This window comes from Bos javanicus, chromosome 14 (assembly GCF_032452875.1).
Source record: "Bos javanicus breed banteng chromosome 14, ARS-OSU_banteng_1.0, whole genome shotgun sequence".
NCBI classification, from domain to species: domain Eukaryota; kingdom Metazoa; phylum Chordata; class Mammalia; order Artiodactyla; family Bovidae; genus Bos; species Bos javanicus.
Genome location: NC_083881.1, coordinates 25,796,660 through 25,868,748, shown reverse-complemented (window position 1 = coordinate 25,868,748; position 72,089 = coordinate 25,796,660).

Below are 72,089 nucleotides of genomic sequence, written 5' to 3'. Positions count from 1 at the left end.
AGTACACAATACATGACCATGGGCTTAATCTTACATCAAGAGGAAAAACAATATTGTTAAAAAGAGCATCACTGGACAATTGGCGAAATTCAAATATGGACTTTATATTATTTCCTGAATTTGATTAGATTTCTGGGTGATGTAAAGTTTATTTTTGTTTCCAAGAAATACATGCTGAAATATTTAGGAGTGAAGAGGCATTATGTCCATAAATAATTTTTAAATGGGTTACCCATATACTTGGCAGGAAAGAGAGAAGACAGAGCGAGGAAGAGATAAGATTATGTAAATATGATAAAAGCTTCTTTAAAAAAATCATGTATCTAGATAGCAGGTTCTCCAAAATGATATGTATGTCCAAGTTCTCATTTCCAGTTCCTGTGATTGTGACCTTATTTGGAAATAAAATCTTTGTAGATGGAGATGTAGTTAAGGACCTTGATATGAGACAATTCTGGCTTTAGGGTGGACCCATGAGAAGAAAAACCTAGGGCTATGGATTATTAAGGGAGATTATTTCTCATCCACATTTCTGGTCCAGGAAGACACTTCTTCTGTATTGACCATGCTCTATGGATTCTTCAGCCCATCACTGCCTTAATTTAAAAGTTAATGTGAAAGACACACAATCACACACAGAGTTCCACACATAAATACAGCACAGGGTTATGTTTTAAGGAATTTATAACCAATTTGGAAGACAAGACTAATAATCATAAAAAATTAAGTGTTTATAGCTAGATAATATAATCATTTATAGCATAAGTAATTTGTGTGGTGTTCATAGTGATATGACAGAGTGGGAAAACATTTAGTCAATGCAAGGGCTTTTAAATAACACTTTTTAATTTGAATAGCTATCTGTCTTAATCTGCTCAGACTGCTATGACAAAATACCACAAATTGCTTGACTTAAACAACAGATATTTATTTCTCATAGTTCTAGAGCCTGAGAAGCCCAAGATCAAAGTACCAGCATATTTGGTATCTGATGAGATCTGATTCCTGGCTTGTAGACACCTGCCTTCTTGCTGTGCACTTACTTGTGTCTGGTGGGAGAGAGAGGGAGGCCCTTGTCTCTCAACTCCTTACACAGGCACTAATCTCATCATGATGGCATCACCTCACCTAACTTAATTACCTCCCAACCTACCTCCAAACACTATTACCATGGGAATTCAAGCTTCAGCTTGCAAATCTGGTGGGGATGGGGGATACACAAACATTCAGTGAATAACATTATCATCAATCGGAAGAGGAATGTCGTTAGAATAAACTGGCACAAGAAAAGAGAATTCCAGAAGAATGTATGTAGAGAGAATAAATGAGACTTCTTTTTCTCAGGGAAAGATAATGAACATGCCTTTTGACCAACTTTGGGAGACACATGACATAACTTCACCTCGAGTTTCTTTTTTTAACTGCACTCTGTGACATGTGGAATCTTAGTTCCCCTACCCAAGGACTGAATCTGCACCCTCTGCACTGGAAGCATGAAGTCTTAACCACTGGACCACCAGGAAGTCCCCTTAACCAGAATTTTTAAAAGTCAAGCATAGGAATTTAGAGTTAATGTGACAGTTGATGAAAATGATAATATCAGATATTATTGAGCATTCCTTTATCATGTTCTTAGCACTGTTTCAACAATTTTTATTCTAACAGTAATTCTATGAGTAGAAACTGCCGGGGTCCAGCCCGGGCTGGTCCAGGGTATTCGAAGGGGGGATGGTGTTGACGACTATTTATTTATTTATTCATCAAAGATATAAAGAATAATAGAATGAGGATAGCTCAGTAGGAAAATTCAGTGGAGAAAAGAAGCTGAGTAGCTTGGTTTATGTGGAAAATCAATATAACCCGTGACACCAGGTTAGCTCTGACCACGGAGGCCGCAGGCACCCTCTCGAATAGCGGAAGGTGCCCCACCTTAGACACCTTCTCGAGTGGGTCTTAGAAGCCCAGGCAGATAAATGGTCGCAGAGGATATCCGTGCTACAGATGGAGACTCAGCTGGAAATTGAGGAGAAAAATGACATGGGGAGACCAAGCGTTGGTGAGCAAGGCCCGTAGCTTTATTTTCAACAGGGGTTTTTATACCCTAAGTTACGCATAGAGGATAATAGGGGATGCAAAGTCAGCAGTCTTTGATCCTTATCAAAAACCAGGGTTTCTTTCCTGCAAATTTATCGTATACAAATGGTTTAGGTGATTTACATCATCTTCTGGCCAGAAGGCTTATTAACATTTTATGACTCTTGACAAAGACTTATCAACAAAGACTTATTTTCTCTAAGAGTAATTATTTTAAGGTTTGGCGCCATCTTCCGAAGATAAAATTGCGTTCCTATAGGCCGGATGTGTAATGGGTTTACAACAAAGGAAAGAATTTATTACCTTAAGGGTCTAAAGTTACTAACACCAAGGCCACTACTTATTTTTTCTACATACCAACTATATTAATTAATACACATTCAAGGATACAATTCAGGGGATGTGAAAACTTGGCAACAAGCATTGGTTCATCAATGAAATCTTTTACTAGTTTTATTCTGACAGTTTCTAACTCTCTGAGAGGCTCTAAGTTATTTGAATATCTTAAGCTTCCCGTGCCTCTCGAGCCTGGGAGACTGTAAACAATCGTATGCATAGCTGTAGGAGTCCGGGTAAACTTGTCAGGTGAGTTAGAGAGCTATCTGAGGGGTTTGGATTTAAACACTCCTAATTGCCCAGGAACTTTTATTAATTGGAGGTATAAGTTAACTCTTTGTCAGAGAGAGCGAGATAGTGGTGGGGGACAGCCCCCAGTAAAGTCAGAGGTGAGAGCACAAAGCAATAAAGTAGGCAGACTCTGGTTTTTTGGCGGTAGATGCTCGAGAATATCCGGGAGGACTCCTGAGGCTCGATCCCGCCTTTGCGTATGCCGAGCCTCCTTCCTCATGACCTTTGTCACGAGTGGAATGCCTCACCGGCTCCCGGCAAGAAACTATTACTGTTTTTCAAAAGAGGGAACTGAGACATGGGGAAGTTATTTAACTTTTCCAGGTTGACAGATACAGATAGCAGAAACAAGATTCTTTGCCCACTGAAATGGGAATTAATTAGAATAAAGTGTCAATTAGCTTCTATTTTAACATTCAAGATATACTGTAAAGTCACTTGTCCTACGTGGAACTAGGAAAAACAAAGCTTAAATGAAATAAAAGAAAAACAATCAATGGAAGATAACATTGAGATAAATCAGATATTGAAAGTATGTAAAAACTTAGAGAAACTTGACAGTACAGTGCTTGACAGTAGAGTGGAGATGAGAGAAGATAGAATCGGTAAACGTGAGGACAGATCAATAGAATTCACAATCTGAACAACAGAGGGAAACTAGACCAAAAAAGTGTGAATAGAGACTCAAGGATATGAGAACAAAAGATCTACTTTTCATAGCATCATAATTCAACTTCTGAAACCAAACACAAAGGAAAAATGTTAAAAGCGACCAGAGAGAAGTGACACCTTGATTTCAGGGAGACTTCAATTTGAGTGGCAGTGCATTTCTCATCTAAAAGCATGGAGTAGAGAAGGAAGAGGCACATTTTTCAGGTGTTGAAAGTCAAAGACCATCAAAGCAAATTCTTTATTCAATAAAACTATCTTCCAGAAAAGAGAAACTAAAGATGTTCTCAGAGGTGGAAATTATGAGAATTACTCAAAATGGATAGAAAAGACAAGGAAAGCATAGCAAGTATTTGAGCCTATCAAACCATTTAGAAATATTTCAGCCAATGGTTTTGGCTTTGTTAATGTTAAGATGTCCTATTTAGACACTCTGCAATGGCAACCCACTCCAGTACTCCTGCCTGGAAAATCCCATGGTCAGAGGAGACTGGTAGGCTGCAGTCCATGGGGTCACTAAGAGTCGGGCACAACTGAGCGACTTCACTTTCACTTTTCACCTTCATGCATTGGAGAAGGAAATGGCAATCCACTCCAGTGTTCTTGCCTGGAGAATCCCAGGGACAGAGGAGCCTAGTGGGCTACCGTCTATGGGGTTGCACAGAGTTGGACACGACTGAAGTGACTTAGCAGCAGCAGCAGCAGAAAGTGTTAAATTAAATACCTTTTTGTTTCAGCACATTTGAAAAGTAACAGCTGTATCTTTTATCTCATTGACAATCAATCCATTTGAGAAGATTGGAATCTAGCATATTTACCTCCATTTTAAAGGCAAGGAAATGCAGGTGCCATGTGGTTAAGGGACTTTCCCACAGGCACAAAGCTGGGTGATGAGATGACAGGACAGAGAATATCTAGATTGTGTCCCCTTCCCCTAGGCCACACTGACTTCCCCAAGTATCAACCACTCATTATGCCAAAACTTACATCAAATCTTCCCTAAAGCACATTTCCTTGGTTAGCCACAAAACCCACTCCTTGCTTTCTAGAGGTCAACTTCACAAAAGTAACTAAGGAAGTATGTTCCAACATGATTATGGAGAGTGTTGTGCTCCAGATAAGGAGGTTAGACATAATGTGATTGACAATATCACTGAAGGTAGTTGAATAAAGAATTATTTTAGCAAGATGTATCTGTTCTAAAACATAAAGAAATAAGATTGGCAGAATTTAGTTATGGAACTTCTGCAATAATACAATTGAGAATTGAAAAAATCTAACTAGCTTATGATTTTTCAATGATGGGAAGAAAGGAACACAGGAACAAATATTTATTGGGTAACTAACATAGATATTGGGCAATATAAAGAGATCTAAAACAGTGTTTGGCCATATGGGACAAATTTAATAGTGACTTTTGTTAACTGTAAAAATAAAAACTGGGTTTACCAATAAAACACAGCAGCAAATGTTTTATTGGTACCATAGTGGTTAAGGAATAGAATAACAAGGCTCTGCTTTGACAGAACATCTCCCCATGGAAAGAAGGTACAAAAAGAGTCTGAAAATTTTGTCTTTGAAATCTTCCAGAATTCAAACTAACTGAAGAGTTAATAGACTTATAAATATCCTAGCAGTGGGGCATGGGTGCTGTCATGTCTGACCCTGTAGCCCACCAGGTTCCTCCGTCCATGGGATTCTCCAGGCAAGAATACTAGAGTCGGTTGCCATTTCCTACTCCAGGGGGTCTTCCTGACTCAGGGATCAAACTTACATCTCTTGCATCTCTTGTATTGGCAGGCAGATTCTTTACCACTGTGCCACTTGGGAAGCCTTGATAAACATCCTATCGAGATTAAATGTTCCCTGCATGAATAAGATTTCTTTGCAAAACAATTTTTCACCTCTTCAAGCCCAAACTGGTTTCTGTTGGACACTTACCCATTGCTAAAATGATCAACAGCTCCAAAGAAATCCTGTCTCTGATGAACATTGTATAATAATGTTTATTACAAAGAGAGCAATACAATAAGAAGAACTGAGCCTGTGGAACTATGAAAAATAGAACTTAGCAGATGGGGGAAACTCATTCAAACCAGCTCTGCTATTTAAATGGACTCTGCTTTCCCTTAGCTGAGAATTGTCCACTCCTCAAGAACTGAAAATGAGAACTGTAATTCCCTGAAAGGTGCATACATTTATACTTATAGCTGATTCATGTTGTTGTATAGCAGAAATTAACATAACATTGTGAAGCAATTATTCTCCAAAAAGCCCTTCAAAATAACAAAATAAAATACTGGGATTTATGCTTAAAAATATAAGTACAGGCTGGAATCATAAGCACAAGTTGGATGAAGCTCAAGCTGGAATGAAGCTTACTGGGAGAAATATCAATGTCCTCAGAGAAGCAGATGACACTACGCTTATGGTAGAAAGAGAAAAGGAACTAAAGAGCCTCTTGATGAAAGTGAAACAGGAGAGTGAAAAAGTTGGCTTAAAACTCAACATTCAAAACACTAAGATCATGGTATACAGTCCCATGAGTTCAGCTCAGTCAGTCGTGTCCGACTCTTTGCGACCCCGTGAACCACAGCACGCCAGGCCTCCCTGTCCATCACCAACTCCCGGAGTCCCCCCAAAACCATGTCCATTGAGTCTGTGATACCATCCAACCGTCTCATCCTCTGTCGTCCCCTTCTCCTCCTGCCCTCAATCTGTCCCAGCATCAGGGTCTTTTCAAATGAGTCAGCTCTTTGCATCAGGTGACCAAAGTATTGGAGTTTCAGTTTCAACATCAGTCCTTCCAATGAACAGCCAGGACTGATCTCCTTTAGGATGGACTGGTTGGATCTCCTGGCAGTCTAAGGGACTTTCAAGAGTCTTCTCCAGCACCACAGCTCGATTCTTTGGTGCTCAGCTTTCTTCACGGTCCAACTCTCACATCCATACATGACCACTGGAAAAAGCATAGCCTTGACTAGACAGACCTCTGTTGACGAAATGATGTCTCTGCTTTTTAATAATGCTGTCTAGGTTGGTCATAACTTTCCTTCCAAGGAGTAAGCATCTTTTAATTTCATGGCTGCAATCACCATCTGCAGTGATTTTGGAGCCCCCAAAATAAAGTCTGACACTGTTTACACTGTTTTCCCTTCTATTTGCCATGAAGTGATGGGACTGGATGTCATGATCTTAGTTTTCTGAATGTTGAGCTTTAAGCCAACTTTTTCACTCTCCTCTTTCACTTTCATCAAGAGGCTCTTTAGTTTGTCTTCACTTTCTGCCATAATGGTGGTGTCATCTGCACATTTGAGGTTATTGATATTTCTCCCAGCATTCTTGATTCTGGGTTGTGCTTCATCCAGCCCAGCGTTTCTCATGATGTACTCTGCAAAGAAGTTAAATAAGCAGGGTGACAATATTCAGCCTTGACGTACTCCTTTTCCTATTTGGAACCAGTCTGTTGTTCCATGTCCAGTTCTAACTGTCACTTCCTGACCTGCATACAGGTTTCTCAAGAGGCAGGTCAGGTACAAATAGATAGGGAAACAGTTGAAACAGTGACAGACTTTATTTTCTAGGGCTCCAAAATTACTGCAGATGGTGACTGCAGCCATGAAATTAAAGGACACTTGATCCTTGGAAGAAAAGCTATGACCAACTTAGGCAGCATATTAAAAAGCAGATTCATTACTTGGCCAACAAAAGTCCATCTAGTCAAAGCTATGGTTTTTCCAGCAGTCATGTACGAATGTGAGAGTTAGACCATAAAGAAAGCTGAACGCTAAAGAATTGATGCTTTTGAGCTGTGGTGTTGGAGAAGACTCTTGAGAGTCCCTTGGACTGCAAGGAGATTAAACCAGGCAATCCTAAAGGAAATCAGTCCTGAATATTCATTGGAGTTACTGATGCTGAAGCTGAAACTTTAATACTTTGGCTACCTGATGTGAAGAACTGACTGATTGGAAAAGACCCAGATGCTGGGAAGGATTGAAGGTGGGAGGAGGGGCTGACAGGATGAGATGGTTGGATGGCATCACTGACTCAATGGACATGAGTTTGAGCAAGCTCCAGGAGTTGGTGAAGGACAGGGAAGCCTGGTGTGCTGCAGTCCATCGGGTCACAAAGAGTCAGACGTGACTGAGCAACTGAACTGAACTGATGCTTAAAAATAAAAAAGTGCATATGAAAGAGATGGGAGGTATTATATTAGTCATTCTCATACTTTGTGTGTTTAAGAATCACGAGAGGAATTTGTTAAAATGCAGTTTCTTAACCTGAAAAAACAATCCTAACCTGAAAGATTCTGACTTAAGTCTGGAATGAGATGCAGAATTTTGCATTTTTATATGTATTGTACTCTAATCACTGTCCCCCTCCCCAAACCTGGGTAATTATAACGATTGCAAGGATCATCTGGAAGAACACATTATGAAACACAGGACTGAAATCTTCACATCACAGTCTTGCAGAAGAAGGAACAGAGACGCAGAAGCATTAGGTACCTCGTCCAGCATCATACAGTGAATTTGTCTGGTAGTATGTATACTGATTTGACACACACCTGCACGCTGTTCTGTTTCTGTTAGTTCATAAAACATGACCGTGGCATCCAGTGTGCTAGTATCTCCCTCTCTGTGATTTCTTTGTTGAGTTGTAGGCTCCTTGACATGGGTATGGTGGAAGCTGGGCTCTGATCTCACAAATGCCATGGTTTGGTATGGGGTCAATGTGAGCCCAAAGGAACATTAGGAGACAACTTTAAACCCTTTGCTTTCTTGTAAATACGCTTTGCAAGTCCATGAAATTGCTATCTTTGGGGTTATGTCTCCTGCTCTCTCTAGTTGTTTAAATCTTAGCAAATTGGGTGATGATAGTCTGATAAGAACATATATATCAGGGTCAGGCCCTTTCCTTTCTAGACACCCTTACTTTCCTACCTCTTCTCTTATTAGATTAAAATAACAAAAGCATTTGTTCGTGGCAAAAACACAGATGTCTCATGGCCAAAAAAAGAGAGAGAGAGAGAATATTACATTTTTCAAAAGCCTGTTTCTTATTAAGCCAGACTTGATTGGTTTTAGACCCAAGAGACATAGGCCAGTGCTTATTTCCATGGCCTCCTTAAAGTTATATTCCCCCAGAATCTTTCCTTTTTCTATTTTCTCTAGGAAAAGTCACCAAAGGAACACATTTTCAACCTTGATGCTATCTCCTAAGAGGTTAGAAGAATCAGTTAACTTTTTCCTGTATTTGGACTGTCAGGTCCAATATTCTCCTCGATATTACTTTATTTTTTTAATCACAGTCTCCAAGCAATAGCAAATTTTTATTCATGCACATGATGACTGTGATTTTCTAGATAGAGTTTTGTGCTTTGGAACTTGAATTGCAATGCAATTATCTTTCCTTTTTTACCCTTGCTTTCCAGGGAGATAACCCTACAAATTTTGATTTTCTAGACATAGTGTGGTCTTCTTTGAATTGCAAATTTTTCTTTCCTTTATATTTTTAGGATGAAATTTTATATTGCAAAATGCATTCTTATGTATTTGTATGTGTGCACGTATATGACCTTATGCATTTGAACATATATGTTTAAAAATGTAAATACAGAGATGGGTAATACCTTTCTGCTCAGCATTATCTTGAAGGCTTGTCTAATTTTAACATTTTACGTACACGGAAACACAAGAAAATATCTCTCTTGGTTCTTTTCAATCTGTGACTTGTTAATTTACCATGTAAATGAGTGGCATTTTCACAATTTAAATGAATGCATTCTATCCTTTAAGATTAACGTAAAATTGGAATATTAGCCAGTATTTAAGAGTAGTTTTAGAAAGTGGTAAGGTAGAGAATAGAGGAATATTAGCTGTGATATTTCATAATATTAAACTAAGAATGTTAAAATAAGAAGGAGGCTTGGGAAACCCAGCTAAACTATTGACACTTTGTAAGAACCTGATGAGAGGTATGGCTTTTCTTTCCCCTCTCCAAAATATATGCATGGTTACACATTCACACACACACACACACACACACAATTTCAATAAAAAGCTCAGTGGGTTTCCTGTGTACCTATCATTCTGGTTTAGAACACTTGAGTAATTATAAGATATATTAAAAATGAAGATAACATTGATTTCATTGTTACTGAATCTATCTCATCAAGTATAATGCTTGGTATATAATAAGCACTGAGTGCATAGATGTTTGATGAATGAATGAATAAATAAATGAGTAATTCCTATTTCCTCATAAAGACAGATAATTCTTTTCTTTCTTCTCTGAACCCCACAGTTATAATTGTTAGAACTAAATTGAAATTTACCTCCCTGTAAATCTGAACTCTCTATAAATTTCTACTTATTGTAAAACAAATAAAGCAAAGCATAAGTATGTTCCTGATTTAATTTAACTATGGAAATTGTTGAATACATTTACCAAGAATGCCTTCAATTTCCCAAACTAAAGATATTCTTGAAATATTCCACATACTAGATGGTTTCCAGAATCCCTCATCACCTTAATTACACACTTTTACTCCCTTGCACACTATCTCCTCCTTACAGAGTGAATCAGAAGGGGAACAGCTCCCCGGGTGGTGCTATAGTCAGTGGAGTAGGACAGTGACCACTTTTAATCTAAAGACTTAAATTAAATTTACTTTTCATACACTGCTGTTCATAGAGATCTACAGCACAGTAATTTGAGAAAATCTATTGTGTATGGGACTTTCTTTCCTTTTCTGAAGGTACATGGATACTCAATATAAATCTATACAGAAGCTCTTTAAACTTGAGGAAATCAATGTCTTTTCAGTTCAGTGTTAAACAGATTTTGAGCATCTAATATTGTCTCAAAAATAGAAGTGATTTCTATGGATGAAATATGAGAATTTGGCTCAAAACCCTCAAGTCTTTTAATTCTTAGATAGATGATCCCCATCCTTATAATTATGGGTTAGAAGCATACTTGAGACTATATAAATAGCAAAGAAAGTTCTGGACACATCAAATTACAGCATCCCATTTGATCAACTCATTCCATCATTGTCGTCATTTAATTGCTAAATCATGCCTGACTCTTTGCAACTCCATGGACTGTAGCCCACGACGCTCCTGCATCCATGGAATTCTCTAGGCAAGATACTGGAGTGGGTTGCCATTTCCTTCTCCAAACTCAGTCCGTAACAAATTCTTTCCGTGTTTATCTTTTGAGTTAATTAAGTCTCTAGCATGTGTAGATTCCTATCTTTTTATCAAATTTGAGAAGTTTTTGGCTACTAGATTTTGGAATAGATGGCCAATGGTATCTCCTTGTTTTAATTTGTTTTTCTCTGTTGGAGAAGACTCTTGAGAGTCCCTTGGACTGCAAGGAGATCCAACCAGTCCATTCTGAAGGAGATCAGCCCTGGGATTTCTTTGGAAGGAATGATGCTAAAGCTGAAACTCCAGTACTTTGGCCACCTCATGTGAACAGTTGACTCATTGGAAAAGACTCTGATGCTGGGAGGGATTGTGGGCAGGAGGAGAAGGGGACGACAGAGGATGAGATGGCTGGATGGCATCACCAACTCGATGGACATGAGTTTGAGTGAAATCCAGGAGCTCATGATGGACAGGGAGGCCTGGTGTGCTGAGATTCATGGGGTCTCAAAGAGTTGGACACGACTGAGTGACTGAACTGAACTGAACTCATGCCATATAATCCCCATGGAAAAGAAATGTAAAAAAGCAAAATGGCTGTTTGAGGAGGCCTTACAAATAGCTGTGAAAAGAAGAGAAGCAAAAAGCAAAGGAGAAAAGGAAAGATATAAACATCTGAATGCAGAGTTCCAAAGAATAGCAAGAAGAGATAAGAAAGCTTTCCTCAGCGATCAATGCAAAGAAATAGAGGAAAACAACAGAATGGGAAAGACTAGAGATCTCTTCAAGAAAATTAGAGATACCAAGAGAACATTTCATGCAAAGATGGGCTCGATAAAGGACAAAAACGGTATGGACCTAACAGAAGCAGAAGATATTAAGAAGAGGTGGCAAGAATATACAGAAGAACTGTACAAAAAAGATCTTCATGACCAAGATAAACATGATGGTGTGATCACTCACCTAGAGCCAGACATCCGGGAGTGTGAAGTCAAGTGGGCCTTAGAAAGCATCACTATGAACAAAGCTAGTGGAGGTGATGGAATTCCAGTTGAACTATTTCGAATCCAGAAAGATGATGCTGTGAAAGTGCTGCACTCAATATGCCAGCATATTTGGAAAACTCAGCAGCGGCCACAGGACTGGAAAAGGTCAGTTTTCATTCCAATCCCAAAGAAAGGCAGTGCCAAAGAATGCTCAAACTACCGCACAATTGCACTCATCTCACACGCTAGTAAAGTCATGCTCAAAATTCTCCAAGCCAGGCTTCAGCAGTACATGAACTGTGAACTTCCAGATGTTCAAGCTGGTTTTAAAAAGGCCGAGGAACCAGAGATCAAATTGCCAACATCCGCTGGATCATCGAAAAAGCAAGAGAGTTTCAGAAAAGCATCTCTTTCTGCTTTATTGACTATGCCAAAGCCTTTGACTGTGTGGATCACAGTAAACTGTGGAAAATTCTGAAAGAGATGGGAACACCAGACCACCTGACCTGCCTCTTGAGAAACCTATATGCAGGTCAGGAAGCAACGGTTAGAACTGGACATGGAACAACAGACTGGTTCCAAATAGGAAAAGGAGTATGTCAAGGCTGTATATTGTCACCCTGCTTATTTAACTTGTATGCAGAGTACATCATGAGAAAGGCTGGGCTGGAAGAAGCACAAGCTGGAATCAATATTGCCGGGAGAAATATCAATAACAGATAATAATATAATATGCAGATGACACCACCCTTATGGCAGAAAGTGAAGAGGAACTAAAAAGCCTCTTGATGAAAGTGAAAGAGGAGAGTGAAAAAGTTGGCTTAAAGCTCAACATTCAGAAAACGAAGATCATGGCATCTGGTCTCATCACTTCATGAGAAATAGATGGGGAAACAGTGAAAACAGTGTCAGACTTTATTTTTCTGGGCTCCAAAGCCACTGCAGATGGTGACTGCAGCCATGAAATTAAGACACTTCTCCTTGGAAGGAAAGTTATGACCAACCTAGATAGCATATTCAAAAGCAGAGACATTACTTTGCCAACAAAAGTCTGTCTAGTCAAGGGTATGGTTTTTCCAGTGGTCATGTATGGATGTGAGAGTTGGACTGCGAAGAAGGCTGAGCACTGAAAAATTGATGCTTTTGAACTGTGGTGTTGGAGAAGACTCTTGAGAGTCCCTTGGACTGCAAGGAGATCCAACCAGTCCATTGTGAAGGAGATCAGCCCTGGGATTTCTTTGGAAGGAATGATGCTAAAGCTGAAACTCCAGTACTTTGGCCACCTCATGTGAAGAGTTGACTCATTGGAAAAGACTGTGATGCTGGGAGCGATTGGGGCCAGGAGGAGAAGGGGACGACAGAGGATGAGATGGCTGGATGGCATCACTGACTCAATGGTCATGAGTCTGAGTGAACTCTGGGAGTTAGTGATGGACAGGGAGGCCTGGCGTGCTGCGATTCATGGGGTTGCAAAGAGTTGGACACGACTGAGCGACTGAACTGAACTGAACTGATGCCATATAATGCTCAGCATTTGTTTCTAGTTTTCTAAGGTTTTATCATGAATGGGTATTGGATTTTGTCAAATCCTTTCATGTTTTTTTCTTTTTTGCCTGTTGATGTGATAGATGACATTAGTTGATTTTCAAATGTTGAACCAACCTGGAATACCTGAGATAAATCTTGTTTGGTCATGGTTTCTAATTCTTTTTATATATTGTTGAAGATTTTTGCACTTGAGAGAGATATTGGCCTAGTTTTCTTAAATATCTCTGTCTGCTTTTAGTGTTAGTGTAATGCTGGACTCATAGAATGAGTTAGTATTCCCTCTACTTCTATCTTCTGAAAGAGAATAGAGAAGTGGTAGAATTTCTTTCTTATTATGAAATGTGGTATAAAATGAAGTCACTTATGTCAATGAGTTTGAAAATGGAGCTGAGAGAGCATTAATGAGTCCTTATCTGGTGGAACTAGGAGCTATTGAAACAAGCAAATCACAAATATTCCAAGAACTCTGCAAGAATACTTGCAATTTGCCTAAGTAATGGACTTCTACCTCCCTCTAGTAATAGTCTTAGCAATCAATCATGTTTAGCCAAGACTAACCTCCATCTTTAACTCCAATTAAAATTCTTTTTAATGCACATTTCTCTTCTTTGCCGTTAAAAGCCCCCAACTTTTACTTCTATTGGGACACTGGGTTGCTACCCAAATCCGTGTGCCCCAAGTTAATTCTCTGATCCCAAACAGATGCTTTCTGCTTGATTGTTGGCCTGCTAGGTTTATTGAGGCTGACATTCTATATTTGACAGAATTCACCATAAAACCATCTGGGCCTTGTACTTTTTATTTTGGAAAAGTTTTAATTATTGATTCAATTTCTTTCTTCCTGTTGAGTTTGGCACGCTGTGTCTTCCAAGGGATTAGTCCATTTCATGAGAGTTGTCAGGTCTGTAGGCCTAGAGATGTTCACAGTTTTTTTTATTATCTTCTTAATTTCTAAGAGCTCTGTAGTGATGTCCTCTTTTTCATTTCTGTTATCACTAATTTGTGTCCTTTCTCTTTTTTATCTTAGTCTAGCTATGGGTTTATTGATTTATTTCATCTTTTCAAGGAACCAGCTTTTTGTTTCATTGACATTCATTTTCTATTTTCAATTTCATTAATTTTTGCTCTCTTTTTCCTTATTACTTTTCTTCATACTTTGGACTTTATTTTCTCTTCTTTTTCTAGCTTCCTAGATGGAAGCTTAGACTGATTCTTGATCTTTCTTCTTATCTAATGTACATATTCAATACTATACATTTCTCTCTGAGCACTGTGTTTACTGGATCCCACAAATTTTGATAAGCTGTGTTTTCATTTTTGTTTAGTTCAGGATTTAAAAGAATTTCTCTTGAGGTTTCTTCTTTGACTTGTTTTGTTTTTGGAAGTATGTTGTATAATCTTCAAGTATTTGGGAATTCCAGCTATGTGTCTGTTCCTGATGTCTAGCTTAGTCTCATTGTGGTGTGAGAGCACACATCATATGATTTCTACTCTTTCAAATTTGTTAGGATATATTTTATGGCTCAGGCTTGCCAATATTTGAGTTTGGTTTTTGTAAACTTTTCAAAGAGATTTGGTTCAGATAACTTTTTAAAAAGATAAATATTTTGTTTTACAATCCATTTAGTTTTACTGAAAATTTATGAATATAACACAAAGAATTCCCATATGCTTTTCACTGGTTTCTCCTATCATTGACCTTTATGTTACTATGTTATACTTATCACATTAAGTGACACAACATCAATGCATTATTAACTAAAGCCCCCACTTTACTTAGATCCCTTCAATTTTTTACTTAACATTTTACTTTTCTAGAATTCCACCTGGGATATCACATTACACTTAGGTGTTTTGTCATGTTAAACTCTTCTTGGCTATGGAGTCTCTTAGACTTATCTTGTTTTTGATAACCTTCAGTTTTGAGGAGTACTGGTCTGGTATTTTGTAGAATATTTACCAGTTGGGATTTGTCCTGTGTTCTCTGGATTTTCGACTGAGTGATGGATTGCCAGAGGAAGATCATAAAGTGTCATTTCATCATATTGTACCAAAGTGACAGTGTTTCATACTGATTTATTATTTGGAATGCTAACCTTGATCACCTAGTTGAGATAATTTTTATTGAGTTTCTCTACTGTAAATATACTCTTTTACATCCTTTCTGTATTGCACATTTTAGGAGTCACTACACTCAGCCTACAGTTAAGGAGTTGAGAGCTATACTCCACTTTCTTGAGGCTGGAGTATGTAGTCAAAATATTTGGATTTATTTGCTCTCTAGTTAGCATTTTTGACTTTGCAAAGTTCTCTGGCTTATCTTTTGGTGTAATGTTAGAAAAAATAGAACTCCTTGCTTTCTGAGACTCCCTGGCTTTGTTTCTTTTCCCTACTTTCATTTAGACTTTTTATTTTATCTCTGTTTTTCTCCATTCTGTTCAATTTTGACTCCACTCCCAGCTATTCTCCTCTGTTTGTGTCTTTGACTGGTAAGGAAACATTACTGGTTTATTTCCTGAGTTCGTGTGGGGTGGCTTGTATCCCCTACAGATCTCATTGCAGCTTTCTTATACTTACTCAGGGGGCAGAGATCCTTCCAACATCAGTTATTCTCTAATGCCCTTGAATGAGCTTACTGCATGTTGCAGTGAGTGTTTTTGTCTTTTTGGAGTTCTCATAATTCTTTTTTTGGTGTATGTGTATGTATATTTATAGCATGTGTATGTACTGTGTTGTGTGTGTGTGAAAACAGAGATAAAAAATTCTGTGTTCCCATTTTTACTATTGCTTCAGAATTTTACCCACTCCCCTCTCACATTTCTTGATTGGTTACTTTTTAACAACTTTATTGAGGTATAACTAATACACAAAGAAATGCACAAATTTAGTATGTACAACTTGATGTGTTCAGACATATGCATATATATACCTGTGGAGTATCTCTGCAAGCTAGGTAATATCTAAAAACTCTGAAATTTCCTGTTGGTATTGAAAATAGGAAAAAAACGAATACCTGGTAAGACCACACCTGTAAAATCATCAAAAGATATATTTGCTTGTACTCAGTTGTGTTCAACTTTAAGACCCCATGGATTGAAGTCTGCCAGGCTCCTCTGTCCATGGGATTCTACAGGCAAGAATACTGGAGTGGGTTGCCATGTTCTCCTCCAGAGGATCTTCCCGACCAGGGATGGAACCCATGTCTCCTGCATTATAGGCAGATTGTTTACCGCTGAGCCACCTGGGAAGCCCACGTTTATCCTTTCATAATTACTTCCCTACTTTGCTGAAGTTACCTATACTCTAAATTTGGATAATATGATCTAACCATATATATTTACATATTTGTACAAGCAGTATGTACAACATTTATACTGTCAAATACATTTTCACATGAATCCCCCCCCCACACCCATTCAGGCACGATCACTCACATACACAAACTACTTATATATATAGACCTATACATGCCCACAACATCTACCAATGAAGAACACATACATATAAATCTAATGAAATGTTTCATACATCAATTCATAGGACCATAAATCAAGTATATATTTTTAATTCAATCCTGTCCTTTACCACCTTCAAAAGTCTACAAAAGAGTAGCTTCAACATACATTTATGGAATGAATGAAAGAATGAATAATTTACATTTTAGAAGAGCTAATGATGTCACCGAAAACTACTTCACATATGAGTTAGCCAAAAACAAATAGAAAATTTTAAATCAGTATCTCTCCCTAAACTACAGGCTGATCCATCATCTTATCTCTCAGATTATTTAGATGATCAATTTCTTCAATTATTTTTCTAACTAAATAAAATCCCATCAGATAAAATGCTATTTCCTATAATTCTGAATTGAATTTTTATGAGACATACAAAAAAATTTAATCAGTGATTATGGTTGGGGATTTAAATCCACTAATGTACCTTAATTTGCATGATAAACAGATACCTTTATGAATTCTCCCTGAAAAGGTAATCACATGCTGTATCTAAAGAGACTTGCATCTTTAGCTTAATCTAACTTAAAAAAGAAACATTTATGTTCTCATTAAATCTGTTCCTACAGTTTTATTTCATTGATTTAAGGTTCTTTTAAAAATGCACAGAAACTGCCCACACTAGTAATTATTCTAATTTTAAAAACTGCAGTCACCATTCAATCATTAAGAAGGGAAGCTAAGCTTCAGTCCATTAGCAGTTGTTTATAATAGCACATCTCAATTGATTAAACTCTAGATTTTTTTTGTAGGTCTTGTTTTATAAATTGAGCTAGTCAAGTAAACATAACATTTGGTAATAGTCCTCATAGCAACTGTCAAAATGACTTATTGTTTTTACAGTCCTGCATTCCTTCAGAATTAATAATACCTTTGTGCCCTTTACAACACTTATTATTGATGCCATGAAGTTCTCTATATTTAATGAGTAGATGTTTCATTATAGTACATAGTTCTGTTGACAGATAGAAAATTTTTCTAATTTGTTTCTCTTTTCCTCTTGATTGAAGGATTGTAAATATGCAATTAGCAGTTGAAGTAGAAGTAAAAGAAAAAAATATCAGCTGTCAAGTATTTCTGTTGAAAGAGACAGGATGCTTTAAGCTAAGAACAGCATGACAAAAGATAAAAGCATTCTTGCCAATGAGGCTGAAAGTTGCAAAATGTTTAAACATTTGATTTGTCTTTTTCCTTCTATGAAATAATTGTTAATCCTTGTCTTGTATGAAACAGGAATTAATGAAAAGACACATTCTTTTCCAACAAAGCTGACTAAGGTCAAGCTTTCATTCTTCTCCACCAAATACTCAGCTTTTGATTTCTATACTTAATTGCTTTTTAGTATTTTTCAATAATGATGGGGTCACTAGCTTCTAAGAGAGAGAGAACATGGAAAATACAGCTATAGGAGTTTGCAATTTATGGAAGTGATATTGGCCAAAACAATAGTATATGGTAGCAATTCTTGGTCAATACCAGCTAGAATATTTATTACTCTTTTCAGTTTATCAACTTAATCTCAAAATGGCAGAGACTCATATTTTGGAATCTCAAATTACACTTTTCAATTCTCTATGATTTCTATTTTGATCTCATGATTTTGGAAATACTTCTCCCTTTTATAAGACAAACAGATTTTCAACACATTGCTGGAAACAAAATGATTCTTGTGACCTATAAATAATAAGCACGCTCCATCTTCATGGGGGAATATCTTCAGATATTTTGGAATGTGCAAATATATTAGAAATTTGACAATATGAAGTACAAATGATTTCTAAATATTTTATTATAGTTTATTATTTTATATTTATATATTATGCATTAAGTGTATAGTTAATAAATGATGGAGATATATTTATACTAATATAAATTATTTTATGTTATTTTTAAAAGATTTCAATGGAGTAAATAACTTCTCCCATCTCTGTATGATTTATAAAGAACAGTCCTTAATTTCGATGGACTCAAATTTACTTTTATCCCACTGAAAAGCAATTCCTTTCTTATTTTGAACAGACATGGAAATTCTGCATTTCTTCTGTTAACTTTAGCACCTTTTTGTTAATATCTAACTATGTGATGACTTATTTGTGTATTCTATGAGGTAGAGATACAATTTTACTTTTCTCTACATGGTGAACCATTTTCTCTTGCAATGATTATGAAACAATCTCAGTGATATGTAATGCCAATTCTTTTATTTACCAAGTTTGCATGAATGGATGATTGTTATCTGGCCTCTCTATGCTGCTTTATGACTATTGGTTTATTCATTTTCCTCTACTACATTTATTGCCATGATATTTTTGTAGGTTTTATACTATGGTAGGTGCTTCTTCTCAATTTGCTTTTATTTTTACTTTAAAAAAAATTGCCTTAGATACTCATAGAATTTTTTCATATGAGTTTTTTATACAGTTTTCTTTTTCTTTTTTAGATATTTAGGGCAGATGTATACAAGTGATTACTTTTATTAGATTGATCTTGTATTCAGCAGCCTTGATGAACTCAACTTTTTATTTCAAGCTTCTCCTAAAAATCTTAGTGTGAAGTGACTTGAATTTGAGGGTTAATTTTGTGAGGGTGCAGTAGGAATTGACTTCTTTGCAATCTTGAATTATCCCAATCAAGAATAAGATCTTTTCAATAGAATTTATTTACATGTTCTTCTATGTCATTAAATGGAGTTTAACTCTTTTTTCAAGATTCCCTGTTTTTTAAAAAATATTTAATTTATATTTTACTTCTTAAATTTTATTTATAATTGTTTTTGAGGGAATTGAGAAAAGCAATTGAAAATTTAAGGTGGTCTTTTATCTGGCCAATCTTGCTTAAGTTTTCTGTAGTTTTGAAGGAATCAAAAACTATCCAGGATTAGAGAGTGAAAATCAGTTCTCAGTGAAAAAGCAAAAAGCAGCCAGGCCATTAATCAGCATGGTAGGAAAGACACAGATAAAGTCAGCGGCAAAGTTAACAACCTTGTATCTACAAAGGTCATGCCACAGTTGTAAAATGACATCAAGAACCCACTTTGAGTGATCACTGCTTTCTTCCCAATGATGCACCTCATCTGTTTTGCTATTAAGTAGAGGGGATTCCAAATTATTTAGCCACCTTAATTTAAGAAAGCAGAAAATCCCTAGCTCATGCGTGCATCTTTCAAATTCTTCTTAAAAACAAGCCAGTTGAGATTCATCCTTACTTCCCTCAGACTTCCTCAGTGTCCTTCAGAGAGAATCCAAGCCTAGCCCAAGATGAATCCCTTCTACCTCTTATTTAACAGCATTCCATGTTCCTCTAGAATTTTTTTCCCAAATGGAAGCACAGAAACAACAACAATGAATTTTTATCAGATTACAGACTAATTAGGCTTTAAAAGTCTTATTAGCTTATCTACTCATTCTGATTGGGTTTCTGTAAATATGCTCAAATATTCTTTTCCTTCATGCCTCATCACTTTTCTTTCCCAATACATTGTCCAAGACCTAAACACTACTATGCTGAGCAAAAACAAAGATAGTGATCATCCTCAACTAGTTCCCTGTCTGATCAGTGGTTAGAAACCATATCCAACTACCTATTCTTAAAGATATTGTTTAAATATATCTGGCTCCTTGTCTTAAAGGAGATTATTATTTTTTTCTTTCTTGGTTAAACATGTTTGGTAAAAATTTTCGCAACTGGACCTTTATTAAGTTAAGAAGTTCACTTCTTTTCCTTTTTTTATCATTCATCACTTAATTTTTAAAATCATATATTGAAGTTAACAATTCATTTTTCTTTATCTACTGAAGTTTTCCTGTTATTTTTGAACATTTCCTGATGAGAAACCACTCTTGGGACCCTGGAATAATCCAAAATGTATAAAGATGTGGTATTTTTAAATACACTTTTTGTATCTCATTGTACTTTTAATTTGCAATTCCTTAAAAACTAATGAATAGTGAGCATTTTAATGTGCTCTTTGGTCACTTATATATCTTCTTTTCAGTGGAGTGAAGAGTTAATTTTTACATTCTGGATAAGAAAGCTTCAAATGTATATCCTTCCAATCTATGACTTGCCTTTTAATTTCCTGATAGTGTTTTGAAGAGCAAAAGGTTTTAATTTTAATGCAGTCTAATTTATTAATAAAGTATTTAAATATTTAAAATATTAATATTTACCTATGGTTTGGTGGTTTTTGTGTCCTATTTGAGAAATCCTAGCCTAAACAGAGGTTTAATGATTTCTCTCCTATTTTAACTTATAGAAAATTTATAGTTTTTGGTTTCATGTTCAGTCTATGATGCATGTTAAATGAATTTTCATGTGTGATGTGATGTAGAAATTAAAGTTTATTATTTTTCTTTAAAAATATTTAATTGTTTCATCATCATTTGCTGAAAAGACTATCCTTTCCTCCTTTGAACCATTCTCACAAATTTCTCCAAAACTAACCATTTTATGTGGATCTGCTTCTGGACTCTAGTCTGTTCCACTGATATATACACATATTCTAATGTTAGTCCAACACTATTTTGATTTCTGTAGCCTTATAGTAAGTCTTAGTATAGTAATATGCAAATTTCATATTGTTCTTTAGCTATTGTAAATTATATCAATATTCTATTTTAATTTACAATTGTTTGTTGCTACTTCATGCTATATATTCAAGATGGTGAAGTAGAGGGATGTGCACTCATCTTCTCCTACAAGAACTCCAAAAATACAACTCATTGCTGAACAACGATTGACAGGAGAATGTTGGATCCCACTACAAAAGATACCCCACATCCAAGGGCAAAGGAGAAGTCCCAGGAAGATTGTAGGAGGGGCAAAATTGCATTTAGAATCAAACCTCATACCCGCCAGAGACACAGGGAAGGCTCAAACGTAACCTTGTGCACACCAGGAAACCCCACAGAGACTAAGCCAGACCTGCCTCTGAGTGAGTGTGGAGGAACACATCAGCAGCAGCTTGCCACAAGGGTATGGAATAAGCCCTCCTGGAGGAGGTCACTACTGACCCCACCATAGAGCTGGTAGAACTTGCACAGGACTGGGGAAACAGACTCTTGGAGGGCACAAACAAAACCTTGTGAGCACCCAGGGGAAAGGAGAGGTGGCCCCACAAGAGACTGGCCCAGACTTGCCCTTGAGTGTCCAGGAATCTCCAGAGGAGGCGTGGGTCTGTAGTGGCCTGCTACAGGGTCAGGGACACTGAGTGCCGCAGTGCCTGCAGGGGATCTTTTGAAGGAGGTTGCCATTATCTTCATTACTGCACCCCCACCCCCCATAGTTTGGCCTCAGGTCAAACAACAGGGAGAGAACACAGACCCGCCCATCAAAAGAAAATTGGATTAAAGATTTGCTGAGCCAGGCCCTGCCCATCAGAACAAGACCCAGTTTCCCCCACCAGTCAGTCTCTCCCACCAGGAGGCTTCCATAAGCCTCTTATCTTTATCCATCAGAGGGAAGCATGAAAACCACAATCTCAAAAAACAAAAGAATGATCTCTGTTCATTTCCAAGGCAAACCATTCAATATCACAGTAATCCAAGTCTATGCCTCTACCAGTAATGCTAAAGAAGCTGAAGTTGAACAGTTTTATGAAAACCTACAAGACCTTCTAGAACTAACACCCCCAAAAAGATGTCCTTTTCATTATAGAATGCAAAAGTAGGAAGTCAAGAGATACCTGGAGTAACAGGCAAATTTGGCCTTGGTGTACAGAATGAAGCAGAGCAAAGGCTGACAGAGTTTTGCCAAGAGAATGCACGGGTCATAGCAAACACCCTCTTCCAACAACACAAGAGAAAACTCTACACATGGATATCACCAGATGGTCAATACTGAAATCAGATTGATTATATTCTTTGCAGCCAAATATGGAGAAGCTCAATATAGTCAGCATAAACAAGACCAGAGGCTGACTGTCGCTCAGATCATGATGAACTCCTTGTTGCAAAATTCAGACTTAAGTTGAAGACAGTAGGGAAAACCACTAGACCATTCAGGTATGACCTAAATTAAATCCCTGATGATTATACATTTGAAGTGACAGATTCAAGGGATTAGATCTGATAGACAGAGTGTCTGAGAACTATGGATGGAAGTTCATTTGATTGTATAAGAGGCAGTGATCAAGACCATAACCAAGAAAATGAAATGCAAAAAGGCAAAATGGTTGTCTTAGGAGGCCTTACAGATAGCTGTGAAAACAAGAGAAGGGGAAGGCAAAGGAGAAAAGGAAAGCTATACGCATTGGAATGCAGAGTTCTAAAGAATAGCAAGGAGAGATAAGAAAGACTTCCTCAGTGATCAGTGCAAAGTAATAGAGGGAAACAATAGAGTGGGAAAGAGTAGAGATCTCTTCAAGAAAATTAGAGATACCAAGGAATCATTTCATGCAAAGATGGGCACAATAAAGGACAGAAATGGTATGGACCTAACAGATGCAAAAGATATTAAGAAGAGGTGGCAAGAACACGCAGAAGAACTATACAAAAAACATCTTCATGACCCAGATAATCACGATGGTGTGATCATTCACCTAGAGCCAGACATCCTGGAATGCGAAGTCAAGTGGGCATTAGGAAGCATCATTATGAACAAAGCTAGTGGAAGTGATGGAATTCCAGTTGAGCTATTTCAAATCTTAAAGATGATGCTATGAAAGTGCTGCACTCAATATGCCAGCAAATTTGGAAAACTCAGCAGTGGCCACAGGACTGGAAAAGGTCAGTTTTCATTCCAATCCCAAAGAAAGGCAATGCCAAAGAATGCTCAAACTACTGCACAATTGCACTCATGTCACACACTAGCAAAATAATGTTCAAAATTCTCCAAGCCAGACTTCAGTAGTACGTGAACCGTGAACTTCCAGATGTTCAAGCTGGTTTTAGAAAAGGCAGAGGAACCAGAGATCAAATTGACAACATCTGTTGGATCATCAAACAAGCAAGAGAGTTCCAGAAAAACATCTACTTCTGCTTTATTGACTATGCCAAAGCCTTTGACTGTGTGGATCACAATAAACTGTAGAAAATTCTGAAAGAGATGGGAATGCCAGACCACCTGACCTGCCTCCTGAGAAGTCTGTATGCAGGTCAGGAAGCAACAGTTAGAACCGGACATGGACCAACACACTGATTCCAAATTGGGAAAGGAGTGTGTCAAGGCTGTATATTGCCACCCTGCTTATTTAACTTATATGCAGACTACATCATGAGAAATGCTGGACTGGACGAAGCACAAGCTGGAATCAAGACTGCCGGGAAAACTATCAATAACCTTACATATGCAGGTGACACCACCCTTATGGCAGAAAGCAAAGAACTAAAGAGCCTTTTGATGAAAATCAAAGAGGAGAGTGAAAAATCTGGCTTAAAACTCAGCATTCAAAAAACTAAGATCATGGCATCTGGTCTTATCACTTCATGGCAAATAGATGGGGAAACAGTGGTAACAGTGACAGACTTTATATTGGGGGGCTCCAAAATCACTTCAGATGGTGACTGCTGCCATGAATTTAGAAGGCACTTGCTCCTTGGAAGAAAAGCTATGTTACTTTGCCAACAAAAGGCCATCTAGTCAAAGCTATGGTTTTTCCAGTAGTCATGTATGGATATGAGAGCTGGACTATAAAGAAAGCTGAGCACCAAAGAATTGATACTTTTGAACTATGGTGTTGGAGAAGATTTTTGAGAGTCCCTTGTATTGCAAGGAGATCCACCAGTCTATCCTAAATGAAATAAGTCCTGAATATTCATTGGAAGGACTGATGCTGAAGCTGAAACTCCAATATTTGGCCACCTGATGCAAAGAACTGACTCTTTGGTAAAGACCCTAATGCTGGAAAAGATTGAAGGCAAGAGAAGAAGGGACAACAGAGGATGAGATGGTTAGATGGCATCACCAACTCGATGGACATGAGTTTGAGCAAGCTCTGGGAGATGGTAATGAATAGGGAAGCCTGGTATGATGCAGTGCATGGGGTCGCAAAGAGTTGGACATGACTGAGTGATTGAACTGAACTGCATGCAAATATAATTGTTGTACATTGAGCTTGCATCTCAGAAACTTCATAAACTAAAACTCTTTTGTAAATTTTTAAAAATGCTTTACTTATACAATAATGTGGTCTAAAAATACATTTTTCCTTATTCCTTTTCAATATTTTGACTTTAATTCTTTATCTCCTTATTGAAGTGGGTAAGACTTCTAGTAGAGATCTGCATACATTTAGTTCTATTCAAAATATTCAATAAGACATTCAATCCAAATATTCATAAAATTTTGTCCTATCAAAAACATCCATGAGCATATTTATCCAGGCCAAATGGTTCTTGATGTTTGGTAGTAAGATCCATGTTTAGAAAAAGTGCCTGGGTTCAAAAAGCACTTAATGCTTATGCTTTTGCTTACAGGATTAATACATATAAAATAGTATAAAGTTTCACTGATGCAATAATTGTGTTGTGGCTTTTTTGCTAATAATAACCATTTTTGCTTGGGTGAAGCTAGTGGTAAAGAACTTGCTTGCCAGTGCAGGAGACATAAGAGATGCAGGTTCAGTCCCTGGCTCCAGAAGATCCCCTGGAAGAGAAATGGCAACCCACTCCAGTATCTTTGCCTGGAGAATCTGAAGGACAAAGGAGCTTAGCGGGCCACAGTCCATGGAGTCACAAAGAGTAGGACACGACTGAGGGAATTAGCACTCACACAAAGCTACCTGTTAATGGCAAATAGAGTTAGGTATATGGGTCAATATTGAACTCTTGCAGAAGAATGATATTTATATTAAATATGTGTACAAAGAAAGAGTCCTATAGTTAAAAAAATGCACAGAAAAAGGGGCTTCCCAGGTGGCGCTGGTGGTAAAGAACTCTCCTGTCAAAGCAGGAGGCAAGAGATGCAGGTTCAACCCCTGGTTTGGAAAGATAAAGCTCCAATACTTTGACCACCTGATGCGAAGAACTGACTCATTGGAAAAGACACTGATGCTTGGAAAGACTGAGGGCAGGAGGAGAAGGGGGCAACCAGGGAGTAGATGGTTGGATAGTATCACTGACTCAATGGACATGAGTTTGAGCGATCTCTGCGACATGATACAGGACAGGGAAGGCTGGCATGCTGCAGTCCATGGGGTCACAAAGAGTTGGGCATGACTGAGTGACTGAACAACAACAACATAAAGAAAAATTAATGCAGTGGAAGGTTGGTATAACAAATTTCAAGACTTGGTGAAGTGAAAATAGTTATGCTTCATCCTTCAATTTGGAGATTAATTGAAGTATTTTACAAACTGAACAGCAAAGCAATGAACAAATTATCACTCAGGGCCTTGATAGTCACACTCAAACACAGCCAACAACTTCACGATACTTGTTAAGTTAAATTTGCATAACCAAAATTCTTAATAGGTATAATGAATATAAAGCCAATAATCAGGTCAATATATGTGTGTGTGTGCTCAGTCGTGTCTGTTTCTTTGCAACTCCATGGACTATAGCCCACTGGCAGAGGGTGGCTCCTCTGCCCTCCAGGTTCCTCTGTTCATGGAATTTTCAAGGCAAGAATACTGGAGTGGGTTCCCATTTTCTACTCCAAGGGATCTTCCTGATCACTGGCCTTAAGAGTAACCATGCTGAACTTCATGATGAAGAAGAACAAAAATAAATCTGAAACCCAGAATTCATAATGAATTACAATAAAAAGACTATAAATAAACATTAATAAAGTTAAATGTTTATGTTATTTAGCAAATCATTGACCAAATGTTTCAAAGGACATTTAGAACAAGACCAAATTTAAAAGATCTTTTTGGCATAAACCAAACATCTTAATGGAAGTTTTGGCTAGAACCAAGCATCTCAATGGACGTTTTGGACAGGACCAAATTTCCAGAACTTTTTGTCATAGACCAAATGTCTCAATGGATATTTTGTTTTTCTTTCTCAAGATTGTTTTGGCTATTCCCCATTGTTTGTGGTTTCATACAGATTTTGGATTATTTGTTTTAGTTCTATGAAATGTGCTATTGGAATTTTAATATGGATTGTATTGAATTGGTAAATTGCTTTGGGTAATATGAACATTTTAACAACATTATTCTTCCAATCCAGGAGCATGAACTATCTTTGTTTATTTGTAACTTCTTCTTCAATTTCCTTTACCAGAATCATAGTTTTCAATGTATTTGTCTTTCACCTCCTTGGTTAAATTAATTCCTAGTTATTTTATTCTTTTTGATATCATGGATTTCTGGTTTTGTTTCCTGCAATGAAATTCATTCATTAGTTCTAATAGTTTTCTTTTTTTTTTTTTTTAGTAGAGTCTTTAGGATTCTTTCTGTATAATATCATGTCATCTGCAAATAGTGATTGTTTAAATTTATCCTTTCTAATTTGGCTGCATTTGCAAGCCTAGCCTTGTGTAACTGCAGTGGATAAGCTTTCCAATACTGTGTTGAAAAAAAAGGCCAAGAATGGGCATTCTTGTCTTACTCTTGATCTTAGAGGAGAAGTTTCAGTTCTTATCAGAGTATGGTGTCAACTGTGAATTTGTCATATATGGCCTGTATTAGATTGAAGTACCTTTCCTCTCTACCCATGTTAAGGAAAGCTTTATCATAAATGGTTCTTAAATTTTGTCAAATGCTTTTATTTTGCATCTATTGAAGTGATCCTATAATTTTTATCTTTTTATTTTGTTATTATAGTATGATGTTTCATGTTGATTAATTTGCAGATGTTGTTGAGCCATCCTTGCATCCCTGGAAAAAAGCCCCACTTAATGATACTGTGTGATCTTTACACATATTGTTGGATTTGGTTTACTAGTATTTTGTTGAAGATTTTGACATCAAGAATATTGGTTTGTAGCCCCTGTGTGTGTGTGTGTGTGTGTGTGCGCGCGCACACTATCCTTGTGTGGTTTTGGAGTCAGGGTAATCCTGGCTTCATAACATGTATTTGGAAGGTATTCTTCCTTTTAATAGTTTTGGAAGAGTTTGAGAATAAGTATTAAACCTTATTTGAATGTTTTGTAGAGTACTCCAGTTAAACCATCTGGTACCTGGGCTTTTGTTTGTTAGGAGATTTTTGATTACTGTTTCATTCTCCTAACTAGTATTCAGTCTATTCAGATTTTTAATTTCTTCATGATACATCTTGGAAGATTTGTTTCTAGGACTTCATCCATTTCTTCTCAGTTATCCTGTTTGTTACCATGTAATTCTTCATCTCTTATGATCATTTATATTTCTATAGTATCAGAGTAACTTCTCCTCTTTTATCTCAGATATTGAGTCTTTTTTTTCTTGGTTAATCTAGCTAAAGGTTTGTCAATTTTGTTTATCTTTCAAAGAACTAGTTCTAACGTTTATTAATTTTTTATTTTATTTATTTATTTTTTTAGTTTATTTTACTTACTTCCACTCTGATTTATTTTTTCCTCCCAATAACTAATTTTGGAATTTGTTCTTCCTTTTCTCATTCCTTTAGGTACAAAGTTAATGTTTATTTTTATTTTTCTCATTTCTTGAGGTAGATTTTGGTACATCATATTTATGGTTTTGTTTCAAGGCATTTTAAATTTCTCTTTTGATTTCTTTAGTGATCCACTGATTGCTCAGTATCACATTGTTTTTTCTTGTGATCGATTTCTAGTTTCATACCATTGTGATCAGAGAAGATGCCTGTTATGATTTTCTTTATTGAGTATTGCTTTGTGACCTAAAGTGTGATTTATCCTAGATAATGTTCCATGTGCACTTGAGAAGAATGTGTATTCTGATGCTTTTAGATAGGATGTTCTGTAGATTATCTATGAAGTACACTTGGTCTAGTGATTTCTTAAGTACAGTATTTCCTTACTGATTTTCTGTCTAGATGATCTATCTACTGGTATAAGTAGGGTGTTAAAGTCCCCCACTATTACTGATTTGCTTTCAAATTCTCCTTTTAAGTCCTTTAGTGCTTTATGTATCTTGCCATCCTCTGATGGATGCATATACATTTTTAAAGGTTGTATTTTTGGTTCTCTGTATATAATACTTTGTTCTTTGATTGCTTTTTAAGTCTTTCCCTTTAGTATAATTTGAAATATCATTGGCCTAATTTTATACAAAAAAGATCTTCAAGACCCAGATAATCATGATGGTGTGATCACTCACCTAGAACCAGACATCCTGGAATGTGAGGTCAAGTGGGCCTTAGGAAGCATCATTACGAACAAAGCTAGTGGAAGTGATGGAATTCCAGTTGAGCTATTTCAAATCCTAAAAGATGATGCTGTGGAAGTACTGCACTCAATGTGCCAGCGAATTTGGAAAACTCAGCAGAGGCCACAGGACTGGAAAAGGTCAGTTTTCATTCCAATCCCAAAGAAAGGCAATGCCAAAGAATGTTTAAACTACCGCACAATTGCACTCATGTCACACACTAGCAAAGTAATGCTCAAAATTCTCCAAGCCAGGCTTCAATGGTACATGAACCGTGAACTTCCAGATGCTCAAGCTAGATTTAGAAAAGGCAGAGGAACTAGAGATCAAGCTGACAACATCTGTTGGATCATCGAAAAAGCAAGAGAGTTCCAAAAAAACATGCCTTATTGACCGTACCAAAGCCTTTGACTGTGTGGATCACAATAAACTGTGGAAAATTCTGAAAGAGATGGGAATGCCAGACCACCTGACCTGCCTCCTGAGAAGTCTGTATGCAGGTCAGGAAGCAACAGTTAGAACTGGACATGGAACAACACACTGGTTCCAAATTGGGAAAGGAGTATGTCAAGGCTGTATATTGTCACCCTGCTTATTTAACTTATATGCAGAGTACATCATGAGAAACGCTGGGCTGGAAGAAGCACAAGGTGGAATCAAGATTGCCAGGAGAAATATCAATAACTTCAGATATGCACATGACACCACCCTTATGACAGAAAACAAAGAAAAACTAAAGAGCCTCTTGATGAAAATGAAAGAGAGAGTGAAAAAGTTGGCTTAAAACTCAACATTCAGAAAATTAAGATCATGGCATCCAGTCCCATCACTTCATGGCAAATAGATGGGGAAACAGTGGAAACAATGACAGACTTTATTCTGGGGGGCTCCAAAATCACCACAGATAGTGACTGCAGCCATGAGATTAAAAGAGGCTTGCTCCTTGGGAGAAAAGTTAAGACCAACTTAGACAGCATATTAAAAAGCATAGACATTACTTTGCCAACAAAAGTCTGTCTAGCCAAAGCTATGGTTTTTCCATTAGCGATGTGGATGTGAGAGTTGGACTGTAAAGAAAGCTTAGCACCAAAGAACTGATGCTTTTGAAGTGTGGTGTTTGAGGACACTCTTGAAAGTCCCTGGGACTGCAAGAAGATCCAACCATTCCATCCTAAATGAAATCAGTCCTGAATATTCATTGGAAGGACTGATGCTGAAGCTGAAACTCCAATACTTTGGCCACCTGATGCGTGAACTGACTCATTGGAAAAGACCCTGATGCTGGGAAGGATTGAAGGTGAGAAAAGAAGGGGATGACAGAGGATAAGATGGTTGGATGGCATCACTGACTTGATGGACATGGATTTGAGTAAACTCTGGGAGTTGGTGATGGACAGGGGGGCCAGGTGTGCTGCAATCCATGAAGTCAAAAAGATTTGGACACGGCTTAGCGACTGAATTGAACTGAAAGGGATGCACTGGGATTTCTGAGCTTCTTAGTTCTGTGGATTGATAGCTTTCTCCAAATTTGAAAAATTTCAGCCACTATTTCTTGATTTCTTTCTCTTATTCCTACTCTCGTTCTAAATTTGGTCATATACTATGTTGACTGCTTGACATTGTTTCATAGGGAAACACTGATTTTAATTTTATTTTTCACTTTGTGCCTCTCTTTTATAGATTTTTATTGCTCTGTCTTTAGTTCACTTATCTTTCCTTTTGTAGTGTCTAATGTACTGCAGTATCTAATTTTAGATATTTTATTTTTCACTTTTAGAAGTTCCATTCCATTTTTGTTTTGTATATCTTCTTTTTCCTCTCTTTATCCTGTTTGTATATGTTTAACTTTCTTGTTCACAAGGAGCAACTTTATAAATGTCAGTGTTCTTTTCTGCTAACTCCATCATCTCTCTCTTATTTCTGTATTTTATTAGTTGATATTAATCTCAGTTATGAATCATATTTGGGTTTCTTAGGTGATGCCAGTGGTAAAGAACCCATCTACTATTGCAGGAGATGGAAGAGACATTGGTTTGATCTCTGGCAAGGGAAGATCCCCTGGAATAGAAACTGGCAACCCACTCCAGTATTCTTGCCTGGAAAATTCCATGGACAGAGGACCCTGGCAGGCTGTAGTCCATGTAGGCACATGGAGTCGCAAAGAGTCGGACACGACTGAATACATACACACACACACCCTACACACAAGTCACAGTATTCTGCTTTTTTGAATGCCTAACCATTTTTGTTTGTATTCTAGATGATCTCATTTACACTGGACATATTTCTTTAAAGAATATTCAGCTTGAACTGTTTGAATTTTTCAAGGTTTTCTTTTAATATTTTTTTACTGTTAATCCAGGGCAGCCTTTTTTCCTCTAGTGTTCAATTAATTTTACTATTAAGGAAAAAGTTTTAATGCACAAGAACTCTGACACCCCATTCTTATGAGGTCTGTTCACTATGGCTGGTGATGGCACAGACTATTCACAACCTTGTGTGAAGCCCTATAAACTGTTCAGCCTACTGGTTTCTGGTGATTCTATTATGAAAGAATGTTTCACATATTAGGGGAAATTGCAAAGGGATTCCTCTGTAGACCTGCAGAACTATTTCTCTGTGCAGATCCCTCCTCTCAAGACGCCCCCTGCCCCAAGTATATATTTCAAGGCTCCTTGGTTTGCTATACTCCAATTACTATCTACTCAACACAGGGAGGGTATTGAGCTTTGTTTGCATTTCCATCCTCTGTAACGCAGGCTGGGAACTACCTCTAGGAGTTTGGTGAATCATAAAGCTGACTTTATTTTCCCCTTTTCTTGGAGATTATAATCCTGCTCTGTTTTCATGTATTTTGCCTTGTTTTGTAGTTTTGCAGAGAGAGCAATTCCCACGGTATTAATAGTGATCCTTAATGGGCAAAAGTAGAATTTGAAATGTATCTTCAACTTGTGTATTCTTCAATTATAATGTCCTTGTTTTTAAAATAAGTAATTTTGATAGCCTCATTAAATGAGATGTATCGCTTTCCTGTTTTTAAATATTTTTTGTAACAACCTGTATTTATGGTCATTACTAACAACCTATATTTATGGTCATTAATAACTCATTAAAATTAGTTCTCAAACGGTGTCGGCCTTTTTTTTAACCACAATTTTAACTTTTACTTAATAGATATTTGTACATTAAAGTTTTTATTTTTCTAATAATTTGACATATTATATTATCCCCAAGATCTTAACATGTCATCTCATTTTCCAAATTTACCAATGCATAGTTTATAAGAAAAATCACTATTATATACCTATTTGGTTTTCTTATTTTGAATTTATTTATAGCTTATTTATGTTATATTTATTATATATTGCAAAAAGTTTCATTGATTTTAGATGCTTTTTTTCCCCAAAGAAATGCTGTATCTTTTAAGTTTTACTGTGGTCATTTATCTCTATTTCATGAGTCCTGTATTATTTATATATTATTTATTTCCAGCCTTCTTATTTTGGGCCTGCTATGTTTTTTTAGCTCCCCCCCACCATATTTCTTATTTTCTAATAAAAGTATTTCTAAATGCTTAAGAATAAAAAAAGGAAGCAGAAAAATTAAAAACAACTATGGATAGCCAGTTCACACAAAGTTAAAACCACATGATTTTAGAGATCTATGTAGAAATCAGAAATCTAGAAACTTTCTAGAAATCAGAGAAATAATCTGTCATTTAAATCAGAGAAATAGTATGTCATTTTATTTCTATCAGTTTGCCTAACATTAGACATGCATAATTCCCTGTATCAACTAAATTTGGATAAGGGAAACAACAGTATTTATATATTATTCATGTTTTAACTTGGTGAAATTATTTTGGAGTGGATTCTGTCAATGAAATTAAGTAGTGAAATTAGGACTATATGTACTGCAAAATCCAGCAGGCCCTTTCTTGGATATATTCTCTGGAGAAAACCCACTAGAGCATAAGCTTCTTATAGCCCAGGCTCTTAGCTTCTTTTTTTCATTAATGCATCCTACATGATGAGAACAGTGCATGACAATTATTAGTTACTTAATATGTATTTGTTGAATAAATAACTCTCTTACACAAGTGTTACAAATGGTGATGGGTGAGAATGTTCACTGGAGTTAAGATTTCCAGCAGCAAAGAAGCCTTCATTGTATTCATTGCTAAGGGAACAGAGAAGCAAAGTGTAATAACAGCATTCAAAGTAATACTGTTACAGTGAGAAGTACTAAGTACACAATAATGTGACTAGATTGATGTGAATAGTAAGCATCAAACAAGATCAAAGCAGTATATCAATTTAAATTTTTTAAAATATACATAAAATAGAACTTCATATTTTGAAGGAGGCACTTAAAGATGGGAATTAAAAGCAATTACAGTAGGTAGGATAATGGATGTAGAAGTGAAAATAGAAAATTACAATTAAAAAATAAAATAAATATAGCCACAAGGCACCTGGCATGGACAAATAGTGAGATGCTGTAGCTCAATCTGCATTATGCCTTTGAAGTTCAAGAATAAAAAGTGTGTGCATATGCCATTTTAACATGTTTTGTCTTTCTGAACATACAATTCAATTCACTAATGATAGTTTCTCAAGAAGGTTTTACATTACAAAATTACTCCTCCTTAAGTGAATTGATTTTATGCCCCAAACCAGGTATTTCCTTGTGGTTAGTTAACAAAGAACAATCTGACTTGCTAACTTGTGGCAGACAGACCACCTGTTTATTTTGGTTTTACAAATCCAGGACTGTAAACAGTAGCATCATTTTACAAAACAACTGAGGGACTGAGTAGACCTGAAAATACACAAAGACAATAAAAACTACCAATTTTATGTAACTCATTGTCAGATTGGTATGTAGAAACTGTAAGTTTTTATATGGCAATCGCTTTTGTTTTTGACCTATTAGCATATATGTGAAATGACTGTGGGCCAGGCCCGTTTTGTTATAAATATTAGGTGTCTTCTCCACTGCACAACTGGCACCTCTGTGGCTGAGATGGCATGATGAATGTCATGCTCTCACAGCAAGCACAGTTTATCAATGTTAACATCACACCGAATGGCCATTGAAGAACAAACATTTTTTTTTTCCTTTACTGAGCAAACTATGTTCTCCGTGGTCTTATCAGAAATGGGTAACATGAGTAACAGAAGGGAAAAATGAAGTAGAAAATGTCAGTTGAACACTGCAGCATTCTAGGAAAAGCACAGAGCTGGCTGTAAGGAGAGCAGAGATACACAAAGAGGAACTGAATGGCTCCTCTTGTGCTCGAAATCCTCCACGAGTTGAAGAAAAGAGACCAAAATGTGAAGCACGGGGGGAAAAGGAAGATTACAAAAGAGCCTTTATCTAAAAGTCCCTATTCAAAGATGTAGCTTTCTTTTCAGGCAAGCACAACAGTTACAAGGAGTGGGCTTGTCCCTTTACCTATACACGGCATGCTGTCCATGTGGTCATTTCAGAGAGTGGCATTTTAAAAGGACTCTCAATTTGTTGGCAATAATTAGGGGCAAATGAGTCTGGAAAATAAGTACAATATGCCTGTTGTTTAATGTAAGGAGTTTGGTTCTACCTACAATTGGTACTATCTGATTATATGAATGTATTATTTATATCCACGTGAATCTAAGAAGGATTTGAAGTGATTATGTCTTTGTGGACTATCTGCCAGGTTAATGTGTTAAATTATTAAATATTCTTTCTTATGATATTTGTCTTGCTCTGACTTACTTCACTTATGATGATAATTTCTAGGTTCATCTACATTTGCTGCAAATGGTATTATTTCATTCAAACATCATATGATACCACATATGTGGTATCTAAAAACAAATGATACAAATGAATTTATTTACAATCAGAAATAGATTCACAGACATGAAAAACAAACTTATGGTTACCAAAGGAGACAGTGGGAAGGAGATAAATTCAGAGTTAGGGTTTAACATATACACACCACTATATATAAAAGAGGTAACCAAAAGGCCCTACTGTGTAGCACAGGGAACTGTATTCAATAGCTCAGAATAACCTATAGTGGAAAAGAATCTGAAAAGAATGTATATATGTCTGTTGCTGTTTAGTCTCTCCGTCATGTCTGACTTTGCAACCCCATGGACGGTAGCCTCCCAAGCTTCTCTGTCCATGAGATTTTCCAGGGAAGATTACTGGAGTGGGCCACCATTTCCTACTCCAGTGGATCTTCCTGACCCAGGGATCAAACCCACGTCCCTGCATTGGCAGGTGGATTCTTTACTGCTGAGCCACTAGGGAAGCTTGCATATATGTATAGCCAGTATATATGGACATATATGTGGCAAAGTGATTCAATTATATATATGTAATTGAAGCACTTTTCTGTACACCTGGAACATTGTCAATCAAGTATACTTCAATTCAAAAAATTAACAAAAAGGCTTTCTAATGACTATTTCTAATACTTCAATAAAACCTGGAACAAAAATCTTACACTCATAAAAATGAGTGAATCTTACAAATCCTTTAGTCTAAGCATGATATTTTCTTGAAGAAGGCTGAGCGCTGAAAAATTGATGCTTTTGAACTGTGGTGTTGGAGAAGACTCTTGAGAGTCCTTTGGACTGCAAGGAGATCCAACCAGTCCATTCTGAAGGAGATTAGCCCTGGGATTTCTTTGAAAGGAATGATGCTAAAGCTGAAACTCCAGTACTTTGGCCACCTCATGTGAAGAGTTGACTCATTGGAAAAGACCCTGATGCTGGGAGGGATTGGGGGCAGGAGGAGAAGGGGACGACAGAGGATGAGATGGCTGGATGGCATCACTGACTCGATGAACGTGAGTCTGAGTGAACTCTGGGAGCTGGTGATGGACAGGGAGGCCTGGTGTGCTGCGATTCATGGGTCTCAAAGAGTCAGACACGACTGAGTGACTGATCTGATCTGATCTGAAAGTAATTTTAATTGTAGAGTATATGAATGTATTTTCCTAGTAAAAATTCAAACACAAAAGGTAAGCCCAATAGATCTTTGTGAGAGAAAACTTTTTATGGCAAATGGCTAAAAAGTTAACCCAGCTGGCACGAACACCAGCATGATGTGTTGATTGCATGATGGAAGCCCTTGTCTTTCCAGGGTTTCAATGATAGCAGGACCCTGACTCTCTCTTTGTCTATATCTTGATTCAATCCCTTCCCGGCAACCAACGAAGATGGCCTTGTTCTCAGACTCTTGCTCTAAGATTGCAAGAGGAGTGCCGTGGCTTCAGTCTTCCTTCTTCTGGTTTCATATTTTATAGTAGATTTTTTCAAGTTTCCACAACTAAGTTTCGTTTGTTTTGAATTAGTCTTGAGCTGGTCACTGGTTTGTATGGTTCTGAAAAGCACTTATTGTTTTGGGTCTTATTTACGTTTCAGTCCAAGATGAAGAGTGTTCAGTTTCAACCAAGCATATTGGTTGACACGGGAGGTTTATCCAAACACAAAATCAGTGCCTTAAGGAGCAGGACCAGGTACTGGGGGATAAAATAGGACATCTTCATGATCCTCCCCTGTGAAGACCCCTTCCAGGTGTTTTTCCATTACTCCCAGTAGATAATTGCTGTCACCAATTTTTCTGTGGCTATTCATCCACACATTTTTTTTCTGTGAATTTACATAAAATATTTGTATATTTTGTTGTGTGTGGTTTTATTTCTTACCTTTCATCTGCATTTTTACATGAAATGAAGTAGCATTTTCTTCCACTTACTTTTTTTACATTTGATCTTGAAGAGTTAACCATGTCAGTAGGAGCGGATCAGGGTTTCACAGGGGGCGCTAGTGGTAAAGAACCCCCCTGCCCAATGCAGGAGATGTAAGAGACACAGGTTTGAACCCTGGGTTGGAAAGATCCCCTAGAGGAGGACATGGCAACCCACTCCAGTATTCTTGCCTGGAGAATCCCATGGACAGAGGAATCTGGCCTGCTACAATACATAGGGTCACAAAGAGTCAGACACGACTGAAGCAACTTAGCACACACGCACACAGGAGTGGATAAACCTCTGTAATATAAGTACATAAAGAGCTACCTTAAGAAAGATAGTATCTATAGGTCTACTCTGACAACCACTGGATATTTTCATATAGTATACATTGTACCATGGTATATTTAACCACAGTGTACTTAGCTACAATTCAATTAAGATTTTCTTTCTTCCTCTCCCTTCCACCCCTGCTTTTAGTATTAACAATGTCATAATGAACATTCTTGTGCAAGTCTATTTGTACATATGATATTATTTATTGAGGGTAAATATTATTCTCAGAAGTGGCATTATTAGGTAATGGCATAGTTCATTCAACTTATCTGTACCAATTTATACCCAGTGATGATTCCGACTCATTGAAAAAAACCCTAATGCTGGGAAAGATTGAAGGCAAGAGGAGAAGGGAGTGACAGAAGAGGAGATGGTTGTATGGCATTACCAACTCAACGGACATAAGCTTGAGCAAACTCAGGGAGAGAGTGAAGGACAAGCAATCTTGGTATGCTGCAGTCCATGGGGTCTCAGAGTCAGACATGACTGAGTGACTGAACAATAATAACAAAGGAACATTCTTATGCAAGTCTATTTGTACATATGATAGACTGTACCAATATACACTTATAGAAATTTACCACTACTTTATAGCTGTGATATGCAGCTGCTGACAATCTTAGCTACACTTGCTATAATCAACCTGTAATTTTTGCTAATCTAAAGGATGAAAAATTGGCATCAGAATTTTTGTTTTACTTTTGAATTTCCTTGTTGATTATTGAGGGTATCACCTTTTACAGCTATATTGGTATTTTGCATTTTATTTTCTATAAATTTCCTGGGGGGAGGTGGGAGAGAAGCTCAAGAAGGAGGAGAATATATGTATACTTACTGCTGATTCACTTTGTTGTAAAGCAGAAACCAACACAACATTGTAAAGCAATTATCCTCCATTAAAAATAAATAAAAAATTTTAAAATATGAATTTCCTGAACATATGCTCTGCTAAGTCAATATTTTTTGTTGTTTAACTATTAGTAGAATTTTCTTATGCATGCTGAATACCAATTCTTTGTCTTATTATCTAAGTGATAAATACTCATACCCCGTTCCCTATTTGTGTTTTAAAATTTATCAATTTATTCATTCACTACTTTTTATTTTTAGTTATTTAAAACTGAAATATAATTGACATATAACATTGTGTTAGTTTGTGGAACTACTAACAACTTCTTTGTGGAAGACATTAGTTTTCCAGTGTAATGATTCAATATATGCATATTTTGGAAATGATCACCACACTGTTTAGTTAACATTTATCACCACACATTATTACAAATTCTCTTTTCTTTTTGTAATGAGAATTCTTAAGATTTACTCTCCTAGAGACTTTCAAATATACAACAGAGTGTTGTTAACTATATTCACCAAGTTGTACATTACATCCCAGGACTTACCTGATAATTGGACCTACAACTTTTGGCCACCTTCACCCATTTCATGTCTCCCTCTTCACCATCCACCCCCACCACCTCTGGCAACCACCAATGTGTTCCCTGTATCGTTGAGTTATGTTTGTGTGTGTGTGTGTCTATTTTTTTTAATTCCACATGGAATTGAGATCATATGGTATTTATCTTTATCTGTCTGACTTATTTCACTTAGTATAATGCCCTCAAGTTCCAAAAGCTTTCATGGATTTTTAAACTTTTGTTATATAATCATAAACATATGTTCATATTTTTCTTTTTATACCTATATAGCTTTACTTCTTACATTCTTACATTTGAGACATTAATTCATTTGGAATTCATATTTGTATGATATGAATAAGGATCTTTCTTTCATTTTGCTTTAAATTTTCTCAACATGACTAAACTGAAAGTGTGTCTTTTCCTTATTGATGTGAGATGCACACTAAATTTTAATGATTCTGTAGTCAAAATCTAGGGTCTAAAATTTTTTCTCTGCTACTTGATAAAATTTCTTGTTCCATTTTGTTAAAGTTGTCTTGGCTATTTTGATTCCATAAAAATTAAGAATTCAACTTGGCAATGGCAGTAAGAAACATTTTTTTGTGCAGTGGGTTGTGATAGATTGAATTTACAGACAAATAAAGGGAAACAGACAGTATTACAGTACTCAGAATTCCCAAACATTAACGTGTTACAGCTCTCCATTTATTTCAGTTTTCTTTTATGTTACTAAGTAAAGTTTAATCGATTTTTTCCTCCAAAAAGGTCTGAAAACATTTTTCTAGGAACTTAGTAACTTTTCATTTTTGTTTTAATATAACTGCTCTATAAGAAACTATTAATTAAAAATTTATTGACATAAAGCAGATGTAAAGCAAACACACATACTTCAAATATACAGCTTGATGAATTTTCACAAACTATGCTTACCCATGTAAACAGCACACAGATTAAGGTATTGATTATTGCCACCATTTTAGAAGCCATATTTCCTCTAGTCAATATCACATCCTTTGTGAATAATCACTACTCTCGTTCTTACAGCATAGATTAATTTGCTGTGTTTTTATAATTTATATAAATGGAAGCATATTGAATATACCCTTATATGCCTGATTACTTAACTAAGGATTACGTATGTGAGCTTTATTCGTTGTATGTGGTTGTAGAAATTTCAATCCAGGCTAGGGTCGGGAGTTAAAGTGAGAGTTCGGCTGTCTTCCAGTGCCTGGCCACGGCGGCGGCCCTGGGAGCAGAGGTGGAGCATCCCCATTGCATCAAAGATGAAAGGCTGGGGTTGGCTGGCCCTGCTTCTGGGGGCCCACAAAATAAAAAAAAGAAATTTCAGTCCATATGCTTGTTGTATAATATTCAACTTAATTAACATGTAGCAATATATCAATTCTACTGTTGATATTTGGGTAATACATTTTTAGTCAATTATTAATAGTTTCGTGTTGAATATTTTACTCAATGAATTTCAGTGAATAATTGTGTGCGTTTATCTTGGGTATACATCTAGGAGGAGACTTTGCTGGGTCATAGAAAAATGCTTATGTTTGGCTTTCAAAAACATTGCCACAGTTTTCAAGAATGCTTCTGCCAATTTACACTGTCATCAGCAATGTAAGAGGATTCTGTTTATTTTACATCCTAGCTGACAATTGACATTTCCAATCTGATCATTTTGTGGTAGTATTTCTTTGTGGTTTTAATTTACATTCATTTAATTTCTAATAAAGTTGATCTTTTTTCATATTTTTATTTCCATGTTGACAGTATCTTTTGTGAAATATTTGCTCAAGTCTCCTACCATTTAAAAAATTGCTTTGTCTGCTTTTTGATTAGTGATTTAGAATTCCTTGATGTTTTCTTAATATGATACATTGGATCTATTGTGTTAAGGTTCTGTGGTTACTTTTCATTCTCATAATAAAATTTTTGATGAACTGAAGATGTTTATTTTAATAAAGTTACACAGTTTTTTTTATTGTTACTATTTTTAAAGTTCTGTTGAAGGACATTTGCCTATTCCCTCGATTATATCTTCTATATTTTCCTCTGAAAACTTTACTATTTCACTTTTCACATTTAGATCTTCAATCCATTTGGAATAGATTTTTTTTTTTTTCCGTAAAGGGTGAGATACAGGGTCAAGATTCATTTTTTTTACCATATGAATATCCACTCCATCTGGCATTATTTATGAATAAGACTATACTTTCTCTTATTACACTGTCTCATATTTGTCATAAAGAAACAGTGGTTGAATATATTGGTTCTGTTTCTAGATTATATTATGTTGCAGAGATCTCTTTGTCTATCTTTGGGTTAATACACCATATTGTCTCAGTTAGTATACTTTCAGAATATGTCTGGGTATCAAGTATTGTCAGTCCACCAGTTTTATTCTACTTCCTCAAAAATGCCTTAGCTATTTTAATCTTCAGCATATCAATTTTAAAACCAGCTGGTCAATCAAAAGTATTGCTGAAATATTGACAGAAATTACCAGGTGGCGCAGTGATAAAGAATCCTCCTGCCAATGCAGGAGACACAAGAGACTCGGGTTCAATCCCTGGATCATGAAGAGCCCCTGGAGTAGGAAATGGCAACTCGTTCCAATATACTTCCCTGGAAAATTACATGGACGGAGGAGCTTGGTGGACATGGTCCAAGGGGGTCCATGGGGTCGCAGAGTCAGATGCAACTTAGCGACTGAGTGACTGAGCACAGCACAACACCTTGAATCTACAGTTTAATTTGGAGAGAATTGACACCATTATAACATTGAGTCTTTCAAGTCACACACATAGTATCAGTTCAGTTCAGTCACTCAGTCATGTCTGACTCTTTGAGACCGCATGGACTGGAGCACACCAGGCTTCCCTGCCATCACCAACTCCTGGAGTTTACTCAAACTCACGTCCATTGAGTTGGTGATGCTATCCAACCATCTCATCCTCTGTTGTCCCTTTCTCCTCCCACCTTCAATCTTTCCCTGAATCAGGGTCCTTTGGGGTTTCAGCTTCAGCATCAGTCCTTCCAATGAATATTCAGGACTGATTTTCTTTAGGATGGACTGGTTGGATCTCCTTGCAGTCTAAGGGACTCTCAAGAGTCTTCTCCAACACCACAGTTCAAAAGCATCAATTCTTGGCCTCTCAGCTTTCTTTATAGTCCAACTCTCAGATCCATACATGACTACTGGAAAAACCATAGCTTTGACTAGACAGACTTCTGTTGGCAAAGTAATGTCTCTGCTTTTTAATATGCTGTCTAGGTTGGTCATAACTTTCCTTCCAAGGAGTAAGTGTCTTTTAATTTCATGGCTGCAATCACCATCTGCAGTGATTTTGGAGCCCCAAAAATAAAGTCTGTCACTGTTTCCACTGTTTCCCCATCTATTTGCCATGAACTGATGGGACTAGATACCATGATCTTAGTTTTCTGAATGCTGAGTTTTAGGCCAACTTTTTCACTCTCCTGTTTCACTTTCATCAAGAGGCTTTTTAGTTCTTCTTCACTTTCTGCCATAAAGGTGGTATCATTTGCATATCTGAGGTTATTGACATTTCTTCTGGCAATCTTGACTCCAGCTTGTGCTTCATCCAGCCCAGCATTTCTCATGATGTGCTCTGCACATAAGTTAAATAAGCCGGGTGACAATATATAGCCTAGTATATAACTCCATAGTATATCCCTCCATTTATTTAGGTCTTTTAAGTTTTCTCTTAAAATTGTTTTATAATTTTTAGTAAAAGGATATGCATATCTTTTATCAGATATTTCCAAGGTATTTTATGTCACTGAATACCATCATAAAATGTATGTTTTTCTTTTTCTTTTGGTAGCTGTTATATAGAAATATAATTCTAATTAACATTGAACTGTGTCCTTATAATAACATTATCAATTCTAATTGTTTATCTATGGATTATTTTAAATTTTCTAGGTAAAGAAACATGACTTCTATAAACAAAGGCTTTTTATTTCTTTCTTTACAAACCTTATAACTTTTTTTTTTCTTATTTCACTGGCTAGTATTTCTGGTACAACATTGTATATTGTTATTACAATATTACAATATTGTAAAGTCTATAGTTTTTTTTAGATATTAATATTAAGAACATTTCCTTTCATTACTGCCTTGCTAAGATATTTTATTGTGAATGGGTGTTAGATTTTATGAAATGCTTTCTATATATCTATTGAAATAATTATGCGTGATTTTTCTCCTATTTTAATGTAGTAAGTTACACTGTTTTCTAATCTTGAATCATACTTGCATTCCTAAAATAAACATTCTTTGGCTGAAACATATTGGACTTTGCGTATATCACTGGAATCATTTTTTGTATACCTCTTGTAATAATCAGTTGATAGCCTATATATTATAAGTTCAGAAAGAGCATTTTGTAATTTAACTGAGCTTAAGTCATCATATTATTTGTTGTTTGTATTTATTGTTATGGATATTGCATATTGATGGTATTTCTCAAATATGAATGATACACAATTAGGTATTTGAGGATTTTTGCTTCTGACACACTTCCCATAGATAGCCTATAGAAGGTCTGGCAACCACTTGTAGGGTTATGGTCCACACTGTTTTAGGGGGAGGGTGATGGAATATGCAACAAATCACTGTGCATGTGTGTGTGCTCAGTCGTGTCCGACTCTTTGCAACCCCATGGACTGTAGCCTGCCAGGCTTCTTTGTCCATGGGATTTCCCAGGCAAAAATACTGGAGTGGTTTGCCATTTCCTACTTCAGGGAATCTTCCAAACCCAGGGACTGAACCCATGTCTCTTGTGTCTTCTGCACTGGCAGGCAGATTCTTTACCACTGCACCACTTGGGAAGCCCAACTAGATCACTGCCTTGTCTCTATTCCTCACACTCCCACAATGCATATTCCTGCTCTGAGTAAGATACCCTGTACCTTACTACTTGGTCCTGGGCTAAGGGAATACTATAGAGAAATCTCTATTTCTGGTTACTCCTAATTTGTTTTTCCAGCTGATCACCCTGCTTATATTTCTGGAAGTCTGTTGTTCACTGATTCTACCATCGTGGTCATGTTCTAATAGGCTTTAATCTTCTGTGTCAGCATAACCCTAGAGCCTAAGGTGGGCTCAGGTGTGCAGATCAGGCTGTGAGGCACACCCAGCTGTTTTGTTTTTCAGTCTTGTACAGATTTCTCTCATGCTCAACCATGATGATAATTCAACTTGGTTTTAAGCAATACTATAGTCATTAGTATATATGTATAGGATTTGGTGCAGGAGGTGAGACTCTTGATAGTGAATGTGATTGGTCATCTCTCTTAAAACCAAGCGTCTTTAGCACAGACATTTAGAGACTTGATGGTTCAGTTATTCCTTTTTGAAAATCAGACTCTTCTGCTAAATCTTGCATTTTATATTGACCATTATAGTTTGAGATCTTTGTTCCAAAAGCTATTAAGGATTCAATTAAAATTCTCTCATACTGTATGAATATTATATAACACTATACATCACTTGGACTCTCTATAATAACACGGCTATCCTTCCCTTTAGAAATATATAGCTCATCTTTAATTTCTAGATCATATCAGACTGGTGACTGAAATATAATGTCATTTGTGGTTGATTACTCAGTTTTTTAAATTGATAGAACTTCAAATTCTCACCTATTCTTAAATTATCTTTTTTTTCTTTTAACTGGACAGCTACTGGGCTCTTAGTTCCCCAACCAGGGATCAAACCCACATCCCCTGGAGTGCAAGCACAGAGTTGTAACCACTGGACCACTAGGAAAGTCCTTTTGGTTAAAAAAAAAAATTCAAATTTTTACTTATTCTTGAAGAAAATGAATCTTGAGAATGGTTTGGGAGATTGTTCTTATTTATGTCCTACTATCAGCTGTTTTCGGAGAAGGTGATGGCAACCCACTCCAGTACTCTTGCCTGGGAAATCCCACAGACGGAGGAGCCTGGTGGGCTACAGTCCACGGGGTCACGAAGAGTCGGACACGACTGAGTGACTTCATTTTCACTTTTCACTTTCATTCACTGGAGAAGGAAATGGCAACCCACTCCAGTGTTCTTGCCTGGAGAATCCCAGGGACAGGGGAGCCTGGTGGGCCGCTGTCTGTGGGGTCGCACAGAGTTGAACACAACTGACATGACTTAGCAGCAGCAGCATCAGCTGTTTTGGAGAAAAATATAATAATCCTGTTTTCTATTAATAATTTTGGCCTTCATTATAGATATGTCTTCATTAGTGCACTCAACTCTTCCACTTCCTAAACTTGTCTTATTTTCTACAAAAGTAAATCAATTCACTTTTCTCAATTTTTTCTTTTTTAAAAGGTATTCTTACAATGGTTCTGTTCTGTTATCTTCCTTCTCAGTCCTTATCTCTAGAGCTTTTAAAAGGTTGGCATTGAAAGACAGTATATGTACAGACTAGAAAAACATGCATCTCATGTCTAACTTTGACCAAAGCATTGACAATTGTGGTAGATGCAGTTGTATTAAATTTAGTCAGGTACAGATATGCATTGAGTTGTAAAAGACCCAGCTGTATTTAATTTAAATATAACCTACAAAAGAGTGAAGAATTTTCTAATGGAATGACTGCTTAAAAGCAGAGGATTAGAAAAAGCACGATTAGAATTGACCGTCAGGCAAACAAGACAGAAAAACAAAAGAAAGTGCAGAGAAAGAATGAAATACAGAAAGCAGAAAATTTCTCTTGCAAAATCTGACAGCTTCAGAGCAGTGATGCTCTTAAATTACAAATTAAAGTGATTTTAATCAAAAGTTTAAATTTAGACATACAGACTGTATCTCTGTATAGCTACATGTAGATAACATGTGGCTTCTCCAGTGGCGCTAGTGGTAAAGAATCCACCTGCTAATTTGGGAGACATAGGAAACATGGCTTCTATCCCTGGGTCAGGAAGATCTCCTGGAGAGGATATGGCAACCCACTCCAGTATTCTTGCATGAGAAATACCATGGGCAGAGAAGCCTGGTGGGCTACAGCCTGTGGGTTCACAAAGAGTCAGACAGGACTTAGCGACTGAGTATGCATGCATATATGTAATTACATCGTGTGCTATGAAATGTGACTAATCACATTATCACTCAGTCATGTCTGACTCTTTGCGATTCCATGGACTGTAGCCTGCCAGGCTCCTATGTCCATGGGGATTCTCCAGGCAGGAATATTGGAGTGGGTTGTTTTGCCTTCCTCCAAAGGTCTTCCTGACCCAGGGATTGAATAGGGGTCTCCTATATTTCAGGCAGATTCTTTACCAGCTGAGCTACCAGAGAAGCCCTGTAATCATATTATATATACCTAAAAGTCTTTGTATCAACAAAGATACAAAAATACATTTCCTTATATGACCAAAAAACATTGGGTGTTAAAAAACGAAATGAGAAAAATAGTACAGGTGGAGGTTAGAAATGGGTAGCAAAGTAACTCCTTCTGCACTTTCCCACAAAGACATCTACATCAAAGACTGTCAGCCCCACCCTCACTTCACTGGGACCCTTGTGTCTCTGTAATGCTGTTTTGCTCCGTCTTTTTAGCTGATACGTAGATAGCCATGTCATGTGTGTGTGTTCGTGTGTGCGCTCACATAGATGCAGATAGAAAATACAGATACACAATTTTTTTTTTCTTTAGCATAGTCTCATCTCTTTCTGGCCCTATGCTAAAGCAGTGTGTTGAGGTCTCCTTCAAAAAGGGTTACGGAAGGTTAAAATTCTTTGAGCTTCGATTAATTCCAGGCAGCTATCTTTAAGAAGACACCGGAATCACAGAAGGTTGTTAGATAAGCAAATGTCATGGACATTTGTCAGGTCCCGGACTTCCACAGCAGAGCTACTAAGTTGCATTTGCCTTAGTTTCATTGTTGTGTTTCCATTTTTTCTCATTTCCCAGTGATATAAAGCAAAGAAAGTGAAAAAAAGGAAAGATGCATATTTTTCTTTGCCCATCATATTCTTTCCCTACACATGAAAAGGTACAATTCTGCCAGCAATTTAGCCTCCAAACTAGGATGTATCTACATTACACATCATTGAAACGGTATGGTTAACGAATTCTAATTTAACAACATGAAATGAGGATTAGCTGCTGCTTTGTTTGGGACAACCCAGCATTAGGCCAACTGGGAAAATGCCAAGCTGCCCCCAGTGTTTTGACTTTCAATTATTTTAACTTACTGTGTCCCATTGACAACACTTCCATCTTTCCTATAGCAGTTTCTTGGCCAGGCCTAGTCTCAATGGCCTTTCTATTCAAGCACCTGCTCACTTTCCTTTGAAGAAACTAGGAAACAATTAGGATTTCCAAAACCATGAAAACTTTAGATCTCCAGTCCCTAAGGCATATATTCTGAATAATTTTATTTCTATGGGATTTTTAATAGTTTTGTGCTTTTAAGATAGTGTATTCAAAAGCAGAGACATTACTTTGCCAACAAAGGTCCATCTAGTCAAGGCTATGGTTTTTCCAGTAGTCGTGTATGGCTATGAGAGTTGGACTGTGAAGAAAGCTCAGCGCCGAAGAATTGATGCTTTTGAACTGTGGTGTTGGAGAAGACTCTTGAGAGTTCCTTGGACTGCAAGGAGATCCAACCAGTCCATTATTTAAAGGAAATCAGTCCTGGGATTTCTTTGGAAGGAATGATGCTAAAGCTGAAACTCCAGTACTTTGGCCACCTCATGCGAAGAGTTGACTCATTGGAAAAGGCTCTGATGCTGGGAGGGATTGGGGGCAGGAGGAGAAGGGGACGACAGAGGATGAGATGGCTGGATGGTATCACCGACTCGATGGACGTGAGTTTGAGAAAACTCCAGGAGTTGGTGATGGACAGGGAGGCCTGGCGTGCTACAATTCATGGGGTTGCAAAGAGTCGGACATGACTGAGCGACTGAACTGAACTGAACTGTGCTTTTATCTTAATGATACTCTTAAACAGTTATATATATATTCTGAACTATTTGAAGATGACTTTAAAATTTTGTTTTTATTGGAGTATAGTTGCCTTACAATGTTGTGTTTGTTTCTACTGGACAGCAGCTTGTAGAGACGCAGATGGAGCTAGAAGATGACTTGATAACAGAATAGTGATATATGACTTCATTGTTTCCATTTGTGTTACTGTCACGCCCTTGCTTGTGCTGAAGGAAGGCCATAGAATGTCATGGTGTCGTAAAAAAGTTAAATTTTTTCAATGACTTGAGCAGAGAGAATAGTGGGAGGATTCAACCAGCACAGGATGCTGAACAGAAAACAGTGTGCTTTGTAGTAAAGACTGTGTTCACATTTAAGTAGATGAGAATAGTGGCAAATATACAATGACTTGCATGTGCATGTTAAGTTGCTTCAGTCATGTTCCACTCTTTGCGACCCTATAGACTGTAGCCCCTCAGGCTCCTCAGTCAAGAATACTGGAGTGGGTTGCCACGCTCTCCTCCAGGGAATTTTTCCCGACCCAGGGATCCAACCCTCATCTCTTATGTCTCTGGCATTGGTAGGTGGGTTCTTTACCACTCGTACCATTGGTTACCAATTCTTTAAAACATTTTCACTATAGTATTTCAGAGTCAGTATGAAATTTATTAGCCTGTAAAGTAGCTGAACAATGGTTAAAAACTGCCTTCCTGTTAAAACAACAATAATTGAAATGGTTTATGGAGTTGTCCACTGGGCTAAAAGGCAAAAGAATCGAGATGATAAAAAATAAAGCATCAGCTGTGTAAACCTTAACTCTCTGTTATTAAACCTAAGATAGGTGATGGATTTTCATTGGTAAAACATCATCCACTTTTTACTTTGGAACATACTGACTTTGCAGTTTTGTTTGTGTGTTTTTTTTTTTTTTAATTAAAATATGTAACATATATAAGCACTAAATTTTTATAAATTTGTATATAAGTGAGAGCTACACTTGAAAACAAATATTTTAAGCATACACTGAGGATATGTCAGAATTAATTTTAGACAAAGGGGAGCTACATATCATACCAGCCATGTAACTGTTCTATAAAGTAGCTGAAATAAATAAAGAGTAAGACTTTATTTTTTTCTTACCCAAATAAAGAGCAAGACTTCTCTTGAGAGAGGGTAATGGGGCCAATACATGGTTAATAGACCATGAATGAAGAAGAGTGGAAAATTGGAGAAAGAAACTTTGTTTCCTGTTTTCTAAAATCTGTACTTATGATGAAATTGGACTTCCCCCGTGGCTCAGGTGGTAAAGAACCCACCTGCAATGTAGGAGACTTGGATTTGATCCCTGAGTTGGGAGGGTCTCCTGGAGAAAGAAATGGCAACCCGCTCCGGTATTCTAGCCTGGAAATTTCCATGGACAGAGGAGCTTGGTGGACTATAGTCTATGGGGTCGCAAAGTATCCGACACGGCTGAGTTACTAATATGATGACGAAATCTGTTTAGTACCCACAGATATAAATTGACATCGTGTGGAATCTTATGTGATTCTAACAAAAGAGTTTCAGAAAACTACACATACAGCAAAAATTAACCAAAAACTTTCTATGGTAATAAATCAGATTAAATTTTACAGTCTTATGTAATAAGACTTTGACTTCAGGTCAAAGACAACATCTATTTGTCTCATTTCTGATATACTTTCACATTTTAGTTACATGTGGAAACCAGGTGGCATAATAATGGAACTAAGATGACTTTGTGATACTTCATTTGGGGGGAAATGTTAACTTACAAACACAAGCCAGCACATCCCATGAAGCCTTTATATTTAAGTGAGAAAATTGATGAGACTTTTAATTTTTTAAAAAACAAGAACTTGATTTAGTTTTTCCTCTTTAGTGAGTGAAATACCCCTTTTTAGAAAATGCTTGGGAAGAGTTTTCAAAATTATGTGAAAAAGTAGTCTAGATAAATTTCCAAAATAAATGAATAATAAAGTATACCCAGTTTGTGTTACAGGTTATGTTTTTAATGGGTCATAAGTAAGTCAAAATTATATTATAGAATGCAGTACCATTTCAGTAAAGACAGTTTCTAATCCTGTTTTAGTCATTGGGAGGTAATTTGATGTACTGAAATTTCCTTTCTGAAATCAAATTTCAGCTATAATCCAAACTTAGTGTCAGTTGTTTAGAAAAAAATCTGCTGAGTTTTTTGTTCACTTGATGAAAGCTGACTTGACTTCAGCTAAACATTGCTTGAGCTCAGGCCTTTTGAATTTATTATTTGGAAAAATTATTGGATATAGGTGATGATAAGGTTTCAGGAAAAATTATCATTAATTTCTTTTGAAACAGTCCTTTATTACCAAATAATAGACACATTAAATTACATGAAAGACAAATTATTTTTAAAAGAAATGAACTTTAATTCACATTCCTGCAAAGTAAGAAAATATTTCCTTTGAAACGAGACAAGTCTCTGAGGAATGTAGTTCTATAGAAAGTAGTTCAAGGTGTAAATGTAATCTAATAGCTGGCAGATCTGGATCATTTAAAATTAAAATATTTAACATATATATTGGGCGAAAATCACCGATGCCTCAGAACTCAGTGACAGTTACTGGTAAGAGAAGCATTTCAGATTAGCAAAGAAAAGAAGTAAGGTCAAATTGGTGATGTGAAAAAAGAAGCAAGAGAAAAACACTTCATAATGAGCCTGTGATCTTTGGTTTCATTGTAACTGGACTTGCTCAGAGTTGGAACTAAACATTGTAGCCAGCTGTGGATTAAAAGGAGCTTCCCCAGTGGCTCAACAGAAAATAATCCAATGCAGGAGTGATAGGAGACATGGGTTCCGTCTCTGGGTCAGGAAGATCCCCTGGAGGAGAGGGGATATAGCAAGCCACTTCAGTGTTCTTGCCGAGAAAGTCCATGGACAAGGAGCCTGGTGGGCCACAGTCCACAGGTGGCAAACAGTCAGACACAACCGAAGCAAGTTAGCACCGCATGGATTAAGAACTGATCAAATTTCCCTAGATTCAAGAAAAAAAAAGTGTTTCTTCAGGAAGATCTAATCAGTCAGTGTGACGCTCACATCAACAGTCACAATCACAAACCTATTTCTTCAATTAACATGGTGAGAGAGAGAGAAAATGGTGCACCAGCCTCTGCCCACCACAGATGTGCCTTGACTTTCATTCCTTGGCTGCTCAACATAAATGACATTTCACTCAATGTAATCTTTTCAGAGACTTGGAGTTTAACAAAACCTTTCAGTACAGTGAATTATTTTATTTGGGACATCAAGAGCAATGCATACAAAAGTACTGATTTTATTCTCATTTCTATAGAAAAGAAGAAAAATCAATTTCCTCACCAGTATCATAGTTAACACACCCACCTGGATTCTTGCTCCCATCTGTTTTCAAAGAGGCTGAAGAAAATCACACTGTAATAGTTGAAACACAAACTGAAATTGCATTGGTAGACTTGGAAAATCGCATTCCCTCCATTTTTTGAATATCTTTATGAATTACAGATACAAGTTTTTCTTTTCTTCAAGACAGAAGTAGTCTGCTGCACTCTGGATAAATAAATCTTATTACATTCTTTAGACATGAAGTGTTAAAAATCCTTCCTAAACTTTCATGTTAAATCAAATATGCTTTTGAAGCACTTAACAGAATCTGTTATAAAGTAGATTCAATAAATGTATATTATAATAATTTGAGTCTAAATTTATTTTTCTTTTAAGTTTTACACACTTTATGTGAATATACAGTTTTGATGATTATCTCCATATCTCTGAATAACATGCTGACATTGCTTATATAAAAATTTTTATTTTTCAATATTTAACATTGTGTAAGCAGTGTCTGTTCCATTATAGGAAAATGTAAATTTTGCCTTCTTTCATTCTTTTGACTCTATTAAATACACAAACTCTTCCCTTTACCTATTCTGTCTCTCTCTCTTTCTCATATATATATACACACATAATATAGTATGTCATTATACATAATATAATAAATAAATATAATGTGTACTTAATGGCATATAAATACTTAAACATTAATATATATACAGAGTTGGTTAAGTTATTATTTCATTTTTATTTTATGAGACCCATGGGGCTTCCCTGGTGGCTCAGATGGCAAAGAAGTTGCTCAGTTGTGTCCGACTCTCTGCGATTCCATGGACTATAGCCTACCAGGTTCCTCCATCCATGGGATTTTCCAGGCAAGAACTCTGGAGTGGGTTGCCATTTCCTTCTCCAGGAGATCTTCCCAACCCAGGGATTGCACCCGGGTATCCCGCATTGTAGGTAGACGCTTTACCATCTGAACCACCAGGGAAGATGGCAAAGTACCTGCCAGCAATGCAGGAGACATGAGTTTTATCTTTGGGTCGGATAGATCTAGAGAAGGGAATTCCAGCTCACTCCAGTATTCTTGCCTAGAGAATCCCATGAACAGAGTAGCCTAGCAGGCTACATACAGCCCATGGAGTTTCAAAGAGTCAGATGCGACTGAGTGACTAAGCACAGCACATTGCAGAAGATAGTCTCAGGGGCAAGACATAGTACATATATAATAAATATAATGATTAACTAATGATTTACTAGTGAACGAATGAAATGAGAGTTTGCTTTGCTATAATATTGCCAGCAAGTCATGGTGTTTACATGTTAAAATAGCATTGTAGGGAAAGAAACAACTTTTTTCCTCTAGGTTATTTAATGAATAAAAAGTTGACTGTTTAGAGCTAGTTAATCAATAACATACTGAAACATGGGGTTTAAAAATGTCCTTGGTAAAGTTGAGAAAAATTGAAAGCTTAAATTCTTAATCAGTAAGCTTATTGCCCATTTGTATGAATGATAAATATTGCACAATAAATAATTTCATAAGACTAATTTTAAATCATCTTATTGAAAATTAGATTTTATACCATATCCAGGACCATGAATATGCACTTGTTTATAATATCATCATAATACATATCATCTTATTACATAAATCCTTTCCCTCTCTAACACTTAAAATATTTGGAGAGAAAAACACATGTAAGGGTGAATAAAATATTATAACTATAAATACTCACTTTCTGCATATATGGCTTAAGCTAAATGCTGTCTTTCTGGAATTGTTCTAACAAGTTGTTTTTCATGTTAGAATCTGCGTGTAAACTTGGCATATAGAAATAAAATCTTATCAGTTCAGTTCAGTTCAGTCACTCAGTCATGTCCGACTCTTTGTGACCCCATGAATCGCAGCACGCCAGGCCTCCCTGTCCATCACCAACTCCTGGAGTTCACCCAAATTCATGTTCATTGAGTTGGTGATGCTATCCAGCCATCTCATCTTCTGTCATCCCCTTCTGCTCCTGTCCCCAATCCCTCCCAGCATCCCAATGAGTCAACTCTTTGCATGAGGTGGCCAAAGTATTGGAGTTTCAGCCTCAGCATCAGTCCTTCCATTGAACACTCAGGAGTGGTCTCCTTTAGAATGGACTGGTTGGATCTCCTTGCAGTCCAAGAGACCCTCAAGAGTCTTCTCCAACACCACAGTTCAAAACCATCAATTCTTCGGTGCTCAGCTTTCTTCACAGTCCAACTCTCACATCCATACATGACCACAGGAAAAACCATAGCCTTGGCTAGATGGACCTTTGTTGGCAAAGTAATATCTCTGCTTTTTAATATGCTATCTAGGTTGTTCATAACTTTCCTTCCAAGGAGTAAGGGTCGTTTAATTTAGTGGTTGCAATCACCATCTGCAGTGATTTTGGAGCCCAGAAAAATAAAGTCTGACACTGTTTCCACTGTTTCCCTATCTATTTCCCATGAAGTGATAGGACCAGATGCCATGATCTTCATTTTCTGAATGTTGAGCTTTAAGCCAACTTTTTCACTCTCCTCTTTCACTTTCATCAAGAGGCTTTTTAGTTCCTCTTCACTTTCTGCCATAAGAGTGGTGTCATCTGCATATCTGAGGTTATTGATGTTTCTCCCGGCAATCTTGATTCCAGCTTGTGCTTCTTCCAGCCCAGCGTTTCTCATGATGTACTCTGCATATAAGTTAAATACGCAGGGTGACAATATACAGCCTTGATGTACTCCTTTTCCTATTTGGAACCAGTCTGTTGTTCCATGTCCAGTTCTAACTGTTGCTTTCTCACCTGCATATAGGTTTCTCAAGAGGCAGGTCAGGTGGTCTGGTATTCCCATTTCTTTCAGAATTTTCCACAGTTTTTTGTGATCCACACAGTCAAAGGCTTTGGCATAGTCAATAAAGCAGAAATAGATGTTTTTCTGGAACTCTCTTGCTTTTTCCATGATCCAGCAGATGTTGGCAATTTGATCTCTGGTTCCTCTGCCTTTTCTAAAACCAGCTTGAACATCAGGAAGTTCACGGTTCACATATTGCTGAAGCCTGGCTTAGAGAATTTTGAGCATGACTTTACTAGTGTGTGAGATGAATGCAATTGTGCGGTAGTTTGAGCATTGTTTGGCATTGCCTTTCTTTGGGATTGGAATGAAAACTGACCTTTTCCAGTCCTGGGGCCACTGCTGAGTTTTCCAAATTTGCTGGCATATTGAGTGCAGCACTTTCACAGCATCATCTTTCAGGATTTGGAACAGCTCAACTGGAATTCTATCACCTCCACTAGCTTTGTTCATAGTGATGCTTTATAAGGCCCACTTGACTTCACATTCCAGGATGTCTGGCTCTAGGTCAGTGATCACACCATCGTGATTATCTGGGTCATGAAGATCTTTTTTGTACAGTTCTTCTGTGTATTCTTATAGCTGTGATTATTTTTCTCATCACTCTATGTTACAAATTTCTAAAATGGAAACCATAGGACTTACATAAAAAAAATGACTTGGTAGAAATATGACCACAGGTAAATGTTAGTAGCTTCAGTTTATGCAGTTTTCCCTAGAGGTAACACTTATTTCATAATGAAAAAGCATTAAAATATCTGTAATGTCCTAAGAGGTAGGTAAACCAACATCTTTACATTGCTGGAGAGAGCTAATTTATTTTCAACATAAAGCATTTCAAATATATTCTCTCGGTCAATATCTACTTTAGACATCAATTTAAGAAAAAAATTCAAAATAAAAATCAATGAAGTTTAAGCACTATTTGAGATACTTTAAAAAGCCAAATTGTAACTAATGTATTAAATTATACTATTCATTGTTCTTTATCCATAGTAGATGTTTACATCTCTCTATAAAAAATATTGGGCTCTCTTCTTCTCTTTTCTCTTACTCTTATTTCACTTACCAGTTACTGAACACATAAACAAATTTCATATTAATAAACCAAAAAAAACTCTAATATTTCTTTTACACAGCAGACTCTTAAGAAATGTTTTAAGTTACTGAATGACTGTACTAAGTTGCTTCAGTTGTGTCTGACTCTGTGCAACCCTATGGACTATTGCATGCTAAGCTTTTCTGTTCATGGAATTCTCCAGGCAAGAATACTGGAGTAGAGTGCCATTTCCTCCCCCTGGGATCTTCCTGACCCAGGGATCAAATCTGCATCTCTTATGTCTCCTGCATTGATAGATGGGTTCTTTACCATTAGCTCCAACTGGGAAGCTTGATTGAATGAATAATTAACATTAATGATATATCTCATATGTGGTTTGTTATGTTACGAGTGCTGCTGCTGATTTTTTTGTACAAATAATCAAGAGATTATAGACTCACAGTCAAGTTACAGTATAGCATGTAACCCTCAGGTTACTCTCCCTAACCTGAAGAGTGTAGAACATAAATATTGAAATTTAAAGGGATGAGTTAACTGTAATATTAAATGGCATATTGCAAAATCAGCCAAGAGTTTATTAAAGGACTAAAGTGACCAATGTACAAGATTTCTACAGTGTAACAAGGAGGCTAATTGGTTAATCTACGCTCTGCTGTGAATTCTCAGTTCCTAAATTCCTCATTCAACTGTGTGTGCCTTTAATCTTTGTTTCCTTTTCACCTGCATAAATTTTTCACCTGTATAAATTTTTTAGTAGAACAAGTTACATACTTCTCTGGCCTTGCTTTTACCTATTCTATTTGAATTCTAACATGACTTCCTATATTCAAATTGTCTCCTCTTCCAACCTTACTCTGAAAAGGCCTTCTGCCACTGCTGAGGGACAAAGACACTTCTATATTGCTAAGACCTACCAGGGACACCCCTATGGCACCTACTCTGGGTTCCCAGGTGGCACGGTGGTAAAGAATCTGCCTGCCAAAGCAGGAGATGCAAGAGACGTGGGTTCGATCCCTGGACCAGGAAGATCTCTTAGAGTAGGAAATGGCACCCCACTCCTGTATTCCTGCCTGGAGAATCCCAAGGACAGAGGAGCCTGGTGGGCTACATACAGTCCAAAGAATCACAAAGAGTCGGAACAACGGAGCACATGGTACCTCCTGGGGCCCATCACCATTTTTCTCAAGACCAGGAGCTGGATGATAAGAATTCTTATGTCTGTGCCTAACAAGGATGTTAATACACTGAATTGATGTGGATATTCCTGCTGTTACAGATTTACAAAGTCCCTGTCGTTTTCAGTAAAAGTAACACTTCTGATCACTACAATATGATGACTTCTCTCATTTTTTCTTGTGCATTTTAGTGAAAGCAATTGATTTTCAGGTTCTCCTTGTCTGTTCATTAAATTCCCTTACACTCAGACATAAATCCTAAAAATTCGATCAGAGAGTGGTATGGAACAAACTACTATGCCGTATTTCAGAATTGCTGACTTCTTCTTCTTGGACCAAGGTTGATCACTCTGACTATATTTTTCTAGAATGTGTTCCTATTCAGGCAACACTTCATACCCCTGTACAGATAGAGTGCTAGCTGACCCACAAGATAGATTCTTGAGACAACCCAGTGGGTCTTCAGTCTTTAGAGGGAACGGATGTGGCGCTCAATCCAAATATCTAAAATGTTTTCCAAAACCCAAATCAAACTAATAAATCTTTCATTGCCATTATTCCCTTTCATTATTAGAAATGAACTGAAAACATAGTTATAATTTTAAGCAATGGCTAAGTGGTAATGTAGTTTAACTTTGCAATTTTGCTCACTTTTATTCATAATTGATCTTTTATAGCTTTCTTCTCCCACCCACCAAGCTGTTAACGGCTAAAAACAAACACAGGCTAATATCTTTAGCAGGAAAGACTAATTAAAAATACTTAATTAGGCTTTGGTGAGCATTTATTTTATCAAGGTGGATCTTTTGAACTGAAACTTTTCTGTCTCTATTTAGCCCTTCATCTCATAGTGTTTGAAAACCTAGCTGTTAAATTCACATGTGAACTTCATTTTGACATAGATAAAGGATTCAGATAATATTTCCATTTCCATTCATGCTGGATACATATTAGTACTATTTACTGCTTCAGAGTAACTCTTTCCTTTTCTCACTGTTTGAGTGCAGGCTGACTACATGATTATATAAAAGAGTATATGGCTTTATATTATGGCTTATCTAAGGTCCCCCTGTGGAGGTTAGCAAATTAGGAGACTATGCGGGAAATTGAAGGGAAGGAAGAGAGTGAGGTCAGAATACTTTATTCCTCTGGCTGACTGTGGGTGTGGTTGTTTCTGTGGGGTATGTCTTCAAACTGAACGGATGCTTCTCTCAGGATGCTATTACATGCATGCATTTCTCTCTTCTTGTGGGTTCTAGTAACTGCCTCTTCCTTGTTCCTTTGAGCTTGTGGGTGATAACTGACTCTGTTTCTTGCCCTCAGTGACTGTACTATCCTTTGTAGCTCTTCTGTACTCCAGCAACATTTTGTAAATTGTCCCTTTGTAAATGAACTCTTCTTGAATTATTATCCTAGGTTGAAGGCAAAATTTTTTTCTTATTGGGATCCTGATGAATACACTAAGCTAAGATGTAGAGTTTTAACCCTGATTGTTGTTCAGTCACTAAATCATGTCTGACTCTGCAACCCCATGGACTGAAGCCAGGCTCCTCTGTCCTCCACTATTTCCTGGAGTTTGCTCAAATTCATGTCCATTGCGTTGGTGATGCCATCCAATCATCTCACCCACTGGTAACACTAATACCAGATTATTAATCTTATATTAGAACTGTAAACACCATGATTGACAAACACATCCTTGATGCACACATTGGTCTCTGTGGCATTTTTAACCTCCCAGTGTATACTAGACTTTGATGATGAAGGTTGAACTTATGTTAGAAGGTGGTCATTGGAAAAGAAATGCATTTAGAAATTTGTTTTCTTCAAATTGATCAAAGTTTTCTGGTCAATGATAATCATGTAAGGAATTTATGCATCTATTTGATTTGTAACCCTGTTACAAGAGAATTCAAATTAAGATAATCATTAATAGTCAAGATAGTGCTTTTTGAAAGAAATCTCTGTCATCAACATCTACACTCCTCACAGGTTTCTTGTTACTCCTCCTTGTTGCAGCGACAGATGCTTAGCATCATTGTGTGTTCCTTCCTCTTTCTCACCATGGAAATCCAGTCAACTGCAAGATCCTATTGATTTTCATCTCCTGTTCTGGAACTTACTCTCCAACTCCTCTGCTAGCCACCTAGCTCTGTTCATCCAGAATAAATTTTAAAATTGTAAATCTGATCAACTTACTTTCTTAATGCTGTCAATAACTTTTTTGCCCTTAGGATAAAAGCCAAAAGTCATTAAGTTGATTATAAGGCCTTCCATGATTTAGTTTGTACCTAAGACTTCCCTGGTGGCTCAGACAGTAAAGCATCTGCCTATAGTGTGGGAGACCTGGGTTTAGTCCCTGGGTGGGAAAGATCTCCTGGAGAAGGAAATGGCAACCCACTCCAATATTCTTGCCTGGAAAATCCCATGGACGGAGGAGCCTGGTAGGCTACAGTCCATGGGGTCGCAAAGAGTTGGACAAGACTGAGCGACTTCACTTTCACTTTATATCTCAACCTCATTTCTTAAAACACATTTGAAGTTTCAACCACACTGAATTGCTTTCAGCTTGCCCCTTTGACCATAATACGTTTTCTCTTTAACGTGGGCCTTCACATTTGTCTGCAAGACACCTTCCCACTCTTGATTTCAATGCTAAATCCTGAAATATCTTGCCATGTTGGCAAGAATTTAGTTGCACTGAATACTCAACTAATACTGAAAACTGAAAGTGAAAGTCATTCAGTCATGTCTGACTCTTTGCAACTCCATGGTCTATGCCATTAAGGATTTTATTGATTGTTAAAATATCCCAAGGTCAGCAGTTTCAGTTAAAGTTTCTGCCTCAAACAAGACCCGCAACTCTTTCTTTTCACATCAGCAGCATCCTGTATTCTGTCTGGAATTTTTTTGCCCTGTGTTCACATTTGATATGCTCTAGTTCCTGACATCAAAACAATGAACAGACATGTTCAAAAGCAGGAAGGACAGTATGAGAAAGAGAACATTCTCTATTCACTTTCCACACCTCTCTAGTATCAAGGAGAAAGCCTTAAGTCTTCTGCTGACATTCTTGTGTGGCTAGTTAACCAGACTTGATATTTCAACCAGGAGATTGATGTGATTGGCTCACGTCATGACTCGCCCTCTAGGACACAGCACAGGTAGTCCTGAATAAACATGGGATTCCTTAACAAGGAGGAAGTGTGTCTGAGATAAGCAGCCAATGATGTCTTCAGTCCCTTGGACAGCAAGGAGATCAAACCAGTCAATCCTAAAGGAAATCAGTCCTGAATATTCATTGGAAGGACTGATGCTGAAGCTGAAGCCCCAATACTTTGGCCACCTGATGCAAAGAACTGACTCATTGGTAAAGGCCCTGATGCTGTGAAAGATTGAAGGTGGAAGGAGAAGGGGACAACAGAAGATGAGATGGCTGGATGGCATCACCAACTCAATGGATGTGAGTTTGAACAAGCTCTGGGAGTTGGTGATGGACAGGGAAGCTGCAGTCCATGGAGTTGTAAAGAATTGGTCATAGCTGAGCAAGTGAACTGAACTGATGTCTGCAGAACCATGTTTATCTGCACAGCTCTCCTCCTGCGAAAATTTCCCCCGTGGTCCCCCTGCTCTTAGCCTCCTTCTACTACACTCTATATTCTAGTTATACTGAAATTCTTTCAGATTCTACAATGTTCTATGTGCTCTCCACACACATAGTCCTTTCCTGGAGAAGGAACTGGCAACCCACTCCAGTATTCTTGCCTGGGGAATCCCGTGGACAGAGGAGCCTGGCGGGTTACAGTCCAGCAAAGAGTCTGACACGACTGACCATGTGTACGCACACACACACCCTGTGCTCTTAGCATCCATGCTTCGCTGTGCCTATGCCTAGTACAGACTTTCTCTTTGCCCAGTTAGCGTTTATGAGCATTCAGATCTCAGCTCCAACTTTGGCTGCTCAGTCATTTCATTGTCTGTTCAAACTAGTGATTCTCCCAATCACGGATCCTGCTAGATTACATCTTCTAGGTAAACACATTGGTGTAACTGATAAGTCCGCCTTCCTCTCTCATACTTCCTTAGAGTCCGTGATGTCCTTCGGTTTTTGTCAATAAGAAGTGTGTTTCAGGGAAAGGATGTTACAGCAGAGAAAAGGCTTTTGAATTCCAAGAGCTGGGGCACAGGGGAACTAAGAAGATGGAGTGTTGGAGCAAGGCTTCTGGTAGCTCTCAACTCCTGTCCAGAAATGATTCCTTGGAGAATCTCCCTGGAGAATCATGGGAGGAGTTTCAGGGGAAGCCAAGCATGGTGTGTGCTCCTACAAATGGAATTACAGGTCCCACCAGCAGAGAGGACAACAGACACTTCACGTGGGTCTGAGAGAAGAGAGTCCTTGTCTATTCGAGCTGACACAGGTGATGAAGTCTCAGTTTTCCTACCTGTGGGTGTGAGAATAGAGGACTAGAAATGCCTGTCTCATGTGCCAAAGCAGAGCAACCCGGGCATCTCACACACGAGAGGATTCGAGTGTCAGAGACCAGCCTGCAGAGGATGAAAAGGCTCTGATAGCTCCACTGAGTGACATGGGAGCAATGATGTACTACATCCTGAGGGGGATAGTAAAGGAGCAGAGTCAGACAGGGCGTAGTGCCTGGAACAAGGTCATTAGAGTGACACACAAGGAAGGAGGAAGGAACACTTGACAGAAAAATGACATCTCAGGCCATGCTGCAGTGTATAGGGGACAGCCCAGTCTGGAGTCGCTCGGCAATCCCTGGATATTGTATGAACCAGAGAACACAGACGTGATCCAGGACAAAGCAAGGAGAGTCATAGGGAGTAGCTGTCAAATGGGTTAAATTGCTATGAACTAATAGAATGGGGACTTGAAAGATAAATTAAATTATTATGGGAAAAATTTTTACTTCTTGCTTATTGAAATTTCTTCCTTCAATATCTTAGCACCTGCATAAGCCCTAGATTCCTTGGGCAGCAGCCGGTGTCACTTGTTACTACTGTCAAACCAAGACCTGGCAAAGTGCATGGCAGACTAATGCTTGAGAAGTATAATGTGGACCAATCAGTAATAAGGCAGCACGGGGTGGATTACACTTTGTAATATTTCAGAGAGATCAGAGAGGATTAGATGGAAATAAATAAAATGATGGGTTAAAAATCTAATTTAGAAATAAAATGCAGATCCTTATTATTGTAACTCATGACACATTAAAATACCTCACAGGATAAAAAGGCACTTAAACGGCAAATGTGTTTGTGCTTTTCTGTGTAATTCATATTGCCCATTTCAAAGAATATGCAAAATTTCTCAAATTAAAGATGTCTGTATTGTGATGGGGACTGCACACAAATTTTTAATACAGGTATATGTTTATATGGATTTTAGAAAAGCATACGTAATATTGGAAATGAAACAATCATGCAATATGTATTCATTCTTTACTGAATTTTGGGCTAGAGACATAATTTGAGTATAAGATTAAGCTCTGGCTGAAATATCATCATGTTTCTAATAAAAACTGAACAGATTTCACAGTTTGAAAAGGGTTGACTATTACAGAAAACCAGCAACCTAGTAACTCAGAGCATGCAGGATTCCAATAGAATCATTCCTTGTTCTAATCATTATGTACCTAGCTCTGTGGTTACTCTTACTTTATCTTTTACATGGGGGGGTGGGTGGGGAGGACAAAAGTTATAACTTACCCATTCAAAGTATTCGGAAATAAAAATAACCCGGCAGCTTCTAACAGACTTGTTTCCAACCCGAAGACATTATATATTTATATTGTTCTTCACAAAAATGAAGAAAGATAACTCAGAAATAGAAGAGGAAAAGCAAACAAATAAAAGAGAGGAAGTAATCACACAACATATTACAACTTCCCATACGACGTTAGATTATTGTGGGAGAGCCAGCTGGTGAAATTATTGGGCTTTCACTGTTTCTCTGCTAGTTTCAAATTTGGTTTGAACCTCTAGGGAAATGAGTTTGAATGTCTCATCTCATTCCTAGAAGCAACAAATCTCAGAAAAAAAATAACAGTTCAGTTTGAGGAAGGAATTTGCACTGAATGTGAACCTGAGAAGGGCTTGCAGCGTATTCAAGGGTTGATCCACCTCTTCCTTTGAGGTCTGGGGGGCCCACGTCTGTGAGTCTTTCCTAAAGAACTAGTTACTCATCAGAATCTCTGCCTCTCCACGTAGGTTCGTGAAGGTTTTCCCTTCAGCTATGCTGGTATGTGTCAGTTTGGTGGTGTGCTTTCCTCAGAGAGAGTTAGTGCTGCTTGGCAAAATAAAATATAATTGAGGATAGGCAACAAGAAAGAATGAGAAATTATGAAGACATGGGTGGACCTAGAGAGTGCCATACAGAGTGAACTAAGTCAGAAGGAGAAAAACACATGTCATATATTAATGCATCTATGTGGAATCTAGAAAAGTGGTACAGATGGTCTTATTTACAAAGCAGAAATAGAGACACAGAAATAGGAAAAAAAACATATGGCTATCAAGGGGGAAAGTTGGGGGATGGGTGGGATGAATTGGGAGATTGGGATTGACATATTTACACTATTGATGCTATGTATACCTGTGGTGGATTCATTTTGATATTTGGCAAAACTAATACAATTATGTAAAGTTTAAAAATAAAATAAAATAAAAAAAAGTAGATAACTAGTGAGCATAGCACAGGTATAGCACAGGGAGTTCTATTCAGTGCCCTGTTAGGACCTAAATGGGAAGGCAATCCAAAAAATGTGTATGTATAGCTGGTTCACTTTGCTGTACAATAGAAATTAACACAACACTGTAAGGCAAATATAGTCCAATAAAAATTTAAAATAAAGAAGGAAAGGAGGCTGGCAATGAAAACCTTGTCTCTGCTGTCCTTCAGTGCATGAAGAGGTAGAAAAGTAAGTGGTAGAAAATTACCAATTCTTCTGTCCATGTGTCTAGCCATATTTTAAATGTTTCATACCTGTAATTGCATTTAAATCTATGCAAAGTATCCCCACAAAATAAGAGACTTCTGCCCACCCCTGCTTCATTTTTCAGCTTAGAGAAAAAGTAACTTTTCCTAGTTCATGCAGAGTTACATAAGAACTGGCCTGCTCATTCCCAGGCCAGCTCTCTTTCCTGATCCATGTCGTAACCTTGAATCACCAAAGAGGTCAAAAATATACATGATTAATTAAAACCAAGAATAAGTTGTCTACCGGAATATATTGCAGTAACGTCTTACAAGTGCTAATGCTAATAAAAGGAATGAGATGAGTGTGTGTTTGTGTTTGTTTGGAAGCTTTTTTCCCAGGTCTAGGTTTCTAGCATTGACTTGGAATTAGAGAGTGCTACCCAGACAGGAACTCAGGAACACCCAAGGATGGCTGTACTCTTGATACAATTATAAAACAAGACATAAAACCACTTAGAGATGATATTTCTTTCTCCAAATTATGAAACTGAATTGTGTTTGAACACTAGCTCCCCAAACCTGGGCTTTTGAATAAGAAAAAGCACAGAGAAACACATTTTTGTTAAAAGAACAAATATTTCACCTAAATTTAGGAAGTAAACCTGAGCTTTTGAAATGCACAAAATATGTGAAACATTTCATCAAGCCTCTAGTGCGTCTTTGAGCCTTGTCACCATGCACCATATCCTTTTGTTGCCTATAAACTATTGGTCCATCCTAATAAGGAAATGATTCTGGGTATAATAATATGTTTTTCCACCCTCTTAGTAATGAGTCTATTAGTCTGATACCAAAGAAAAGTCTGTTTTATATTCTTTTTCTGGCATGAAACTATAAACAAGTATTCCAGTACAATTTAGAAAGTAAAGAACTTAGCAAAACTTTTGTGTTTTGGAATGCGCAACATTTCTGAGTCATTACATTCCACTGAACTTTTGCAGAACAGCTCAAGTAGCATATTTTAGACCTATAGCATATTTCAACAGCATAAGTCTACTCAGCCAGTCATGACCTTGAGTCACCCCCAGAGACTTTTGTTTCCTTTCCGTGTCTGATAAACACTGGCAGGAAGGTTGTGAAAGATTCAAAGGGGCCACTGTCCCCTGGAAGCGCCCCACTCACTCCCCATTAACCCTAGTATTCTCTGAGCCAAAATATCTTCCAAGTGATTACGACTTTTTGGTGATAGTAGTTAAAGGGTTCTAGGGTCACGTATGGAAGGAAACTTTTACTATAACCTGTTCACAAATATAGAAATAATGCAATGCCCATGGCACATGCATTTTCATTTCTTATCATTTTTGTTAATGTCTCTTATCATTATCTCAGACTCTCTAGAGTTGTAGCAGGCAGTTGAGGATGGGCCAATGGCAACACCATTCTGCCAAAGGTTCACAGAGGCATTTCTCTTCTCTTGGTTTCAGTAAAATAATATAATTGAATTGGTTAGCAAATCTGTGAGCACCAAGAAATACATCCAGAATTGAAACTCCTGTCAGTAAAAGTGTTAGTCACTCAGTCGTGTCTGACTCTTTGTGACCCCATGGACTGTAGCCCGCCAGGCTATTTTGTCTGTGGAATTCTCCAGGCAAGAATACTGGAGTGGGTTGCCATTCCCTTCTCCAGGAGATCTTCCTGGATTGAAGCTGGGTCTCTTGCATTGCAGGCAGATTCTTTACCATCTGAGCCTTCAGGGAAGCCCTCAGACTCCTTGAGAGATGTATGTAATATAATCACACTATTTTCTCCTTTGAAGCAGAGCTGAGGATGAAGAAGTCAAATGAACAAGGTTCCCCCACCTTGTCCCCTTTTGTTGAGTGGAACACTGTGAATTCCATTGTGAATGGAGCATTTTGTTTCTTGAATTCTTGTAGAGTTGTTATGTAATGGACTATTAAAAAACTAGTTTCGTGGTGGGTTTTGCCTATCCAAACTCATAAAGCAATGCTAATTGATGCTCAAAGGCAACAAAATGTTAAAATTTAGTGCAGGGGTCAGATTTACTTGGCTACTAAAGCCAAGCTCCTTATGGCAGAAAGTAAAGAAGAACTAAAGAGCCTCTTGAGTCAGTTCTAATGAGGTGGATGAAACTGGAGCTTATTATACAGAGTGAAGTAAGCCAGAAAGAAAACCACCAATACAGTGTACTAACACATATATATGGAATTTAGAAAGATGGTAACAATAACCCTGTGTACGAGACAGCAAAAGAGACACTGATGTATAGAACAGTCTTATGGACTCTATGGGAGAGGGAGAGGGTGGGAAGATTTGGGAGAATGGCATTGAAGCATGTATAATATCATGTATGAAACGAGTTGCCAGTCCAGGTTCGATGCACGATACTGGATGCTTGGGGCTGGTGCACTGGGACGACCCAGAGGGATGGTATGGGGAGGGAGGAGGGAGGAGGATTCAGGATGGGGAACACATGTATACCTGTGGTGGATTCATTTTGATATTTGGCAAAACTAACACAATATTGTAAAGTTTAAAAATAAAATTAAAAAAAAATAAAGAGCCTCTTGATGAAAGTGAAAGAAGAGAGTGAAAAAGTTGGCTTAAAGCTCAATATTCAGAAAATGAAGATCATGGCATCTGGTCCCATCACTTCATGGCAAATAGATGGGGAAACAGTGGAAACAGTAAAAGACTATTTTGGGGGGCTCCAAAATCACTGCAGATGGTGACTGCAGTCATGATATTAAAAGATGCTTGCTCCTTGGAAGGAAAGTTATGACCAACCTAGACAGTATATTAAAAAGCAGAGCCATTACTTTGTCAACAAAAGGCCATCTAGTCAAGGCTATGGTTTTTCTAGTAGTCATGTATGGATGTGAGAGTTGGACTATAAAGAAAGCTGAGTGCCAAAGAATTGATGCTTTTGAATTGTGGTGTTGGAGAAGACTCTTGAGAGTCCCTTGGACAGCAAGGAGATCAAAGCAGTCAATCCTAAAGGAAATCAGTCCTGAATATTCATTGGAAGGACTGATGCTGAAACTGAAACTCCAATACTTTGGCCACCTGGATGTGAAGAACTGACTCCTTGTAAAAGACTGTGATGCTGGGAATGATTGAAGGTGGGAGGAGAAGGGGATGACAGAGGATGAGATTGTTGGATGACATCATTGACTTGATGGGCATGAGTTTGAGTATGCTCCAGGAGTTGGTGATGGACAGGGAAGCCTGGCGTGCTGCAGTCAGTCCATGGGGTCACAAAGAGTCAGACATGACTGAGCGATTGAACTGAACTGAACTGAAAGCCAAGCTCTTGTTGAGACCCTGGGCAGCAACATGTGTCCAGCATGAAGCAGGTATTTGTACATGATTACTGAATGAATGAAAGCTGGACAGTGAGTGAAACATGGTAAAAGCTATTATATTTTAGATGAAAAACAAAAGTGACTTAGGGCCTTAGGTTAGGAGGAACTCTCACAATGTTTAATACATACTCATTGATTGCTCTTCAGTTGTTACTGCCATTGGATGATGTCTTTATTATCAATTTAATTCTATGCCTTTGTTTACACTTATTCATTTGATGAGTACTTTAAAAATATTAAGCAATTAGGAACAGTTCTTTTGTGGTTCAAATGATCTATTTAGTCATCTTGCTATTTATTCCTATACACAGTATAGGAATATAAAAATCTCAATAAAGTATCCCATTAATTAATGTAACATTCATGCAATTACATTCTTCCTCATTCTAAGTATATATATATACTTTGTTTAAAGAGTTATAGAATTTAATAGCTGGAAACAGTATCTTGAATAATGAAGATGATGTTCAAAAGAACATTATTCTTCAAAAGAATAATATTCCTTTCCTCAGATCTAAATCTTTATTATTATTATTCAATTGCTTATATTAAGGCAGAAAATAAGACTGGGTAGAAAGGGAAAATAATATGGTTTTCAACACAATTGAATACACTGTTGAGGGTAGGCTGGGAGACCAACCACAGAAAACTATTCAGGTAAGAACTGACTCAGAAAGCACCCTTCTCTTCAAATGTATTCAAAGGTAACCAATGATTCCAATAGAGCAAAATCCTTAGGAGGCTGTGACACATCCCCTCAAATAATCCCTCTTCCCACTGGAAGTACGGTAGAAAGCTTTCTCTGACAGCAGCAATGCCAAGATAAAGAGAGTAAATGAAACTTTTTTTTAATGTGTTTTGGTATTATAAACATACATGCATTATATTCAAACACTCAGGATAACTTACTTACTGCACAAGCCAATTAGATCATCTCCAATCACATGTGGAAAGAGCTCAGGCTAATCTAATCGATTCAGGGATGCTCCATTTATTTCTGTGTTTCTGATGCCTTTATAATATTACAAACTGACCCATAAACATGCTCTCCAGTGAGGAGAGCTCCTGCTCCTGGAACTAGAAATTCAGCAGAATACAGTTTGGGGAAATAGCAACCTTCATGTGACTCTCAATTTGAAATAAAAAAATCAGTTTTTTGAAGTATGATTGATATACAAAAGTCTTTACCTAATTAATGTGTACAACTTGATGAGTCTGGAGATAAGTATACCCCCTATGAAATCATCGCCACAATCCATGCCACCTCTAAGAATTTCTTCCCATCTTATTATTTACTATTATTAGCATTATCATTATTATCATTTTGTGATGAGAACACAAAATCTATCCTTATAAGTTTTTAAGTACACAATATAGTACTCTTAGGGCTTGCTTGGTGGCTCAGTGATAAAGGACTTGCCTGCCAATTCAAGAGACATGGGTTTGATCCCTGGGTCAGGAAGATCTCCAGGAGAAGGAAATGGCAACCCAGTCCAGTATTCTTGACTGGGAAATTCCATGGACAGAGGAGTCTGGTGGGTAACAGTCTGTGGGGTTGCAAAAGTTAGACATGACTTAGTGACTAAACAATAAAAACTGCATATGTAACTAGAAATGGGGATTCTAGATCACTTGGAAATTCTATTTTTAATTTTTTGAGGAACCTCTATACTATTTTCCAGAGTGACTGCACCAGTTTACATTTCCACCAACGGTGTACAGGGCTCCCTTTTCTTGCCAATTCTTGCCAATACTTACCTTCTGTTTCTTTTTGTTTTGTTTTAATACTAACCACCATAACAGTGTGAGGTGATCTTCATCGTAGTTTTGATTTGCATTTCCCTGGCAACAACAGCAAAAATCGATGTGTAGAATTACATCAAACTAAAATGCTTCTGCAGAGCAAAGGAAACAATCCACAAAATGAAAGTATTTGCAAACTGTATATTTGATAAAGAATTAATATCCAAATATATAAGGAACTCCTATAATTCAATAGCAAATAAACAAAATGCAATTTTAAAATGGGAAAAGAAACTAAATAGACTTTTCTGCAAAGAATACATATGAATGGCCAACAAGTATGTGAAAAGATATGCAACATCATGAATCATTAGAGAAACAATATGTTAAAGAATATATTATAGAAACTTAGTAGATTGTTAAAGACCTATTAAAAAGCAACTAATTTTCTAGGCAAGTGGCTGGACCAGATGCCATTTGAAGGTCCTTCTGATACCAGTGTCAGGATGGTAAATAGGAAGGAACCATGTCCTCACAGTAGAGCTCATAATGACACTGAGCATTTGCTTAAATTCATTCATTCAGGAAAGCAGTAATACTCCAAGTTTAAATAGTATATTACTTATTAAATTCACAGTCTCACTTGGAAGGAAGCTATGACACACCTAGACAGCATATTACAAAGCAGAGACATTATTTTGCTGACAAAGGTCTCCGTATAGTCAAAGCTATGGTTTTTCCAGTAGTCATGTATGGATGTGAAAGTTGGGCCATAAAGAAGGCTGAGCACCAAAGAAATGATGCTTTCAAACTGTGGTGTCATAGAAGACTCTTGAGAGTCCCTTGGAGAGCAAGGAGATCAAACTAGTCAATCCTAGAGGAAATCAACCTTGAATAATCATTGGAAGGACTGATGCTGAAGCTGAAGCTCCAATATTTAGCCACCTGATGCAAAGAGCCAACTCATTGGAAAATACCCTGATGTTGGGAAAGATTGAGGGCAAGAGGAGAAGGGGCTAACAGAGGATGAGATGATTGGAAGGCATCACTGACTCCATGGATATGAATTTGAGCAAACTCCAGGAGATAGTGAAGGACAGGGGAGCCTGGCTTTTATGTTGAGGTATTTTTCTTTTCATTTTTTATATTTAAACCTTTTTTCTAATGCTGTTCTTACCCAAAGTTTCCCTCTCTTACTTAAAGCATCACTCAGATTCTTATATCCTGGTATTAAACATTCAGAAAAATGAACAGAAAATATTTTAATTTGATGATAAAAATTATGCCAATGAGTTCTCCTTAATTCAGTCAATGAGCTGATTGCATATATTTATAGAGTATTTTCAGTGAGCAAGATACTGTCCTAGGTGAAATGAGTGTTTTGTACTGAGTGTTTGTGTTCCTTGCAGATTCATATGTTGAAGCCTTCACATGATGTTTGGAGATTAGGACTTTGGCAAAGAAGTTCAGATGAGGGTGTGATGATGGGACCCTTATGATGGGATTGATGACTTTGTAAGTAGAGATCCTACAGAGGAAATTCACTCCCCTCCCCACCTTTTCTTTCTCTTGGTGTCTCTCCATCCTAGCACAAAGAAGAAGTCACGTGAGCCCACGATAAGATGGGGACCATCTACAAGACAGGAAGAGCACGCTCACCAGACACCAACTCTGGTGTCCTGGTCATGGACTTCTAGCCTCTAGAACTCAGACAAATAAGCCTCCATTGTTCACGCAACTCAGTCTATGGTGTTTTCTTACAGCAGCCAAGGCAAATGAGGAATTCATCGGACAGAAGACTAGTCTCTGGCTCCAGTGTATGTAAAATAACTAACAATATAAATAATACAAGGTAGAATAACTAATAACACAGATATTATTGCCCACAAATATAGTAGTAATTTAGGAAAGAGAAATCATTTTGGCCTAAACCAAAGCCAAATGAAATTGAAAGATAAAATTTTATTTCTCATATATTGTGTTATCATCCAGCAGATGACAAGGAGATATAAAGCTTAAATTTATTCCACAACTGAGGGCTTTGCCCCCTAAAATCCATAACCCTCTCTTATTTTTTATTTATTTTTTCTTTTCATTTCATTTCTCTTCTGACCCTTTTGTACTCACCAACACATTTCAGCATGCTTCTGAGATGTGACTGATACTGTGATGGAAGAAAGATCCACTAAGAACAACTGTGCTTACTTTTTTTATTTTAATGACGAATCCGGAAAGCGTCCCAGATGAAACATTTATTATACTAAACATATTCTGCTGAGGAGGAAATTGACCAGGGAAGCACTGGGCAACTACCTATATTTACAGTATGTTGACCTCCCTTTTCCCCATTTCTGTGAAACATCTGTGAGTGATCTTGCCAACATTTTTGGCCTATGACTGGTTATTTGAAATCTGGCATTTGAATTTCAGATATGTGCATTTATATTTATGTAGCCAGTGAGCCGCCCTTACAAGACATTTTGAAATCAAAATGCCAGTTGCCTTGTTTAATGGAGATTGACAGAAAGCTACGTTTTGGTTTATTTGTTTGGTTTCGGGGGTTATATATTTAAATCATACTACCTCATGCAAATTATTTAAATTTTATAAGAATAATAGTAGCGATGAATTTTATACTTATCAGTCATGCAGAAGAGAACTTGTGCTCATTATACTGTTAGGCATTAGTGGAGGGTTCTTGGGCATTTCCCCTGGGGCTCTAAGTTGGTAGATGGATTAAGATAAAAGAGCATTTCATTATCCCATGGAGGGTCTATGATCTGAGAAGAATGAGGGAGAAAATAATACTGGACAGATAAGTTACTACTGAAGGAAGATTTTGAGATAATTCATTATATTCCAACCAAAGAGATTTTATATGGAGTTTACAGTATTGGAGCCTCATGAGTCAATCAGAAAGACAGGCTGACATTACCTTAACCAGTCATAGGTGTTTCTAAGGCCAGGTCAATTTTCCACCAACCTGGGTTCCAGATTTCTTTATTGGCTGGATAGAAGTAATTATATGACACATTAATTAGTTGCCCTGTCAAATTGGACTTTCGGCTACCCAAAGAAAGGAAAGCATAACTCATATGACTGCCAACTATGCAGTTTGGTGTTGTGCTGGTTACTCCTGAGGAAAATAATGTGCTTTGGGGATCATTTGATATCAGATGTACCTAGAACTGAGTCCTGGGTGTCACATGTGACCTTACACAGAGACCTGACTTCTTGAAGCTAAAATTTCTTTTGATAAAATGTGGTAGGGCTAGGATATGCCTGATCCAATTACTGTGAGAATAAATTATTATTAGGATAAATAAATTAAGGTGTCTGACACCACCCTTATGGCAGAAAATAAAGAAGAACTAAAGAGTCTTTTGATGAAAGGGAAAAAGAGAGTGAAAAAGTTGGCTTAAAACTCAACATTCAGAAAACTAAGATCATGGCATATGGTCCCATCACTCCATGGCAAATAGATGGGGAAACAGTGGAAACAGTGAGAGACTTGGTTTTCTTGGGCTCCAAAATCACCGCAGATGGTGACAGCAGCCATGACATTAAAAGATGCTTGCTACTTGGAAGAAAAGTTAGGACCAACCTAGACAGCATATTAAAAAGCAGAGACATTACTTTGCCAACAGAGGTCCATCTAGTTAAAGCTATGGTTTTACCAGTAGTCATGTATGTATGTGAGAATTGGACTATAAAGAAAGCTGAGCACCAAAGAATTGATGCTTCTAAAGTGTGGTATTGGAGAAGACTCTTACTAGTCCCCTGGACTGCAAGGAGATTCAACTAGTCAATCCTAAAGGAAATCAGTCCTGAATATTCATTGAAAGGATTGATGCTGAAGCTGAAACTTCAATAGTGGCCACCAGATGTGAAGAATTGACTCCTTAGAAAAGACTCTGATGCTGGGAAAGATTGAAGGAGGGAGGACAAAGGGATGACAGAGGATGAGATGGTTGGATGGCATCTTTGACTCAGTAGACATGAGTCTGAGTAAATTCTGGGAGTTGGTGATGGACAGAGAGGCCTGGCGAGCTGCAGTCCATGAGGTTGGAAAGAGTCGTACATGACTGAGCGACTAAACTTGAACTGAACTGAATTGTGGTGTTAGAGAAGACTCTTGAGAGTCCCTTGGACTGCAAGGAGATCAAACCAGTCAATCCTAAAGGAAATCAACCCTGAATATTCATTGGAAGGACTGATGCTGAAATTGAAGCTCCAATACTTTGACCACCTGATGTCAAGAGCTGACTCATTGAAAAAGACCCTGATGCTGGCAA